Source organism: Talpa europaea (assembly GCF_964194135.1).
Source record: "Talpa europaea genome assembly, chromosome: 9".
In the NCBI taxonomy this organism is placed as follows: Eukaryota; Metazoa; Chordata; class Mammalia; order Eulipotyphla; family Talpidae; genus Talpa; species Talpa europaea.
The window spans coordinates 14664992-14735615 of NC_140076.1; the positions used below are offsets into that span (position 1 = coordinate 14664992).

General features: G+C 51.8%; 3 protein-coding genes across 4 annotated transcripts; 1 reads left to right on the forward strand and 2 right to left on the reverse strand.

Moving 5' to 3' along the window:
* Nucleotides 1–8271: 8271 nt before the first annotated feature.
* EXTL1 (exostosin like glycosyltransferase 1) lies at nt 8272–19969 on the forward strand (the record flags this gene model as incomplete). Of its 2 annotated transcripts, none has more annotated exons than XM_084241866.1 (11): nt 8272–9044; nt 13944–14034; nt 14337–14444; nt 15214–15333; nt 15901–16033; nt 16232–16338; nt 17081–17170; nt 17902–17988; nt 18319–18479; nt 19429–19600; nt 19748–19969. In XM_084241866.1, 11 exons carry the CDS (start codon nt 8272–8274, stop codon nt 19928–19930), a joined length of 2025 nt encoding a protein of 674 aa, XP_084097992.1. In that variant the 3' UTR covers nt 19931–19969. The 2 variants fall into 2 exon arrangements, with proteins under 2 accessions (XP_084097992.1, XP_084097993.1); XM_084241867.1 differs by having other exon boundaries at nt 19429–19597.
* Nucleotides 19970–23193: 3224 nt separating this feature from the next.
* On the reverse strand, nt 23194–29198 carry SLC30A2 (solute carrier family 30 member 2; the record flags this gene model as incomplete). Its single annotated transcript, XM_084242010.1, has 8 exons — nt 23194–23339; nt 23802–23936; nt 24758–24863; nt 25605–25758; nt 26519–26672; nt 27363–27509; nt 28371–28591; nt 29149–29198. 8 exons carry the CDS (start codon nt 29196–29198, stop codon nt 23194–23196), a joined length of 1113 nt encoding a protein of 370 aa, XP_084098136.1.
* A 7284-nt stretch (nt 29199–36482) lies between these two features.
* Nucleotides 36483–48640, reverse strand: TRIM63 (tripartite motif containing 63; the record flags this gene model as incomplete). The annotated part of the gene is made up of 9 exons (XM_084244109.1): nt 36483–36493; nt 37518–37589; nt 40352–40476; nt 41333–41355; nt 42039–42272; nt 43416–43511; nt 44323–44491; nt 47447–47619; nt 48482–48640. 9 exons carry the CDS (start codon nt 48638–48640, stop codon nt 36483–36485), a joined length of 1062 nt encoding a protein of 353 aa, XP_084100235.1.
* Between the last annotated feature and the right edge of the window lie 21984 nt (nt 48641–70624).

A 70624-nucleotide genomic window follows, 5' to 3' on the forward strand; every position in this document is an offset into this window, starting at 1 on the left:
ACTGCTTTCAGCCTCCACTACAAAGGTTGCAGTCCTCACAGGAGTCCAGAAGATCTTCAAGATCTGGATCAACTCCCCTCAGCCAATCAGATTCACTTCTCGCACGAAGTGCCTGCTGGCCTGCACTCAGCCACCTCTTTATGTTCAGCCCGCTGATCTCCCCACAAATGCTTCTGCTTGCTTCTGCTGCGCCATTCTCACCTGCTTCCTGTCCAGCCTTTTAAACCTGCCAGAAATGCCGCTTTCTCTGGGAATCCTGGCTGAACCCCACTGTGCAGTCTGGTTCTCCCTAACACTCATTGTCATGACCGCACCCTTAGCCCCTCCAGGGCAAAACTGCCATCATATTCATCTCTGTGGACCTAGCACAGCACCTGGGTGTTGGCTAAAGAAAGAAGCACCCCTGGACAGAGGTGGCAAACCTCTGGGCAAGTCAGGTCTATTGGTATAGATGACAGGGACAGAGGCAAGCTGGGCGGCGAGTGACATGCGTAAAGGAATTTAAATTCGATGAAAGGAAGTGGGTGGGTGAAATTCAACCTCTGAATTTCATAATAGTTAATTGTTGCTGTGAACTTACTCTGCACCAGGATTTAAGGTGCAGGGGTTCAGAGGGTGCCTCCCCTCCCTAATCTGAAATCCAAGTGAGAATTCTGCTGCTGGGAGAATTAAATGCAGGGGCTCCATCAATGAGAGCAATAACTATGTCTAAGGAATATCAGTCTGGGCCAGGCTCCCAAGGGCAGGGGCCAAGACTCCCAGAGATATGTGACTGAGACCCCTTCGTGCATCCTAGGAGCCCACCTCTGGGTCTGAACCCTGCTCCAGCTCCCAGCCCTCTGCTGGGCATCTCCTCAAAGAGCCAACAGAAAGCTGTGTTTGCTCTGCCAAGCAGCATCCCTGGGGAGGAGAGAGAAGAGAAATAAATCTTCCAGCTCTAGCTTTGGAAAGCAGGCTGTTAATTACCTAGAGTTAGAAGCGTCAGGCCTGCTGGATAAACATTTGCCAAACATTTGCCCACTGATTAACTCCTTGGTGCCCAGGGCTAAGGTGGCAGTTTCCAGATTTGGGCTGCTCTGGGAGGGTTCAGGAACTTGGGGGACCTGGGAGTGGTTTCTGGCACCATCAGAGAGGGTCTGATTCAGGTGTCGAGGATGTGAAATAGTAACTAAAAGCACTTGAAACAGTACTTAAAAAGTGCACAGAGAGAGCCAAGGGGGTGAGGGGGAGGTCACGGTCCCTGCACTCTCACCCAGGGGCTCACTTGCAAGACACCATTCAGGCTCAGGACCAGCAATAGTGGGGCTTATTTAACAGACGGGAGCCTGGGGAAAAAGAGTTTCTGAGGCCAGAAGTGGCTGTCTCACCCCAGATAGTGTCCGCAGTGTCCAGCAGCTCCAAAAGCCACTTGTGCCAGATGGCACTGTCCCATCGGATGGCATGCTGGTCAGCAGTGCAACAGGGTCCAGCTCACAGTGGCAGCTGGAGGTGCTCACAGGTGGGGTCACTAGGGTTACACTGCAGCAGTCCATTGCAATAGTCTGAAGGCCAGGCTGGATAGGATTGTTTGCTGGACTATACAGGAATGGACTCAACAGCACCAGGAGGCGGTATGAGAGAACCAGAGGCAATGGACAGCTCTCAAAGGTGGTTGATAAGAATGCCTGGTCAGTGATGAGTAGTGCCAGTCAATACAGGTCACCAGGGGGCAATGTCAGAGGTACCAGTGCTGCAGCTCTTTGCGAGATATTGGTATAAACCAACAGCCAACAGCCCTTTGAGGCACTGTACTAAGGCTGATGTTGCTCCTTATAGGGGATGTCAGAGGCAGGGCTGAAGGCAGGTGCAGTGGCCAGGTCTCTTCAAAGCTTTATGGAGGTCTAGAAGTTTCCTGAATGCTTCTTTCTTTGGAGGTCAGCTGCTGACTGACTCAAGCTGGTTCTTGGTCTGCCTTATACCCTCTACAAGGGTCCCCACCCTACAAGCCGATTGGACCCTTTTCAATTCTAAGCATCTGATTGGTCTGGTTAGCACCAATTAGCTCACTTCCATTTTCAATCCACATAATAAGTTCAAGGCCTTGACTGACAGCTGGAGAGCTTGAACCTGATTGGTCCATTTATCATCCTGGCTCCAGATATAAAAGGGATAAGCCTGCTCCCTCACCAGATTGGCCTGCACTGAAGTCAGGCCAGGCTCATGGGCCAGAGGCTCCAGTTTCATAAGGACCAGGGTTTGAAATGTACTTTACTTGACCTGTCCAGGCCTACTGTCCTCCAGTCTCCACCCCCAGACTTCTGCCCCAGCATTACAGGTCCCCCAAAGTGGCCAGGGCTGAAAGTTCAACCTGCAGATTCGAGCAGGGATGGTATCCTACTAGTAAGAGGCTGAACCAGGATGCCTGGCCCCCTCAATCCCCTGTGGCTGTCTCTGTGTAACAGAAGCCCACCCTGCAGGAAGCAGATGCCCACCTCCCAGGGGAGGGGAGCCCAGTATGGGTCTAAGTGTGGCTGGCTGGTAGGTAGTCTTGGGCTGACTATGATTATTCACATGTGTGCATACCTGTGTAGGGAGGAAAATTTTTCTTTCTACCCCTCTAGGTTCTTTGGCTGATCTAATAATTAAACTGATGTGGACAGATTAACAGGAGAAAAACAATTTTAATTTTGTTCCTACAAGAGCCTGAGGCTCAAGGGCAAGTCAGACAAATGAAGCTAATACGTCATCCCGAACTAAGGAGTGGGATAAGGGCTGGGGCTTCAAAGAGGAGGAGGTAATTCAAAGGGGAGGAGGGTAAGAAGAGCAGATGTTTGCCCTGCCATATAGATGCGTCATACAGATAAAAAATTACCTCTGGCAATCACTCCCTTTCTGGGCCAGGCCACCCATCAAAATTCTTTTAGGTAATAAGGGAGAGATAAAGTTTTTCTTGAATCTGCTGGCTCTTGATTGCCTTCAGGTCAAACCAACCCACATGCCAGAATGGCACTTTTAGGGGTGGCCTATTCTGCTCCCTTTCTCCTATTCAGTTTGCCAAGCACTTTCCCCATGTTATCTTATTCAACACAAACCTGTGAAGCAGGCCTTCGCCCCCTGTGATTCAGGCTGTTGCTCACTGGTTGTGTAGCCTTAGAGCAATCACTTCACCTCTCTGAACCTCACTAACCTTACCTGTAAAGTGGGGAGAATGTCTGCCTCCAGCAGTTTTGCTGTGAGGCTTAAATGAACTCATGTATCTAAAAAGCTCAACAGCACCTGCCGCAGGTCAGCAAATGTGACATCCCCACCTTTGAATGCCCCATTTTACAGAAGAGGAAAACGAGGCTCAGTGGACTAACAAATTATGATCTTCCAAATGTTAAAAAAAAAAGATCATCCAGAGTCAGCACATGTCAGTGTTCAGTGTTGTGTTTCACTCCTTCCTGAGGAAACTATCAGGGTGACAAGGGTGCTTCAGAGGACTCGATGATAGTCAATGAAGCAGAGAGAATGCTGGAACAAGATCGCCAATCACATTGCAAACTGGCAAATGCCCTGCAGTTTATAAACGTTGGGGTCATCTCTACTGGCAAAAATCATATCACTGTAGGACAAAAAAATCATTTGTATCTTATCTTTTTTCTACAAATTAGCACCTTAGTTCTCAGACTTATGAAATGTCACATGACCGGGGGCTGGTTACATGATCCCCAGTGGAAGGATGAAGGTCAGTTTCCTCGTTGCCTCGGTTCCACTGTGTGCATGCTTTTCCTTAACAAAGTCAAGTGTTGATAGGATGGGAAAGGGAAGAACTCAGCTTCCAAACTGCATCCAGATTACTTCTGAGTAAGAATTCCAGACTTTTTGTTCTGGAAAGCCAGTCTTGCTACCACTTTAACCTGATGGTGTGAAATTGAAGGCCCAGATAACAGGGTGTCACTTGTTCAAGGTCACAGGGCTATGCCTGGGGAGGGGGGAGCAGAAGCCAGAACCTGACTCCTGCCCCTGCGTCCCCCAGGTTGATCCCCTGCCTCTACCCAGGGGGATGCAGGTGTGGGTTATCTACTATGGGCAGACTCACCTTAGTTGGAGCTAGATTAATAACCTGGGTCCTCTGGGGATTGACCATGGCCTGGGGCTGTTTGTGCTCCAGCAAGTGAGAACTGAGACCCCACAGCCTCCAACCACCCATACCCCCACACTTGTTAGTTCTGCAGTAAGACACCAGACAGCTCAGAGCTGGAGGAACAAATAGCAGCAGCTGAGAAGCAGCAGATGGGTTTCCACGGTGATCGCCTCCTAGAGCTCTAAATGTCTTTCTGAACAGAGATAGCCGTGCAGGAAGAAGAAAGTGTGGGTGCAGGAAGGAAAACCCAAGTCCTATCCTGGTCTACCCCAGATGGACAGCTTGATGTGCCTGGGGCAAGTCGCCCCCTCTCCCTGTCTGAGAAGGAATGGAGGATACCAGTTGCTAGGTGCCTGTTCTGTGCTCGGCTTGGTGTGCTGAATGCTGTGCTTTCATTTTGTCATGCAATCCTCTTCCACCAAGCCTTTGAAGAAGGAGCTATTGTCAGTATTTTACAGATGAGGAAACAAGCACAGAGAACTGAAGTGATTTACACAGGCACACACAGCTTGTGAAGAGCACCCAGCCGAGCTCTTAGCCAAAGCACTGAGGGGTGCCAGGTCCCTTCCTCTTAGAAAACTAGGTCCATTCCTTCTGGAGATTTTAGGTCCAACCCAGAAAGGAGGGGAGGTATAGAGAGGAAGGCAGAATCAGGGTGTAAAGTGGGAACACTTCAGATCACACACAGAGCTGTTAGGCCCCATTTTCTGCCTGGCCTTGGCCAACATGGCGCCAGCCCCGCAAGCAGGAGCACCATGCCACCACTGTGACTGTGAATCAAACACTGCCGTACTCAGGGCTCGGGGATGAAAGAATGGGGGCTCCAGAACCCCCATTGTCCCCAAATCCACATAAAGGCGGCCACACCCCATGCTGCCTCCTCCCAGAAGCCAGGCCTTCTCCTCTCGCCATCACCCAGCTCCACCCCCCCCCCCCAGAGGGTTGCCTCCAGTCCCACTGATCACACAGCTGTAGGATGGGAACTCCTGGTAGCTTTGATGAGCCCAGAAAAGCCCAGTCGAGGCTCAGGGGCCTTGACAGAGTCCAGAGTGTATTTTTAGAATGTGCTCAGCCCTGCCTGCCAAGATGCCCTGCCTTCTCTTCCTTCATCCAAACCCCAGGGCGACTGTGTGGATTGCAGTCCAGACAAGCCCAGGCCCCAGCTGGCCTGAGAGCCTCCCCTGCAGGCATGAAGATAGGAGAGAGCATGTGTGTGTGCACAAGTGTGGGCATGGGCATGAGCCAATCAGGGTGCCGGGGCTGGGGGTGGGGGTGCTGGAACGGAATCAGGTGTCCCTGAAAGCCCCTCAGCAGCTAGCCTTGTCCTCCCAGCCCTCTTAACTTTGTCCGTCCATCCATTCACTCTCTCAGCAAGCAGTTGTTGGAGATTTATTACACTAGTACTGGGGATAAGAAGGAGGAGTGACACACGATTCCAAACCTCAGAGCTGGGCTCCTCATCCTTGGGGTCTTGGGGAAGGTGTCACTCTGTGGGAAGCTTTCCCTGGCCCCCTGGATCAGGCAGCCCACAGGTGCACCCCCACGACCCCATTCCCTCCTTCTGTAATCACCTGGTTCCTAACTCTGCCCACCGCAGAGCGAGCCCGCTGAGGGTGGGGTGTGCATCTCACTCAGGAGATTGAACAGGCGTTGGGTACAGGATGGACTGCTGGGAACCTGGCTAAGGTGCAGGAACTTAGGCCAGTGACTTAGGTTCCCTGGGGCTGTTTCCTCATCTGCACAATGGCATGGAGGTAATAAGGTACAGCAGGTCCTCAAACAACATTGTTTCCTTTCAATGTGGATGAGAAAATAAAAAATAAAATCCTTGCCAAGTCACATGCAAGAATGTCTTGGAAGACCTGGTTTCCTTATAGTTCGTGCAGCTTAAAATCAATTTCCAAGAATCTCTCCACTGCATTAAGTGACTTTCTGCACCTCCTTCGCAGCCTCCACGGGAGAGGATTAAATGAGCGAATCCACTAGCACTTACAGCCCTGCCTGGCATGCAGCGTAACCTGAATATTAGCTATCACCGTTCCTCAGTGTACCCCAGTGCTGCACAGAACCTTGCCCATATTTACTCTCAATAAATATTTGTTGACTGGATGAAGGAATGTATCTGTGGAAAGCAGGATGAAAAAATGGCATTTTAAGCCAGAGCTGGGCCCTAACTCAGCCTGAGGAGAGTCAGGGAGGCTTCCTGAGGAAGGGAGCCTTCTGTTGATTTCTGCACGATGTGCAAGGTGGAGGGAAGACATGCGGCGGGAACACCCAGAGCAAGGACTGGCCTCTCTCATCGGGATGCACACAGGGATGTCAGCACAGCACCTGTGACTGAAATTGTGGTGAAAAGCCCAGGTTTCCCTTTGCTTGCCCTTCTGGAACATTCTTGCATGACTGAGCTGCGCCCTGCTCTCAGATGATCTGCCCACTGAGGGTAAAACACTCTGATAGCGACTCCCTGGAAATATCAGAGGCCCTCTGGTCAGGGGCAGCAAGGAAGGAGGTGGCCCCCTGATGAGCAACCCCCAAGGGAAAGTCCTGGACGAACCATCTCATGGCAGATGCCACTAGCCCTGTCTAGAGAGGAGCAGAGAACTGGCGTCAACCCGCAGGAAGCAGAGTCCACTCAGGGTCCACCTCCTCCTCAGACCAGGGCTCCCCCATCAGTTCAGCGATTCCTCACTGGGTGACGTCACCCGCTCCTGATTCCCTTCATAGAACACACACCGAGAAACTGACCAGGGGAACCCCTGAATGGCGTGCAGACACATGGAAGTCAGGTTCAACTTTGGGAAGAATTTCCCATGGGGCCTGGGCAGACATTAAGCATCTTCCCTGCAGAGCTCCAGGCAAGAGCAGAGGTGCCAGGTGTGGACTGGAAATGCTGAACGAGATGAGGGAGGGCGCCCCAGACCCCTGGCTAGGGTGACCAGTGAGAAGTTCTACAGATTAGGGTCAGGAGCTCAGGGTTCGACCCCCTACCCTGTGCTTCTTCGCTGAGTGACCTTAGGATAATACCATCCCTTCTCTGAGCTTCACTTTTTCATCTGTAAGAAATGGCGGTGCAGTGGTAAACCTCTGCCTTAAGGGTTGTGTGAGAATTCAGAAACAGGGTCTCCCCTATCTTGGCAAAATGTGAGGTGTGGTTCCTACTGGCCATTCTTTTTTTTTAAGATTTATTTATTTATGAACACAAGAACTGGGGTACAGGCTATTCTTATTAGTAGAGAAAACTGGCTTTGAAGGAGTTAAGTGGAGACCCCGCCTGCCAGGCAGAAGCGAATCAGAGCTGGCAGGGGAGGAGCCCAGCTGCTGCTCGGATAGAGATGCAGCCCTTCCAGATACTGCCCCAAGAGGGGACAGAGAAGACACCGCTGGGGCTTGCCGGCTGTGGGACAGAGACTTGGCACGGGGTCCCTGGCTTCTGCATCCTGATAGCTCCGAGCCAGAGGGTGCAGCTGCTGGGTGGGGGAAGAAGGAGCTGAGTTACCTGAGCCGGGGACAGCAGCGGGTAGGAGAGGACCACAACCCAGATCCCTCCTGGGGCTACCCACACAGGGGGAGCATCCAGGCCTTGACCTCAGCTGACCCTGATAGCCTAGATGGGGTGCAAGGTCTAATTTTAGCTAGAGTTCCAGGGCCCAAGTCCAGGAGTAGCCAGGGGACACCAGGGCTGCTCAGGGGTAGCTCAGGCAGGGGACAGACTGGGGAGACCAGACCTGCTTCCTTCCAGCCTTGCACCCTGGCCAAGCCCTGATGAGTCCCCCATGGCCTGGCACACGACCCTCCCTTCTGTTGAGGGGAAATTCAGGAGGTGCAGCCAGGAGGGCAGAAGGACACGGCCTTGCAGTCCTGACAGGGGTTGCATCAGCCTGAGAGGGCCCCAGAAGCAGAGCCCCTGCTGAGAGCAAAGGTTGACTTGTCCAAAGGCCGAGGAAGCAGAGTTCGGACCACAGGAGGACAAGGCCAGAAAGCTGGGTCTCCCGACCTCCTCATGCCTGACCAGCTTGACCTTACACCGGCAGCCCGCTCTCCACGGCCTCAGCCTTCCTATCTGTACAATGAGGACGCTGAACTAGAAGGTCCATTGCAGCTCTAGCAACCCACCCTCAGGCCCCCCACTCTTCTGGCTTTCCCCAGGCCTGGCTGCAAGTGGCCACATGCAGTTGTGCAGAAGAAAGTCCCTCTGGCTGGCACTGTTGGCCTCCTGGCTCCTTGTCCTCCTGAGAGTCCTGCCACTCCTTCTTCACCTGGCAGTGCCTGCCAGACCTCGGCCAGAGGCCCCGAAAGGCTGGCCCCACTGGTTGGATGCTGAGTTCCTACAGAGCTTCTCCCAGCCTGGGGAGCTCCTGGAAGATGCCCCTCGACCGCCTCTGGCCCCCCACAGTGGCAGCTGTGACTGGGGAGTTTGCTTTGACTCCTCCAAGTGCAGGGGCGGTGGCCTCAAGGTATTCGCTTACCCGGCGACTGGACAGAGCTCGGAGACTCACCGCAGGATCCTGGCTTCCATCGAGGGCTCCCGATACCACACATTCAGCCCTGCCGAGGCCTGCCTCTTCCTCCTCCTCAGTCTGGACACCCCGGCTGGAGATTGCAGCCTGGTGCCCCCCCAGTGGAATGGGGGCAGGAACCATCTGGTCCTCAGTCTCCAGTCAGCCCCCTGTTCCCAGACCTTCCGGCTGGGACAGGCAATGGTGGCTGAGGCCAGCCCGGCAATGGACACCTTCCGGCCGGGCTTCGACGTGGCCCTCCCGCTTCTCCCTGCAGCCCACCCGTGGCGAGGCAGGGCTCCTGGCCAGCTGCGACAGCACAGCCCCCAGCCCGGGGTGGCCCTGCTAGCCCTGGCAGAAGAGAGGGGCGGGTGGCGTGTAGCAGGCAGCGACTCTGCCTGCCCCTGGGATGGGCGCTGTGAACGGAACCCTGGATCTGAGCAGTAAGTGGACCTTTCCCCTTGGGGGCTGGTGGGCAGGGTCTGTGATGGGAGAGAGCCCAGGGTCCGGGGAAGAGGTCAGGACCAAGATGGGAGGGCTTGCTGGCCCTGGCAAACTTAGGCCTCTGCTGCAGCAGGGGGAGTCAGGTAGCAAAGAATGCTACCCCCCAAGGGGGTGATTTGCCTCAAGGGGTGTCCAAGGCAGGTTGGGGTGTCCCCCAAGAGGACTCCCTCCTACTCACTCTGGCTAACTTCAACCCCTCCTTCCCTGATATTTTATCTGACATGGACTTCGCTAGTGTTTGCTCTGTGCTGAATAGTGGGTCTAATAAAATAATACTAATTGCTGCCATTTAAGTGTCTGCGTACCAGACACTGACGCTTAGCGAGGTTAGGAACTTGTCTGAGGACACCCATCCAGTCTTTCAAGCCGGAATTGCCTGTCTCTGAGGTCAGCATTAGAGTGTTGAGATTTAAGCAAGGGGGTTAGACATCACATGCCTCAGAGCGGCCATGGAGATTAATAACTGGTCACAGATGAAAGGTGCTTCTCTGTCTACTTTTGGGGATAAACCTCTCCAAGAAACAGGCTTTGGTTACAGCAAATACAAATTAGGTCAAAAGAACGTCCCAGCAGTGAGAGTCCTGGATAGACCCATAGACAAGGGCTTGGAGAGCTTATTCATGCGCCGGGGCTAGTTGGGGTCACATGCTTCAGGTGGTAAAGTAGGTACCCCTTAAGTACCCTTGCCCCTCTCACCCCCAGGAGGCCAGCATTATCCAAGACTGGCTGGACAGGCAGGGAGGAAAGTCCTTTTGAGGTTGTCCAGGGCCTCTGAGGCGGAAGGATCCCCATCATTCCCCAGGCTGACCTGACTTGGAACCTGTCACTTTGGAATCCTTGCCTGGCTCCCTCCCCTGGGCATCTCCCCATATTCTGCTAGAACAACATGGGCTATTCTGAGCTCCCCTTCCCCCGAGGAATTCTTCACCTGGCCAAGTTCCATTTTTGCCTCTGCTTGGGGCTTCTGGGGCTTCTCTCAATCAAAGGGCTCTTGTGGGAATGGGATCCTGTACCTCCTGAAGGCACATGGCCTCCAGGGACCCCCGCCAGGGGGTGAGAATGGAATTGCCCTGTCACCCCCTTGCAGTACCCTCCATGCTCACAGTCACCAGGGGATCCCCCCAGGCACCTCAAGTTCAGAACTCAGGCAGAGCTCACCTTAGGAGACACTTCTCTGTTCACCAGGCCTCGTCTCCTTTTCTAACCAGGCACTTAGCTATTCTTGCCTCTTAAGTTATTGCTAATGGCGGTTGGTGATGGGTGAATCTGAAAGCTTTTTCAGCCTGAACTCCTTTGAGAAACTGAGAGTTAGGGAGCTGCCCGCTTAGGAAGGTGCTTACTAAGTGTTTACTGATGGATCCAAAATTGGCAGAACAGCCCAGGTTTTCTAATCCACATGGCCACCCTCTGAGTAGCATTTTTGATAAGTTAATTTCCCAGGTATGATGCTTAGCAGCTTCTAATTGTCCTCTGAACTTCAAGACCTTCAGACTTTGGCCTCTGCTGGTGGGGAAGTTTGAGCCTCAGTTTCCCTAAAGTGCCTGGCAGCTGCCTGAGCCAGCCAAGCAGATCAGGGATGGAGTGAGAGAAGCCTTATGCCACAGGGCCAGCCCCCAACCCCCAAGGTGGCCTGAATAAACAAGTGCTGGCCAGAGAAAGAGGCAATTCACAGGCCCTGCTGTGCCACATTCACTCAGCGGGTCTGAGGGGGGAGGGGCGAGGCTGACACTGCGGGAGGCGCCCAGGCCCAGGTGTAGGACCAGCTTTACAGCAGCAAGCTCCCTTCAGGGGAGAGGTCATTCCTATTTCAGGGAACAGGAAACTGAGGCTCGAGGGCCTCGGTTTGGGCCTTTGGTGACAAGCTCCATCTTCACCACGGCCCCCTCACGGTTCTAACCGGGCACTGGGATGGAGCAAAGTTGGCTCCAAAGCCCATGTTTTTCTACCTTCATTGAATGGTCTCCTGTGGCTTTGGAATCAGCCTCCACCCATTTAAATTGCTATTTATTTATTTTTATGAATAGCGAATTCATTCACTGGGTACAACATTCCAAAGGTATAAAGGGTCTACAGTAAAGTCTCGCTCCCACCCCCTCTGGCCACCCAGTTTTCCTTCCTGGAGCTCAATACTCTTTCCAGTTTCTCGGGTGTCTTTTCTGAGAGACTGTGTGTGTGCAAGCTGCGTGGGGATAATTCTGCTCTCCTGTTTGTTTGTTTTTTTACATAAATTCAAGGCATGCTTCAACCCCCCCCCCCCCCCCCCCCCCCGCCCATCTCCTCTGGGCACAGGAGGCACAAGGACCCGTGGTACTTGAAATGGAAAACATGTTTCTGTCTTAGGATAGAAAATGTGAGAATATTTTCTTTGAAAATCAGAAGAAATGAACTTTTAGGTAAAAGAGAATGTCTTACCGGGCCTCCCCGGTGGCGCAGCGGTTGGGCGCTGGGTTGCGAAACTGCGCGCGGCCTCTGCGGCGCCGGTTCGATCCCCGGCTGCTCCCCGGCCACCGGAGGAGGGTCCCACATGGCGTGCAGACCTCTCCTGCCGCCCGCTGCTCCCCTCAGCAGTGTACTTCGGTCCTTCTGCCTGCTCTGCTTCCCGCTCTGGCTCTGGTGAATTCTCTCACCCTCCCGCGCTTCTGACTGTACCCAGTGCATGTATAAACAAAACAAACAAACAAACCAGCAAACAAATAAATAAAGCATGCCTCTATAAAAAAAAAAAAGAGAATGTCTTACCATAAATGTGAATATGTTCACTTTCATGGCAACAGTTATCAGGTATATTTTTTAACATTTTAGTGGGGAGGGGCATGAAGCCCCAAGTGCCGAAGGCACAGGGAGTCACGGTGGGGCCCTGGGTAGAGCCACACTGATTCCTTTCTCAGAAACCAAGACCCGGAGGTGCTGGCCTGTGGCCCACCCCTTACAGGGTCACAGAGCCCCAGAAATTCATCAGCAGTTACCATAATGTCCCCTCGATAATGCAATCTCACGCACACTCAGGTGCTCTTCTAGCCTCTGCTTGTTTGCCTGTACTCATGGGGAACTCACCACCTCCCAAGACCACCCACTGGTTACTCCCAGCCAGCTTCATTACTAGAATTTGTGCCGAAATAGACCTTTCAGCTCAGTGGTCTTCAGTCCTCTAGTGCGCACTGACCAATCACTCATTTAGCACCCACTAAGTGCCCATTCTCTGCCAGGCCCTGGGCACACTGAGATGGGTACCCCTGCCCTCAAATAGCTGTCTTAGAGAAGAAAGTCACTGGTTATGACACACTGTTAGAGAGAGGCCCCGTAAACTACCGGCCTGGCCCCTCCACATCAGAACTATGTGACCTCTTTAGGCCTCAAGTTCTTCTTCGTAAAATGGAACATTCACAGTCTGTATGGTTCTAAAACACAGTGCCTAGAACAAAGTGTGTGCTCAGTAAAGGTGAGCCTGGCTCATTACTATCACAGTGCATACCGGGACTGTGGGAACAGAGAGCAGGGGCCATTTCTGAAAAGATCAAGAGGGCTTCCCGAAGGAGGTAATGTTTGAGCTCAGACACTAACACTGAGTAGGCGGAATTCCTGCAAGGCAGGAAGGGGTAGTCTAGGTAGAGGGAGAAGGACATACAAAGCCACAGAGGGGGGAATAATGCAGATTAATGAGGACTGAGGGGTGCAGGTATTGAGCAGTCTTGTGTCTGAAGCCTTAGACTTTGGGGTTTTCAGTCTCTTTGGAGACTGAGGACCATCGATATGGCTTTTAATGAGGTAGAGCTTGTCTTATTTATCTTGTGGCTTCCTCCAGGGGCAGCCTAGTAGACTCCTGAGCACTGAAGAAGGCAGGAGTCCTCTGGGAGAGCCCCTGAGTGGCAGTCTGGAGAGGTTCGAATAACCCAGGGAGAGGAGTTAATCACATATTGGTTATAGTTCCAGCTCTAATCCAACCCTGCCTGTGACCTGAGCCAGTCCTTGGGTTTCTCTGAGACTCAGTCTTCCCATCTGTTTAGTAGGGTTGGTCCAAAGGCTATAAATCCTCACAGGTTTGTTTCATGAAGGTTCAGACTCAGGACCACAAGGCTGTAGCTGAAGAGGGTCCGGGGATCCTCTGGGCCCTGTTCACCACCATTCTCAGGCCTGTGAGCCCTGGAGTCTTGGGTTCCTATATCCCAGCTGGGTCATGGGCCCTGGTTCCCTGAATGGGCAGTGTCTCAGGGAGGGAGCGCTGAGGAGGCTGTGACTCCTGCTCCGCCCCACACACAGGCACAGCAGCCTGAGTGTGGCCCTGGGGCTGAGGGAGGAGATGGGAAGAACAGAGGAGGCCTGTCCTGTGGAGGGAGCCTCTGGGCAGCAGTTCCTGTGTGGTTCCAGGCCGGGGGGCCAGCCCACCTCATGACAAAGGAGGCTTTCATGGCCTGGGCTCTCAGAAGGGAGGTAGGGAGGCGGGCAGGGCATGGAGACCACTCAGGTGAGGGGTGTCCAAGGGTCTGTGTGTGGCAGAGGGATGGGCCTTGGAAACATCCAGTCCCACCACCTCCATTTTGCACATGAGGAAACCCAAGTCCAGAGAAGAGAAGGGAGGGGTCTAGACCATCCCCCAGGGCAGAGGCAGAGCTCAAACCCAGACTGTGGGCGAGGACTGGTGTGATGCCTCCATTTGTGTTAGCATGCCAGTGTGCGGCTGCACAGTGTTAGCACGCCAACACGCTGGTGGGTGTGCACATGGGGAAGGTGAGTGTGCTGGGGGCTGGGAGGGCAGCTATCAAGAGCCCCCTATCAAGAGTGGGGGCAGGGGAGATTGCCTTAGGCCTCATGTGTTGGGACCCCCACCTGTGCCTCCCTAGGACCCAGCCTGGGGCAACGCTGCCCAATGCCACCTTTTGCCTCATCCCTGGCCACCGTCCTGATGCCTCGCGCTTCTTCCAAGCCCTGAAGGTACAACCCCAACTTGGGCACGACCCCACACACACACTCCCGAGCTGGCAGGGGGTGCTCTGGGCCCAGGGGAAGGGGCAGGGAGCTCTCACTCCTATGTTCTGGGACTCAGGTGTGCCTATGGCCACATTCACCACACCCTCTGCAGAATAACTGCCCCCCACAAAAAAAGCCCCACTTTTCTCTCCTCTCTAACGCTTGTCCCCAACAGCAGCAGTTGCTGACTTGGAATTGGGAGGTGGGTGAGTATGTGCAGGTGGAACTGGGTTCCCCAGTGGCCCCCCTAATGCCCCCTCCCCCAGGCTGGCTGCATCCCTGTGCTGCTCAGCCCTCGCTGGGTGCTGCCCTTCTCCGAGGTCATTGATTGGACTAAGGCGGCCATCGTAGCTGACGAGAGGCTCCCACTTCAGGTAGCTCAGGGCCCTGCCCATGGGGTGGGACTGGACCCGGGACATGGGAGGGACCCTAGGATCCTGGTCCCCACGCTGGCCTCAGTCCACCATGGATCATATTGATGGATTTGCCCTCAGCCAAGCCTGCTCTCTGGGACTCCTGTGGGATGAGATGGGGCAGACACTCCCAAGGCCTCTGAGGAAATCCCAAGCCTCTTTCAGCCTCAGTTGACCCATCTGTAAAATGGGATGTTAGACTAGATTATTTCCACAGGTCCAGCTCCATTGGCCCATGACTGCGTAAAGACCCGATTTAAAGGAAATCTACAAGAAATGGAAAATCTGAGCGTCTCCATGGGACTTGGGGTGGGAAAGCAAAATGCACAGTGACTTTTCCATCAGATGAAACTAATTTTGCCCAGCTCTGAAAAGCATATGTGAGCCCTGAGTCCTCAGAGAAGTGAGAACGGTAGCAATAGCACCATTTCCCAAGCCTCCAGTGTGAATCATCTAACAATCCTCACAACCATCCTCAGAAACAGGTGGTTATTAACCCCACTGGACAGGTGAGGAAACACTCAGAGAGGTTAAGTGGCTTGTCCACGGGCACACAATTACTAAGTGTACTTAAACCCAGCTTTGTGTGACCCTTGCACTCTTGATTTTTAGATTACCTGGGTCTTGACTGTGGTGGCTACTGCTAACTCATTCGGAGAACCATGGGAAGAGAGTCTGTCAGGGCCTGACAAGGCCCCATGCCCTCGCCTTCTCTCCCTCTCTGCCCCAGGTCCTGGCTGCCCTCCAGGAGATGCCCCCCGCACGAGTCCTTGCCTTGCGTCAGCAGACCCAGTTTCTATGGGATGCCTACTTCTCCTCAGTGGAGAAGGTCATCTATACCACTCTGGAGGTGAGGGGGACTCACCTGGGGGATTCCTGCCTCATCCCCATTCCCTCTCCACACCACTGTCTCGGGATACCTCCCCTGCCCAGGTGTTTGAGCCCCCCGCACCCAGACGCTTCTGGGATGAATCTGAGTCTTGGCTCTGATCTCTTGGGCAAGTCCCTTCTCCAATCTTGGCCTCAGTTTCCCTATCTGTAGAGGTTCAGCTATGGTTAATTGATTTTAAAGCATGTGCCAACTCTAGTAGACAAGCAATGACTGCGGGTGGGAGTGGGGGGTGACCAGGAGGAGGGTGCTATGTTAAGAGAGATTCTGAGTCCAGAAAAATGTCATGACCTGGTAGTGATGTCTGCCCTGAGTAAAGGAGAGGCAGCAAGCTCATCACCACCTGCACCTGGACGCCTCCCTGAGCGCCGTCTGCTCTGGACTTCAGCATCTGAACCTGCTGTCCCCTGCAGCTGCCACACTGTGTGCCAGAGGGGGGGGTGTGGGGCTGCACCAGGACCTCACTTCCCCAGACCCCACCAACCGCCCCGCTGCCGCTCCTCTGCACAGCCCGCTCTCACTTCACAGGTTATTCAGAACCGGGTCTTTGGAACTACTGCTCACGCATCGCTGCTGTGGAACACCCCCCCTGGGGCACTCCTGGCCCTGCCCACTTTTTCTACAAGCCCCTCAGACTTCCCCTTCTACTACCGACAACACGGTATGCCCTGGGGTTTGGACGACTTAAAGTTCCCTCCTCAACTCTCCCAAGTCTGCCCTTGCTTCAATCCCGAGAGCTCCACCAAGACCCTCCCCAAGTCTCCATTATCTTTCCTGACTCCTGGGGTCCCTGACTCATGTCATTCTCCAGTGTGTTCTGTCCCCTCCCACCCTAATAGCCTGTGTCTCATTCCCTCAGGCTCTCACCCTGGAGGCAGGTTCAGCGCCCTGATCTGGGTGGGGGCCCTAAGCCAGCCCCCGCTGAAGCTCATCCAGGCGGTGGCAGGCTCCCAACACTGTGCCCAGGTCTGCCCCCTTACCAGCTGGGATCCAGGGTGGGGCAAGGGACAGGGCAGGGCTCCTGAAGACATCTACACCCCAAGGATAACCAGGCAGTTTGGGGGGAGGCCCCGGGAGGGTATTCAAATGCCCTTGCTGCCTTCCTCTGTTATGTCCCAACCTCCACATTCCTTTACCCCATCCCCATTCCTCCTTCCCTCATGGAACTAAAGCCACCTCACAAAACAGGTGCCTCAAAGGAAGGCTAGAAAAGTAAACATTCATTCATTCATTCATTCACCCAGCAGTCATTTCTGAGCACCAGGCCCTGAGTATGCAGAGAAAAAGCAGGAAAGGATTTTGCCCTGGGCTTCAGCTGAAGTTCACAGCTCTTGACATACAGACTGAAATCTCACTTCCAGAGAAGCCAGGGAGACTCAGGGCACAGACAGAGTGACTCCAAAGATTGAGCTGGGGTTGGGGGTTATAAAGGAACAGATAAATCTTCAAGAAATGGGGACAGGGTATGGGGTCAGGGCCCGAGCTAGGAGTGAGTGTAACGGACTCTTGAGTTCCAAAGCCGTAGGCACTACCTCCATACCACTGCAATTCCTGCCGTCCAGAAGCCCAGAGGCAAGAAGAGGGCAGCAATGAAAGGACCTTGGATCCAACTAAGCTTTCCTCCATACTCACCTATCAGCTGCTCTCCCATATTTCCACCCGCCCCCCTTCTGCCCCAGACCTCAGGAACACCCCCTTTTCCTCCTAGATCTTGGTTCTCTGGGGCAGCGAGAGCCCACCCCCACCCAGGTGGCCCAAGACATCAGTGCCCTTGACAGTCATTGATGCTCACAGGAAGGTAAGGGGTGGGGAGGGGCATGGGAGGGCTGGACTTGGTCCCTGAATGCTGGGAACTGGGGAGGGCACACAGTGGGTGCTTTACTTGGGTCTGAGTCAAAGCTGGACTTAAAGTAGGGTCTGAAGAAATCAGAGTGAGTTTTGGCTACGGTCTAATAGAAATGGTTCTCTTCCACCCCTAGCCCTTGTGCACTGTGCTGCCAGAGAGCTGCAGTGTTATGGCATGAGGGAAGGTGGGCGGGTGTACGTTGGGTGTCTCAGATGAAGAACAGAAGAGAAACTTGAGATCTTGAGGAAACAGGCACAGATGGCAACACATTGAGCCAGAAAGGGGCGACCTGGAAGAATCCGCATTGGTGTGCGCACACGCTGGCCGTGTGTGTCTCTGCACAACCCCTTTCTCTCTGCACCAGTTTCTTTAAAACAAAGGATGTTTGACGACCGGCAGCCCCTCTCAACATTGAGAAGAGCATCTAGTGTGACAGTAGAGGAGTCCTGAGCCATCGGCACTGGAATCACCCCTAGGGACCCACTGCCCCCTTTTACCAAATGGGGACCTGAAGTCCAGAGAGACACATGTCCCCCACTGTGAGCTCTGGGCAGGCTTGCTCTGTAACTGCCCCTCCTGCACACCATCCCGCAGGGGGTCCAACTTAGCTGATACTTAGATACCCACTGGGGAGCCGAGGGATGGCCCCACAACTGAGGTGTCCGCTCCCCCTTACCCTGCAGGCCAGCAACCGCTTCTTCCCCTACAGTGCCATCAGCACCAACGCCATCCTCAGCCTCGACGCCCACAGCAGTTTTTCCACAAGTGAGGTGAGGACTGGGCCCAAGAAGAGCCCACGTGAGTAGGGACAGGTTCCTAGAACTGGGGGGGACCAGAGGTCAAGCCCCCTCTTTTTGAAATCACCCCAGCAAGCCAATCAGCCTCCTCCTTCGAAATCTAATAGCAGTTCTCACAGACTCTCTTGAAAGCCTTGCTTTTATGGCTACCAGCTGGAAAAGTTCCCCTAAGCATCCCCTGGGAAGGTTCATGATCAACCTCTCCCTTGAGTCCCCTCAGCTGATGGGCCTTGCCCCCGTATCTCTGGAAGTTCCTGGCTGGCCGGAAGTCCTTCCTCAGACCTCACTTAAATATCTCCCCAGGTGGACTTCGCTTTTGTGGTGTGGCAGAGCTTCCCGGAGCGGATGGTGGGCTTTCTGACCTGGAGCCACTTCTGGGACGAGGCTCGGGATGGCTGGGCCTACACTGCAGAGAAGACCAACGAGTTCTCCATGGTGCTCACCTCAGCTGCCTTCTACCATCGGTACAGATGGTAGCCCGGGCCTGGGGTCAGAAGCCAGAGAACCCCTCGTTGAATCAGGACCAGGATAACCTGGGAGTGAAAAATGCCTAAAGCTGAGATCCGGGTTCAAGGCCCAGATCTGCCGCTTCCTAGTGTGTGATTGTCTCCTTGCCTCTCTTGAGGCTTAGCGTCCTCGTCTGTAAAATGTGGCAGGTAGTCAAATGAGAAAACCATCCTTAGCCCCTGGTGCACAGATGGGTGTGCCCTCCTGCTCAGAACCGGATTATTTTAAGTAGAGCCGTGCAGAGGGCACGGGCAGTGTTGGGCGGGGGAGGTGAGAAGACAATGGCCTTGAAGCTTTATAAATGTGTGTGATGGGCCAGAGTTTGTCCCAGAGCTTCCAGAAGCTCTGAGGCAACCTAGTCCTGGGGCAGGGAGTGAATTCTGGAGGGATGCTTCAGAGGGGTTCCTAGACATGTATAGACCAAGATGTGTAAACTGGCACCTCTTAGAGATTTATCCAGGGGCTCTGCAAGGGATTCTTGGTAAAGTGAAAAACACCTCTGTTGACAGGGTGGGGCCAGGTTGCTCTGAAGCTGGGGGCAGGGCTCAGGTGGGGGTGAAACTCTCCTTGAGCTGCATCAGCCTGGTTAATCCACAGCCTTCTTGAAGATGGTCTCTGGGCTGCCATATTTTGATGACCTTGGTACCAGCTAATCCTCCTATCTGGCCCAGTTAGACCCCAGATCCCAGGGGTGGGGACTCAGGATGGTCAGAGAGTACACCCCTGGCTGCAGACCAGCCACAGGGCACAGAACAGTGCGGGCTAATTGTACTTGGGGCTGGAACTCTGAGGTGGGCAGGGCTTTGGAAAGGATTGGGATCAAAGGTAGTGAGGTCAGGAAGGAGAAGAATGGGCCTGAGGGGTGAATTCGGCTGCAGCCTCTCCCTATCCTGCTCTCTTGCCCAGGTATTACCACACCCTCTTCACCCACTCCCTGCCCAAGGCTCTGAGGACCCTGGCGGATGAGGTGCCCTTCTGCGTGGACGTCGTGATGAACTGCCTCGTAGCAGCAGTCACCAAGCTGCCACCTATCAAGGTGCCCTATGGGAAGCAGCACCAGGAGGCCAGACCCCTAGCGGTGAGGATGGAGGCCCAGGGCGGCGCTGGCTGGGAGCTGGAGGGAGGGCTCCTCTCCTAGTCTAATCCAAGTCCTTTTTGCGGCGGGGGTAGGGATGAGGGGCTGGGGGGTCGCAGACCACCAACCGCCTTTCCCTCCCGCTCCCAGGCGCCCGGCGACGCAGAGCCCTGGCGGGAGCCGCAGCCCGCCGCCCACGACTGCATCAACCGCACGGCGGCAGGGTTCGGCTACATGCCCCTGGTGTCCTCGCGCCTGCGCCTGGACCCGGTGCTCTTCAAGGACCCGGTGTCGGTGCTGCGCAAGCGGTACCGCGGCCTGGAGAGGCCCTAGGAGGGGCCCGCGGAGACCCGGGCCTGGTCGCGCCCCGGCCGCCGGGGGGTGGGGGCGGGGCCACGCGGAGACCCAATCAAGGCGGCCAGTTACTGACACGTCAGACTGAGATAGGCCAATCACGGAGCGAGCGCCCGGAGGGGGCGGGGCTCCTCCCGCTTCCCACGCGGCGGCGGGTGACAGCTGCGGGCGTGCGGCCCCGCCCCGCCCCGCGCCTCTGCCCCGCTTCGGGGTCCCCGCTCTGCGCGCCGCGCCGACGCCACCTTGGCTTTCAGCTTCTCGCCGCCCCGGGGGCTTGCCCGAGCCCCGTCTCCGCGCTCGGTGGGTTCGGTCCTGGCACCGCTCCTACTGCCTTGCAGGACGGGCGCGAGAGCCCCGGGGGTCTCTGACCCGGCCAGTGGCCGCCGGTGTTCGACGAGCAGAGACGGGGACGCGAGCGTGGCGGGCCAGACACCGACGGTAGCAGGCAGGACCCCGCCTCCCTCCCTCCCCGGGGTCCCTAGCTGCGCGGGAAAGCAGCTGCCCGCAGACACCGGGTTGCCAGGCGCAGTCCTAGGGCCCCGACGATGGAGCAAAGAGGCCCCAGGAAGCCCCAGTTTTAGGGTTTGGTTCCCGACAGCGCGGGGAGAGGAGAAAAGAAAAGGGAGCCAGGCGGTCGGCCCCCGCCGGGCCCGGGCCCGGGCGCGGCCGCGCCTCTGCATTGCCGGCCTGGACCGCTAGAGGCCGGCGCCGCGCCGCGCCCGGAGAGGGGTTGGCGTTGTCAACGCAGACTGCGGCCAAGGAGACTTGGAAGGGTGGCGGTGTGCAGCCAGCGGCCTGAAAGCTGGGGAGGAGGTATAGAAAATAAGCCCCTCCCCTTGGCCCACACGCTTAGGACTGAAGGGGGCACTTCTAAGTAGGTTGGTGGGAGCAGGGGCTGCCCGGAGCTCCCCGGAGCCCGGCGTGTTGTGGAGGAGGGGACCTGGGTTCTCCTGGGTTCATCCACCTGGAACTGGAATTATCACTTCCGAAATAAAGCGCAGTGCCCTTGCCCCCTCAGGCTCAGGCTATAAATACCCCTACAGCAGCTGCATGGGGGGGGGAGAAGGATTGGGGTTCGTCTGGGAGCAAGGACAATTCTGGAGAGGTGGGGGTGGTGGGTCCAGGGTATTGGCTGTTTTCCGGCTTCCACGTCCTGGAAGCTTTGGAAACTCCCAGGACTCTCTCACTGGCAGGAACATGCGGTCTGCCAAGGCCCCTCCAGTGCTTCCCACCCCCATCCCACAGCCTGCCCTCTGGTCCCAGGATGACTCGGGTCCTCCCAGGGGACAGTCACACCCAGGGGTACAGAGATGGAGACATGAGGCAGCTCAGTTCTTGAGGTGAAGGGGGAAAGGGAGTTAAGGAGGAAAGACTGTACGGCCCAGAATCAAAAACAGCTGAGGGTGGGTGAGGAAGCACACAGCTGCAGTCCAGGCAACCTTCCCAGGGGGGGAGGGCGCCCTGCACCAGGCCCTGCCAAGGGAAAGAGACACCTTTCCCCTCCCCAGTCCCAGCTGTGGCACTGAACTGCTTTGGCAAGGCCTTGCCCGTGTGGAGGAGCAAGGGCTCTCACTGTACCAGCATGCAGCCAGAGCAGGGGGAGACCTAGGAGAGTGAGGCAGAAACCCCAGACCTGCTTCGCATTGGCTGTGTGACTTCAGGAAAGTGACCCAACCTTTCTGGGCCTTGGCGTTCTCATCTGTAAATATGAGGAGCACAATGACTGTTCCTTGACCGGAGTATAATATTGGGCATACAGCAGAACTGAGGATCCAGCTTCTGGGGCCTGCCAAGAGCAGCGGGTTGATACCCCAGAGAATGGGGTGGAGTCAAGCATGCCATTCACAGTCTCTCTCTCTCTCTCTCTCTCTCTCTCACACACACACACACACACACACACATTTTCAACACAAATGACTTCCTAGAGATTTTAAGGGGCTGAAGAACCCACTGACCTAGATCACAGGCACCCCAGGTGACAATGCTGAAAAGGCACAAAAAGGTCATTTCACAGATGGACAGAGAGACTCAGAAGGGACAGAGAATGACTGACCCTCCAGGCAGTCAGCACACACTTGCTGCTGCCCCTGGAAGGCGAGGAACCCACCTAGCAAGGCAGCCTCATGCTGCATCTTTTCAGGACGGTGATGATAAAAATAAGCCCTCTTCAGTGAGCACTGGCTGCTGCGCAGCTCTGCTCCAGTCCTCAGACAGCCCTGTAGGTGGGTGTCAGCATGTCCATCTCAGATGAGAATCAGCACAGGAGCAACTGGCCTTGGTCACTCCCTTGTCATGGCAGAGACAGATCACTAGACCAGGCCACCGGATGACTGGGCAAGTTGCCCCTCTAAGCGGCTGGAGAAGGGCTCCCCCTCATCTTATAAACAGCCACTCTTATTTCAGAAAGCCAGTGTCTCCTGCCCCAATTGTATGACCCCTCTTTGTCCTCTGCCCTCAAGTCCTGCGCAGGTGCGGCCGTCCCAGCAATGCAGCTGGCCCTGTGACCTGCAGGACACCACCAGGGCCCAAGAAGTAGCCTGGGGGGCTTGGAGGCTGCTAGGGCACCAGCCAGGCTGAAGGACATCTGTGTGGAGACAGCTCCCTGGGGAGAGTAATGGGAATAGAGGAAACCAGCTCCTTCCTCAAGTACTTGGAAGCCTCCTCCCTCCAGGAACATTTGGTTTATAGCTGAAGTGACTATGGTACAGGTGGAGCTTTGGGTGCCCCCTGGCTTCCCATAGAAGAATGCAGGGTTCTCACAACCCCTCCCCAAGCTCATGGTCTCCTTAAATCATACTGTTAGTGGCTGAGGGAGGAGGCTCTGTTCCCTGACTTCTTTACAGATTCATGAGGCAGAGCCAGACATGCTGAAAATCAAAGGACGCAGCAGGAGAGCGGGTGTCCTCACCCCGCACTGTGCCCCCTACCCAAGGCTGGTGGGAGGACAGCATGAGCTGTGGAGGTCCAAACCCAGCCTCTGGAGAGCCGCCGGTAGCTGGAGGAGCAGGGCCACACTAGTTTTATGCCTGCTGAGTCCTTGTCCTCGGGCTGGCTGTAGTCAGATGGGGGAGGCTGGGAGGGAACCCTGTTCTTTGAGTGGGGCAAGGCTCCTCCACACTGGACATGGGGCAGAGGTCAGGAGAGGACCTGGCTTATAGCACAGTGTCCTGACAGCCTGGGGGACACTCAGTGCTGCTCTCTGCAGGTCCTGCCCATGCCCCAGTTGGCACCTGGCTGGGCAGTCAGTCGGAGGGACCTTGGCACGCCTGACAGTCCTTCATGTCCTCCGAGTAGTCCTCGATCTGGATGGTCATGGTGTGGAAGTGGAATGTCCCCTGCAGGCGGGCGCTGGCTGCCTTCAGCACTGCTTGGGCATCTGCATTCTGAGCTGGGGGCCAGGAGGACACACCAGGAGGCACCAGAAAACCGATTGTTCACTCTTGGGTCTTTCAAACAATGCAGAGCCCAAGTCTCTTAACCACCCCCAGTAGAACAGGATGGGGCACCATGAACGTCAGGAAGCCCCAGATCCCACTCCTGCACCAGGCCATCCTCCACTCCCATCCCTGGCTCAATCCTAAAAGAGTGGAAGCCCAGGCTTTACGCTGAAATCTGCTTTCCTCTGCCACTTAGCAGAAAAAGTCTGGGCAAGTGACCATCACCTCACCCCACCCCCCACCTCACTTTCTGCATCTGGAGATGGGATTGTGGTGATCAAGTGCAATGATGTGCACAGGACATGGGGCCAGGTTCAATGCATGGACCCTGCAAGCATGCCCCTGGACGTGGGGGATGGCCAGCCCTCCTGCTGCCCTCCCCCTCACCCGCCCTAAGTGTCCCAACCACTCACCGATGGCAATGTGGACAGACAGCACAGGCTGGGCCACAGTCAGGGCCCAGATATGCAGGCTGTGTAAGGCTTCCACCCCCTCCACCGATAGCAGCAGATCCCGCACAGCCGTAAAGTCCACACCCTTGGGAGTCCCTGAGGACAGCAGGGACAGAGGCTGAAGGAAACTGCCCCTCCCCCCAGGCTGGCTGCTGCTGCCCATCTGCTCAGAGAAGACCTCCTTGGCCAGCAGATGGGATGCGCCCCTCCCCCCAAAGCGCGCCGTCATACTACCCTCTTCACATGTAACAGGTCTGAAATGATCCTATTTGTTAGTTTCCCATCTGCAACTGGACACTTCTACTGACCTTAAACCAGCCCCTAACTCCAGACTGACCCTGAGCACCCCAGCTCCATTACCCAAGACCCTGGAGTGCAAGAGCCAGTGAACAAGTGTGATTAGTGAGACCATTTGACTACTGAGGGCGCTGGCTGCTCTGGAGCCCCCCGTGACCTCCAAGGGAGGGGCCTCAGAGTGGACTTGGCACTTTGTCCCACCCCACGGTCTCTTGAACTTTCATCTGCAAATGTGCAATGGAAAGCACCATCCTTACCCCTCCCTGCCTGAGGGAAGAGGGTAACTGGAGACTGAGGAGGTATATGGGGAAGAGCTACAGGCCAGGCACTACAGAACCCAACCAGAGCCGCCAGACTAGCCAGAGAGGACATATTCCGGCCCAGAGGGGCCTGGGCAAGGGAAGGAGTATGGGGCGTTTCCAGGAATGGCCACATCTGAAGCCCAGCTTGATGCCAAGGTTGGCCTGGGGCCCCAGGAGGGTCTTCAGCCTCTGCCAGCCTCCAGACCATGGCTCCCTGCCAATGTGCTAGAATCCTCACCCCCCCCATACATACACCCCAACTTAGATTAGAGCTGGAGCGCCCCAAGAGCAAAAAAGGGAAACCAAAGCCCAGGTTACCTTCCATCAGCACCCGGAGCACATCTCTCAGGATGGTCAAGGTTGTCCCCAGGACCAGGATGGAGAAGAGGAAGGTGCAGATGGGGTCTACATACTTATACTCTGGCTGCAGGGAAAGGTGAAGGCAGAGCTGGGGTTCACCACCCAACACTCCAGCTTCCCCTCCCCATTCCAACCCAGCACCAGTCGGGGAGAAGGCACTCTTTTCAGGGTGGGGCATGAGCCTCACCCTGGCACTGCCTCCCAGCTCCCTACCTTTCATTCTGTGTCCAGAAAGCTAGGCAGGACAGACCATGGTTCAGGACAAGGAACAATCTTTTTCTAGCTGCCCTCGCCCAAGGCGCTGTGACATGGACAGAACTGAAAGGAATCTTAGCACCATCTGGTCCAGTGTCCCATTTCATGGATGGGGAAACTAAGGCTCAGTGAGAGCCAGTGATTCACTGCACATGGCATGGCTAGCAGGGTGGAGCCAGCCTTGGGCACCCGGCTCCTTCCACCACACCACTTTGCTGCCATGTGACAGGCAGGCCAGGCTCTGGCAGCGCACAGTGCTGAGTGTGAATCTGGCACCACGACTTACCAGCTAGGGGACACTGAGAATCACAGAATCTTTCTGAACTGCAGGAAACTCATACCCCCCCCCCTTCATAGATGCTGTGAAGATCAGATGTGATGACACTGGTAGGTGTTAGAGAAATAAATGTTCCTTCCTTCTCCCCACTCTTTTGCCCAGAGCTGGAAGGGACCTAGAATCTAGAAAAAGTCCTGAGTAGAGAGGAACCCCAGATACTTTACACTCTCCTGCTCCCCGCATCACCGCCTTCTCTCTGTCCCAGGTTCTGACCTTGAAGTATAAAATATAGGCTGCCACCAGGACGCCTAAGCTCTGCAGAAAGTCTCCGATCACGTGGATAAAGGCAGCTCGGACACTGGGGTTCTGCTGCTGGGTGGCATCGTGGCTGTGCCCGTGGCCAGACTGATGAAGAGCCAACCCCATTCTAAGAAGTGGAGACAAAGCCAGGGATCGTTGAGGTAGCAGGAAGAGGCTTCCCATCAATCAGGTAAAAGCCACCTATAGGGCGCTCCCCTGTGGGGTAAAAATTCCAAACCCCAGACTCCATGCGATCTCTTTGGCCATGTAAGAAACCTGACCCGTGGGGCTTGGTTCAAAGTGCCAGAGGAGAAAATACTCAGTTCTAATGCCAGACTGAATCTGGGCACAAAGATGCCCCAGCACCAGAGCCAGAACAGGAAGGCATTATGGAGGTCATGTCACCAATGGGGAAACTGAGGTCTTAAGAGGGAAGTAGGCAAGGCCATTGAACCAAGAGAGAGAGACCCCAAGCAACACACCCATGCTCTACACAGGTTTTGGCCAGGTACCCCAGTACCCGGGTCATGACCTGGGTGGATAGAACAGACAGCAGGGCTCCCAGGATCTCTAAGAAAGAACCAACCCCCAACAGGACTTGGATTCCGCTGCTAAGGACATCGGCCCCTCCCCATCGGACCTGGAGCCTCCAGGTCATTCCCTGACATGTATTGGGGGGGGAGCGGTGCCATCCCAGAGTTACACATCCCGCTGGCCTTGGCTTGGGCCTAAGACAAGAACCAGGTGTTCCAGGTGCCTGAGCTCAGACCTTAAGGGAAAGGAGTTCCGGTGTCTGCACCCGAGTGCTGTTGGCCTCCTACAGGCACCAGGCACACCAGTGACAAGTGGGAGGAGCAAGGACCCTGGGGAGCCCAGGCCACACTCACATGATGTTCACAGCCACAGCGCAGCCTGATGTGATCAGCATGGTGCCCCCCTCAATCTCATAGTCTCCAGAAATCAGCCGCTCCACTGCCAGGTACACCAGGACGCCGGTCACGACCCAGATGGACAGAACAGACAGCAGTGCTCCCAGGATCTCTAAGAAAGAACCAACCCCCAACACCAGCCTTAGCATGGGGGCCCTGAGGCTGAGGAGATACCCTTCCCTCCAGTCTCCCCTCCACCTGCCACCAAGGTCAGGGCCTGGGTCCCACTGGCCTCTGCTAAAGGTATGACTGCATTGCTGCACCTTATCCACCCACTGCATATCTCAGAGAGTGCCAAGGCTAGAAGGCATTTAAGAAGCCATCTGGCTCAACACTTTTGTGTTACATGTAAAGAAAATAACCTATTAAAATTTAAGCCTAGTGTTCAGGTGGCCAACCGAGGCTTCTAGGAAAGAAGGACCATCTTCCACCAAGAAGAAAATGACAGCACAGCCCAGAGATGAACTGAAGAGGATTATAGTGTATAAACCCTCAAAGGCTTAGCTGACCTATAGTTATGTGCCGTTTATGTCACGGTCACTTGTTCGTGAAGTCTGGCCACTTCGTTTCTTAAGCAGCTGAACCCTCCTTCCCTGCAGACAGGGAGCTCCTGGAGGACAGGGGACCATTGCTTCCCCCACCAGACTGGGAACTCCCAAGGAACAGAGGCCCAAGTTGGCATCTTCCTCCCCCACCTAAGATCCCTCTGGGCCTCACTCACAGATCCACCCATTGCAGCTACCGGAGAACCGTGCTTTTAAATAATCTCTCAGCCCCACTCCAGCCTAACCAGGGCTCTCACCAGCTCGCTGCCAGCCGAAGTTCATGGTCTTGGTGGCTGGCCGAGAGGACATCCAGAGGGAGAAGAGGCTGATGAGCATGCTGGCAAAGTCAGTGAGCAGGTGGGCTGCATCGGTCATGACAGCCAAGCTATGTGCTAGGTACCCACCTGCGGGGGCAGGACAGGGAGGATGGAGCCTGATCAGCTCCCCAAGGGGCCAACTTGCAGACTCTGTGTGTAGCATGGAAACCTGAGCTCTGGAGAAAGACACTCCTCTTCACCTTTAGCAGCATAACCGTGAGCTAAGAGCCTCAACTTCTACTAGAGGTAAAATGTGACACACAACATCTACTTGGAGGATGAATGTGAGGATCAAGTTCAAATGAGGCCTGAAAAGCATAGTAGGCAAATGCTTTTTTTCTAGGCATTCAGGCCTTCCCTAACCTACTAGTTAGGCATGATCATGAGCAAATTACTTAACTTCAACCTGCCTCAGTTTCATCAGCTGAAAAAATAAGGAAAATAACAGCACAGCATATGACAGCATAAGGCTATTGTGAGGATCACATGAGGAAATATGCACAGCAGCCCCCCCTTACACACTGGGGATTTATTCCAACCACCCACCCCAGGAGATGCCTGAAACCACAATAGTGAGAAATCCTATATAGTGGGGTTTTTTCCTATAGATGCATACCCATGCTATTTGAGAGCAAAACATGTAGGTTTTTTCTGTTTATAAATTAGGCAAAGTAAGAAATTAATGATAATTAATAAAATAGAACAATTACAATAATACATGGTAATAAAGGTTCTATGAATGTGGTCTCTATCCCTCCCTCTCCCAAAATATCTTATTTTCCATAATATTTTCTGACCTGGGGTAACCGAAACCAAGGAGAGCAAAGCTTAGGGAAAGGGAGGACTTAGAGTGAGTGTTCAATCAATGGGGCAGCTGGTATTCCTATTACTGGGATCATAGAGGTTCTGCAGGAGCCAATTTCATTTAAATAGCACAAAGGTCCTTACCAACCACTTCCCCAATCATGAACACCAGGCAGATGGCAGAGGCCACACAGAGCTGGCGCCGGGCCCACTTCTTCCTGGGGTCACAGGCACTGCCAGGACCCTTCTGAGCATGGCAGTAATGGTTGCTCTGGGCGGCCAGCTCAATGGCCTGCAAGTTCAGGCCAGGCGCAGGGAGAGGGATCCGGCCAGCCCCTTCCTGCCAGAGGGATTCCGTGTAAGACCTGGCCAGAGAGGAGGGGAGACTCTGAGGTGGGGTAGAGCTTGCTGACGCCAGCCCTATCTCTGCGGCACCTCGGCGTCCCCATGTGTCCACCCCGCACGCCAGCGAAGGAGTGACCAGAAGCCAGGGTTCAGAGGGTGGGGAAATGACCAATCCAGGAGTCTTGGGGCCTGGAGGAGGCAAAGACCTTGAGGAACAGCCAAGGGGCGGGGCCGGTTCAGCGGAGCGCGGAGAAGCAACCGAGCCGACCCGGCTCGCACACTTGGGGACGCAGGGCCTCCCAGGGCGTCCCTGCCTGGGGCAAGGTGCGGGGCGGGGCACGTGGCTCCAGGCACCCGGCTCCCCACCAGCGGGCAGGAGTCAGATTCCGCGCTTAGCCGCGAGGCAGGGACGGTCCCCGTGCCCACACGCCCATCTCCCGGTTCCCTCGCCTCGCGCCACCCCTCCTGCGTGGTCCCGGTTCAAAGCGCCGCCAAGACGAGCCTCTGCCAGAGGACGCGAGAGGAGGCGCGTCTGCCGCCGCTCACATTCCCGCCCTACCCCGGACTCCCGCCTTACCCGGCGCCTGCCCGGGCGTCCAGCAGATGCTGCTTCTCCGTGGTGTCCATGCGCTGGGTCCCGCGAGCCGCGCGCCCCCGCGCTGCCCCGTGCGCCCTGGAGGCTGCGGGCGCCCGCTCACCTGCCGCCCGCTCACCTGCCGCCCGCTCACCTGCCGCCCGCGCTGCCCGCTCCGCCCGCGCCGCCGCGCACCTGCTCCCGCCCGGACGGCGCTCGGCAGCGGCGGGGCCGGCTCGCTGCCCCTCCAGCCCCGGCTCCGCGCGCCGGGCGCACCTGCCAGTCGGCGCTCGCCGCTGCGCCCCGCGGCCTCCCGCTTTATCCACCCCCACCCCCCCACCCCGTGTGAAGCGGCCCGCCGCGCGTCGTGTGCAAAAGCCCGCTGCAAGGGGGGGGGGGCGGGGAGCCGGCTGCAAAGGGCGCCCGGGCGCGGTCCCCCAAGCGCGGACCCCTGCGCCCCCGGGGCGGGAGTTCCCGACCCAGCCTGCGGTGGGAAAACCCAGCCGCCTGCGCCCGGGGCTGTCCGTGCTTGCTGCCACTGAGTCAGGACGGGGCACGCCTGGTGCCCGCAGCGCAGGATTAAGCTCCCGGGGCTCGGGCGGAGACGTCCCCTCTGGCTGGAGGCTGCCGAGGGCCGGTCGGCTTCCACCTTGGGGCTGCAGATTCCTGAGGTCGACGCCGCGGGCTCCGGCGGTGGGGGGCGCCTCCCTTGCGGCAGAAGCCCTCCCTGAGACCGGTTCCGACGGACCGATGCATCCCCCCGAGGCAGCCACTTCCTCCCTGCCTGCGCCCTCTAATTAGAATCTGGAGGGACCGGCCTTGTCTCCACCCCTGCTTGGGGCCGAGTCGTGCTCCGCCAGCGGGCGACATCTGGACAGTGCTTCTTCCCTGCCCGGCAGCGACTCCCTGGAGCCCCACAGGAAGGTGCCGCGCGGGGCTTTTCGCTGGGAGAAGCGGCTATTTGAAGCTGCTTATTTCCCTGGCGGTTCCTGAGGATCAAGGGCCCGTGACCCCCCAATGCTGGCCTCTGATAGGTGCTCACTATATAGAAAGAACTTTGGGCTGGCGACCTTCCCGGCCAGTCACCCTGTCATCCCCAGCGCCCTTCGTTGTGGGGACCATGACTTTTGGGGTTGCATTTTTATTTTTCCATATGTGTCCATGTCCTACTCACCCTCCACCAAATCACCTGTGCCCACACCCCATCTGCCTCCCCCTCTATTACATTTTAGTTCAGCACTGAGCACCTGCTGGACCCTTGATACCTGTGAATTGGATTGAAACAAAGAAGTAGCCAAATCTAAGACTGGCCACTTAGATGAGAATAAGTGAAGTAGTGCAGTTCACAGGAGTTTCTTGCTGGGCCACCTCAGTTGTGATGTTTCCAATGCCCTGTGCTCACATGAATAAATCTTATCATTTATTTGAGAGCAAAACATGTAGGTTTTTTTTTTAAGTATCTTTTATATCCCTCCTGTTCCCTTAAATGCAAGGCACATTGTAAATTCTTATAAATGCATATTTAGAAATTAGACCCAGATATATTAATTTGGAAAAACTTGTATAAAGTTTCATAAAGATTGCCTTTAAATTTATACTTCTCCGGCCCTCCCTGGTGGTACAAGAGGTTAAGACGCAATCTATGAAGCAGTCCGCAGCCTCTGCAGCAGGAGTTCGATCCCTGGCCAGGGAGCAACCCACATGGCGTAGCAGACCTCTCCTGACTCGCCTGCTGCTCCCCTCAGCAGTGTACCTTAGTCAATCTGCCTGCTCTGCTCCCCACTCTGTCTCTGGTGAATCCTCTCACCCCCCCCCACCCCTCTGGCCTATACCCCAGCTCTTGTATGCATAAATAAATAAATCTTTAAAAAAAATAAATTTATACTTTCCCATAATGTATTCTAATTGATTTTCAAGAGTTCTACTAACTCAGTATATCAAGGTTTTGATACCCTGGAAACTGGCAGGCCCGCTTGTATGATTATACTTGACTCCTTCCGAGATACTTAAGAGGTCCTCTGTGAATGAGCTAACAGTTCTCAGACCTCAATGTGACTTGAGGAATCTTTTTTTTTTAAGATTTATTTATTTATGCATACAAGAGCTGGGGTACAGGCCAGAGGTGCAGGGGGTGAGAGGATTCACCAGAAACAGCGGGAAACAGAACAGGCAGATCGACTGAAATACACTGCTGAGGGGAGCAGTGGGCAAGACATGAGAGGTCTGCTGTGCTTTGTGGGTCACCTCCCTGGCTGGGGATCGAACACATGCTGCAGTGGCTGCGGATATCTTCATAGTTCTGACACTTAACCACTTTCTCTACCAGGAGGCCCAGGAATCTTACTTTAAATATATAGATTCCTACATTCCACAACCAAAATCTGATTCTGTAGGTCAGGAGAAGATTCTGGGAATCTATATTTTTGAAAACCTGTGTCTGATATCATTATGGAATTACTGTTCATATTTGATGGTATAGTGATGGTGATGTTTTTAAAGTAATTTTGCCTAAAGTATTGAAGGATAAAATGATGACATATCAGTAACTGTCCTTAAAAACATCCCAAAGATGGGCATCCCCAGTGGCGCAGTGGTGGAGCACTGGGTTGTGAAGCTGCCCGCAGCCTCTGCAGCACCAGTTCAATCTCCGGCTGCCAGCGAGGGTCCCACATGGCACTCAGACCTTTCCTGCCTCTCCCGCTGCTCCCCTCAGCAGTGTACTTCGGTCCTTCTGCCTGCTCTGCTCCCCGCTCTGGCTCTGGTGAATTCTCTCACCCTCCCGCGCTTCTGACTGTACCCAGTGCTTGTATAAATAAATAAATCTTTAAAAAAAAAAAAATCCCAAAGATGGGAGTGGATCATGGTAGAAAAGAAGCAAGTGTGACAATGACTGTTGAAACTGAGTGATGGGTACAGAAGGTATGTTGTACTAGTTGCTCCAAACAAAAATTGAACTTTTTCAAAATCAAAGGTCTAAGGGGAAATAAACTGTATTCAAGATTGATTGAGGGACCTCCCTGTTGGCACAAGTGGTTAGGACACAGCCTATGAAGCTATCCGCAGCCACTGCAGCAGAGTTCGACCCTGGGCCGGCCAGGGAGCAACCCTCATGGCATAGCAGACCTTTCCTGCCTCTCCCACTGCTTCCCTGAGCAGTGTATTTCAGTAGATCCTTCTGTTCTGTTCCTCACTCAGTCTCTGGTGAATCCTCTTTCCCCACCCCCCACGTCTCTGGCCTGTACCCCAGCACTTGTATGCATATATAAATAAATCTTTTTTAAAAATAGATTCATTGGAATAACCCCTTTGAAACCAGTTTCCTCTTTAGCACAATCTTAAAGGAAGCTTGGTCAAGAACCCTTATCTGGGGCCTCCCCTGGTGGCGCACGTGGTTGAGCACAGCGCTATGAAGCTATCGCATGCAGCCTCTGCAGCACCGATTTGGTCCTTGCCTGCCAGCGAGGGTCCCACATGGCACGGCAGACCTTTCCTGTCTCACCCGCTGCTCCCCTCAGCATTGTATTTTCGTCAGTCTGCCTGTTCTGTTCTCCGCTCTGTCTCTGGTGAATCCTCTTGCCCTCCTGTGTGTCTAGCCTATACCCAGGTTCTTGTATAAATAAAAATAGATGAATCTTTAAAAAAAAAAAAAAAAGAACCATTATCCCACCCAGAAGTATTCTGCAAGTTTGCAGAACTGCCAGAACCCTTTGTGTGGCAAAGTAGAATCCTCTTACTTGCAATCAACAGATAATCGCCTTGGAATTTAAACTTTGACTACAGAGCCAGCCTTGATTGCTCTCCCTCCTCCCTCTGATAACTGACAAGATAGCCGAGTGATGTGCCTATTTCCTGTGTAATCAGTAACCTAAAGCAATCTGGAGACAGCACAGGGACAAATTGTCACACTGACTGCAGGTGATGGAAGTCTCTCTCTTCCTGGCCTCAAATGCCTTCAGTCTTCTGAGGAGGGTACTTTAGGAAATAAAATAAAAGAGAAAAGCAAGTGTGGGATTGTCAAGAAGACAGGAGAAGAGAGAGCTGTTGCCCCTTCTGCCTGGCTTGGAGCCTGGTACTGCTGGGTAGGAGACCCGTGGAAGAGAGACATGTAGAGATGCTTGGAAGAGACATGTGGGTGAGAGACCTTTGTGAGGAGGCTGACCATGGCAGCTGTTACCTGGATTTGTCCTTTATTTGCTCCTTTGGTACCAAGCTTCTGAGAGCTGCTTCAGAACACTTTCCTATGGTGATTCCCTGTGAGAAGGTACCTGAGAATTGTGGCAAGCTTTCAGGCCTCAATCCCACTGTGGGGCAACCCTGTTTGGCTGGGCATGTGCCCATGAGGACATGTGTGATTTTAGGAATTTTATTGAAACACTCTTATTAAAAAAAAAAACTTTTTTCTCTTCTCTCTCTATGCGCACATACACAAAAGACAAAATAGTGGTGACCTCTAAGCCAAAGGAGCTGGGGGGAGTAGGGAGGACTTCTGGGATCTGGCAAGATTCCTTTTCTTACCTGTATGGCAACGACACAGAATTTTGCTTTACAATAATTTATCAGGGCCTCCCTGGTGGCGCAAGCGGTTAAGCGTCAGCACTATGAAGCAATCCACAGCCACTGCAGCATGAGTTCGATCTCCGGCCAGGGAGGTGACCCACATGGCGCAGCAGACCTCTTCTGTCTCCCCTGCTGTTCCCCTCAGCAGTGAATTTCAGTAGATCTGCCTGTTCTGCTCGCCACTCTGTCTCTGGTGAATCCTCTCACCCTCCCCCACCCCACACCTCTGGCCTATCCCCAGCTCGTGTATGCATGAATAAATAAATCTTTTTTAAAAAAACCAATAATTTATCAAACTCTACAACTACTTTTGTGCACATATGTGTGTGCTATGTTACACACTTTTTTAAAAGTTTCAAAACTTGAAAAGACTAGCAACGAGAGTGAAGTGGAAAATGTGAGGCTGACCTGTTAATTAGCTAATGTTGAGACAAAGCCTCAATGTGGACAGAAAGTTCCAGGGAGTAACTGAAAATAAACTTTCTCAAGGCCACACACCTGACTTATATGCACCCCAGGTAACCACTCAGGAGTCTCCTGTTTCTTTATTCCCTGCTTGCTTTAAAGTGCAAATGTACCCCTGCTGAGGCAACACATACTCTGTTACTGAATTGCTCTGGGCTCAGACTTTGGAGAAAGATCTCCCCTGAGCCCACCGGTGTAAATAAAGACTTTCCCCCCTCCTCTCTGAGTGCTGCCTGATTCTGTAACGGAATTCTGCCATAAACAAAGCAAGATCTGCTTCCCTGAAATTCAGTGTGAGGAGCTGAGTTAGCCTAGGAAAAGCTCCACAAGTGAGAATGGGCAGAGGTGTGACAGTTTAAAAGCACTTTCATAAGGGATCATGCTCAGCGAAATAAGCCAAAAAGAAAAAGAAAAATACCGGATGGTCTCACTCATAGCAGGAATCTAGAAAACTTAAATAAGGGACCAGGAAAATGAATATAATTAAGTGAAAATCAAAATCAACAAAAAACTATGAACCAGAGACACTTTTAGGGGGGCGGGGGCGGGAGGGGAGGGATTGGGGTCAGAATGGGGGGGCTGCAATTGTATGGGGAATATAACAATAAAATTTATTAAAAAAATAAATAAATAAAAGCACCTTCATAAAGGGAGTTCCCAAAACACTAGCTCTGGAGATGTCAAGTGAATGAATAAGCTGGGGGATGCTGGATTAAATGTTTAACACACTCACACCCCCCAGAAGGCAGTATTCCAAACACCATGAACTTGATGCACTTGTCATTGTCTAAAGTTAAATAGCTCTCTTTATGGAAGCCTGCTTTGCCCCTTTAACTTGTTCCTGTGTTCTGAAAGTGGAAGAGGAGGGACAGATTATCTTCATATTGATAAATCTGTGGTGTCTCAGGTCCAATTAACGCACTGCTTCAGATTTGCTGAGCTTCATCCCTGCCCCAGCCCCAGGCCCCTGCTCATGGATTCTCTGGATACTACTGGGCTGTGCTCATTGCTTTCTCCCCTCACCGCCACCCCGGCACTGGTGGCTGCCTTCACTTTCCCCAGCACAAGTCCAGACTCCAGCAGAGCCCCACCATGCCCACTGCAGTGGGGGCAGCAGCAGGTCCAGCATCCACGCCCATCCCAACTGCACCCTGGAGCCTCTGCTCCCCACCACCCCAGCAGTCACCAGAAGCACCACACAGGATGGTGTGGCATTTTGCTCCCCAAGGAGCCAAGAGAAACTGACAGTGCCAGGGAACGATTGCTCTGGGACACAAACATCAGTCTGAGAAACAGGAGATGGAGCCAGGAGACAGGAACGGGGCCAGCAGACTCCCTTCCTCCCTCAGATAAACCACCCTGAGCAGCACTGTATTCCTTAAGATCTGCTCGAGACATTTTGCAGGCGGAGGGCGCCTGTGATCAGCCGAGTCATGTGACTCTTTGTATCTGTTTTCCTCCAGTGCTTTGCTTCCATCTTCCTTCTCTGGGCCTTCCTTCCCTCTGATAAAGCATTCAAGCACTGCCTCAGGCTCTGTTTTCTGGAGAACCAGAGGGTCAAGCAATGAACTGTCTTCTTGGGAGCATCCGAGGGCCAGGATGCCAGGAGCACTCAATGGGATGTGCTGTTGGGCAGGACAGATTGCAAGGTTTGCCCTGACCTTCTGCCTCCTACTGAAAACTTCCTATCACACTGAATTCTCTTTAGGGGGAAAAAAAGGTTGAATGACACCCCAGTTCCTAGGGAATAATAGGAATAGAGCACTGCGCATTTATTAAAACATCATACAACACAAACTCAGCTACCACCCCCTGTGGCAGGGATAGCTGTTGAAATACAGATTGTCCCTTCCTAGGCCCGTGGGCAATACCGGACCCTCTCCCCGTGGAGAGGGAGGGCAGCTGTCTCGTCCTGGTTTCCTTCCCTTCTTTCTAACAGTCGCCACTCACGCAATGACCAGGCTTTATCATACAAAAAATTTCCTTTACAAAAAGCACCAAATTGGCATACATATACAAGTATATACAAAAATCACATTTTAAGAATGTACAAAATATTTCATTTTGCACCAACGTAGAAAAGTGTCCTGTGTGGTTATTTCAAGCACGTGTCCAATTCTGGTTCGGTGGCTGCTGAACACAGCGGTGGGGGCCTACTCCTAGTCTCTATTCTCTGAGCAGAGAAAAGACACACCTCCCCATGCCCCTCCAGGGGCCCCGACCCCTCCCACCCTGGGCCTGCATGGAGGCAGCTGGGCCCATCCCTCCCACCCTGTCTCTCTGCATCTAGAGGGTTCTCTCCCTCAGCCAGCTTCTTACTGGTGCCCTGAAAGTAAAAGACAAAGAAACACAAGGTGAGGCAGAGGCCCAGCGGGATCCAAGGTTTACTAAGCTGCAAAATTATCAGCTTCCTGCCCAGTCTCTTCCTTCTTAAACCAAAATGGGACGTAATTGCCCGGATACTACAGATTATGCATCCAATCCCAAACTCCAAGGACTTCTCTGTATTTTTCAACTAAACCAGAAGTAGTTCCAACAATTACGGCTTAAAAAACACCAGGATTAGCAAACATGCTAATTCAAATAGATGCTCATAGCACCTGCTGGATATGTGTGTTAAATAATGAATGGCCTCTCCATGATCAGCTTTTGAGGTCAGTACTATTATGCCCCCATCCAGATGAGCACCCCAAGAGTCAGAGAAGTCGTGAACAACCCACAACCACCCCCTTAGACCATGGTAAAGCTGCCTTCAGAACCCAAGCTCATAACCATGCCCGGCCTGGCTGGCAGACTCAGAGGCCCACACAGGGGCCAGCGGATGACACCCATGAGTTGCAGTGGGCAGGCTGACGGTGGCGGGCTGGGTAAACTGGCAAAGGGGCCAGCCACTGCCTGGAAACAGGGAGAAGTGCAGCAAGCCCAGCCTCGTTAGAGCTTTCCAAATTTTCTCAAGCAAGTGGGAATCAAGATTCTTAGTTGAAATCTCATTTAAAAAAAAACTTTAAAAACTTTCCATTTTTAAATTGTTAACTACTAATTTAAAAAATTTGAACACTGTCCTGGCCAAGTAAAACACCTCAGCGTGGTCAAGCCTGGCACCTGAGGGCCTCCCTTTTACCTCTGCCATACTGTTCCTAGTTAGGGGGTCTTTCAGATATAACCCAGGAGCCTCTTATGAATAGTTTGGGATTTTTTCCCTAAGAGTAAAGGGAAGAGGACTTTACCCTTAGTAGGTTTAAACCACACTTTGGGGCTGAGCACCCGCAGTGTCTAGCACCCTGTTGTGCACATAGTAGGGCTCTCACGTCACTGAAGGAATGAAGGGATGAGGTAGGAGAACATCTTACCTTCTTCCTTCCCCTCTGTGGACTCTTCCTCTTCCTGAACCTCTTCTTCAATGAACTCCTCCTCTTCCTCATCTGCATGTGACAAAGAGCAATTGTGTTATGATGGGCCCTTCCTTTAGAGGAGGTGGCTGGGAGGGAAACCAGGCCCAGACCGCACTTCCCCCCACCCCCACCCTCCAGCTGGGGTCAAAGGGCCACTGGGAGATCATCCGTGACCTAGGAGGTGACAGGTTTGCTGGCCAAGCTGCAGCCTCCTCGGCCCCCTGGGTCCCCTCCCGCTCTCCTCCAAGGAGGGAGGTTCAGGCAGCCCTTCCTTTGTTCTGGTGGCACAGGAAGCAGCTCTATCACCTGACCCGCCTGTGACCAGAGGGACTTTGAAGGAGCACACTCTGTGCTGGCGCACAAGTCCAGCCTGGACAGATAAACATCACCTGAGGAGAAAGGGGCGTGCACCCCTGGCCCTCGGGGATCAGAGTCCTGTCCGGAAGGCATTGGCTCAGCCTTTGAAACCTGCTCGCCTGCCTGGCTCTCTCTGAGCAGCTCTCCTCACTCCGTAGCTTAGGGGGCGGGGGGAATTTCCTCTGGGGCCATCTGCTCTTTAGCTCTCTGAGGCTGAGTCCCACACAGACAGGAGACCCCACTTTCCCATCCAGGGATATCCCCCTCAGGCTCTTCCCAGGCAATATCCCCCTTCCTCGCCCCCTCTCCTAAACCACTTCAATTCTTTGGGGTCACCCAGACTCAGAGCATTTGTCAAGTGTTGGGAAAAGGCTAAAAGAGTTAATGCCGCCAAAGTGATAACCAAAATTCTGTGTGGCTGCGATCTGTGCCTAAAATAGGGAGTTGTTGTTTCTAACCACTGTCATAACTACTACTCATAACTTTAATTGTTATCACAATTACTACTCATAACACATTTTCTGAGGGTTTACTTGCCAAATGCTGTACTCGCAACTGCCCCTAATCCCAAGGGCTATTTATTTAGCTCCGTGGGCTTGAGCAAATAGTTCACCCTGCCTTGGCTTTATCCCTCAACTATAACACCACGAGATAACAGAACCCACCTCGTATGTTGACAAAATGTATGTCCAGGGCTTAGTGCCTGGGCCATAGAAAAGGTCTGCCATGGTACTCGCCCCAATTTTACTTAGAAGGAAAGAGAGGCTCAGGGAGATGACAGTAAGCAGTGCAGGTTCATACAGCAGGACCCCCTCTTGGATAGCTTAGCTTCCCGAGAGTAACAGTGGAGCAGAGCTACAGACACACCCTCAAGTCCACACCCATCTCAGCTTTGGGGTGCTTTTTGTTCCCTCCCACAAATGGGCTTTATATGGGGCTCAAGAGAATAGACTTAACACCAGATTCTGAAAGCTTGCAGGAGAGCTGACACAGGGGTGCTAAGAACTCTTCTCTTTCTCAAGCCGGCCCATTTACAGTTCCTCCCCTGTCCTGCGTGCACTGGCTCCCTCTCCGCTCTCCCTCCCTCCCCACTCACATCCCTGGAACATCATCCTAAAGAGCAAGGCAGACCAAGGGGTCTGCCCTCTTTTTCTCTGTCACTAAGGACTACCTTGCAGCTCTGTGTCCTTGAGCAAATTATTAACATCTTTGCTCTTCACCTGGTTTCCTCATTTTCTCTTACTTCTCTTTTATTATTGTTATGGCTACATTGTTCCAATTATTACTGGAATTTTATGCAAGTAAAAACAGAATTGAGGGCCTCCCTGGTGATGCAAGGGGTTAAGCACCGCACTGTGAAGCAATCCATGGCCTCTGCAGCAAGAGTTCGATCCCCGGCCAGCCAAGGAGCAACCCACATGGCGAGGCAGACCTCTCCTGTCTCGCCCGCTGCTCCCTTCAGCAGTGTATTTCAGTCATTCTGCCTATTCTGTTCCCCACTCTGTGTCTGGTGGATCCTCTCACCCCCCGCATCTCTGGCCTGTACCCCAGCTCTTGTATGCATAAATAAATAAATCTTAAAAAAAAAAAAAACAGAAATGAGGATGTGATACAGATAAGTTAAGATGCCTCGGTCTCACCAATAAAGTCTAGACTAGCTTTAGTTTTTCTTTTTTTTTAAAGAGGCATGTATTATTTATTTATTTGTTTGTTTGTTTGTTTTTTGTTTATACATACATGCACTGGGTACAGTCAGAAGCGCGGGAGGGTGAGAGAATTCACCAGAGCCAGAGCGGGGAGCAGAGCAGGCAGAAGGACCGAAGTACACTGCTGAGGGGAGCAGCGGGCGGCAGGAGAGGTCTGCGCGCCATGTGGGACTCTCCTCCGGTGGCCGGGGAGCAGCCGGGGATCGAACCGGTGCCACAGAGGCTGCGGGCAGCTTCACAACCCAGCGCTCAACTGCTGCGCCACCGGGGAGGCCCTAGACTAGCTTTAGATAATAACTAGTATACATCTAGTGCCCACAAACTCGTCTGCATCAACATCGTGTGTGTGGCAACAGCACCATGCACGAGGTGGCCACTTTTAGTGGGCCCACTTTTAACTTTTAAAGATAGAAAATAAAGCTCAGAATGGTGGAAAGTCTTGCCAACAGTCACACAGAAAATAAGGGGCAGATCTGGGATTTGAACTGACTTCAGGGGCCTCACTCCTCCTATTGCCCAAAGCTGTCTCCCCTTAGGAGAGCCATACGCTGTTTATGGAGCAGTGATTGTGTCCTAGGCACTGTGCTAGGATCTTGTTCATCCAGAAGTTGGCTGTGGCATCTGGGGAGCTTTACTGCATGTTTGCCTGCACATGAGACTTAGTGGGAAGGGTGCTGATTTCCAGGGGTCAAGTTGGGAAACAGACAACGACAACACCACCTCCTTTACCTGCCCCAAAGTCAATGGCCCTCAGGGTGTCCGCTATGTGCTCTAAGTTCAAAGTAAAGTAGTCCATGTTTTCAAAGCCCTGCTCTGTCTTCCCCAGCTGGCAACCCTTGGAAGCTTCCACAATGCTGTGGGGAAGACAGGGAGAAAAATGAGAGAGAGAGAGAGAGAGAGAGAGAGAGAGAGAGAGAGAGAGAGAGAGAGAGAGAAAGACATATCACTGGAACATCTCTGGGCTCAGTGCAGGGAGGGGGTATTGTTAGGGGGAAAGGATGTCCTGAGCTAATCCCATACAGGCTTTGTGGACCCCACCCCCACTCCAGACTAAAGCCATCAAGACATTGGGAAAGACAAATCCCATCACCACCAAGGGAGGGTGGCTGGGACCTGAGGGTGGAGTTGGGTAGCCAGGTTGGATATAAAAACCAAACACGTGGGCCTTGGGCTCTCTCTGGCTCGGGATCGCTGGCCTCACCGCTCCTGGCTGGCGGCCAACTCTGAGAGTGCCATTTTGGGATTCCTGATGGGCGGATCGGGTAGGACTCATTTAAAACTTTGTCTCCCACTTTTCTCCCAGAGCTGTACATTTCCTCATTTCCCCTTCCCTTGTAAATAAACCTTTTATTAACCTTTCGCGTGTGCCTGCAGTAGAGCATTGATAAGTCCTTTTAAGCGCGCGGGTGAGGACCCACAGTCAGGCACCCCGTTTTGTATCGGGGTTGCTCTACAACAATACTAGTGTACACACTTGTGCCACACCCAGGCCTTGCACATAGAGGCTGCCCCCAGAGGGTCTAAAGAGTATTTCCCCTCCAATCCCAAGCAGAATGGGTGCTCCAAGAAAGCAGGGGACAAAGGAGATGAAGACAGCCTGGGGTGAGAACCTCCCAGCAGACCTAATGCAAAGGGGGAGACCCACTGGACAGAAGTCAGAGGCTTTGGTGGGAGCTAGGACATGCATCATGGCCCTGGGGAGACACTGACCTTTTGATGAGCTGCTTGGCACTCTGTAGGGGGAGAGAGAGAGCACGAGGTTATCATGGTAGATAGGGGTGTCCCCTTGAACAGCAAAATCAGTGACTGGGTGTTCCACATGGGCACTTGGTTTCCCTGGCCCAGATGCCACCTGCTCCTGCCCTGAGTGGAACAGAACGTGGGTCCTTGCCCTCTGTCCATGGGTGTAACTCTGCGCAGGTCTGATCATCACACTAGGGCCCTCCCATTGTCCTGGCAGGAATCTTGGATGCTAGGAATGTCAGTGCAAACATTCTTAAGCCCTGAAATCTCCAAGAGGAAAATCACATCCATATCCCCTGTTTATACTCAATGCCAAACCCAAAACCTGGGTCACACTACAAGCTTAGGGAATTTATCTCTTGAACTGAACTGCTTCACAGCTTATCTTTTTCTGTCCACTTCTTCCCACAACAAGCCTCCTAGGCAGGGCTGTGCCTCAGTCATTTCTGTCTCCACCTCCTGAATGGCCTATAATAGGTACTCAAACAATCATCCCTAGGGAGAAGTAGGGATTATTACATGCCCATTTTACAGATAAGGAAACTGAGGCTCAGAAAGGTTTACATGTTTTGCCCAAGGGCACATGAGTGGTCAGTGGAGGAGCATGACTTGAGCCGTAAGCAGAGCTGTTGCCTTGAAGTGAACCTGCCCACGCCAGCCTTGTCCTGCTCACCAGGAGGAAGATGGCCCCTCCAGGCTCGTCCAGGGACTGGATGGCTGTCTCCACCAGCTTGGTGGACTTCTCCAGCTGCTCCCGGTACTGCTGGATGAGGGCCTCTATGTAGCTGAGCTTCTCCTCCTGCTCCCGTGTGATCTGCTGCAGCAACTCACTCTTCTTCTCATCCAGGATGGCATACAGGACATCAAACTTCTGGCTCAGCTCTTCCTTCACTTGGTGACTATTTTCCTGGGGACAGAAACCTTGGAGTCACATCCTGTGGGGCCCTACTCCTTACCCCTAACACTTCCTCCTGGGACAGGCAAGCGAGGAACAGGATCTGAAGCTGGAAGAGACCTTCCTGTACTCCCATTTTACAGAAGAAGGCCGACCGAGAAGAAAGCACTTGCTAAGGCTTCATCACTTCTTTGCACACAGCAATATTTGGAAGCTGGTGTCGTGGAGAAAGCCACCCCCTTCCTCAAAATAGACTGTATGGTCAGATGGGATAATATATTCTGGGCTTTCTGTGTGTCCCGAGTCACACTCTTCTCTCCATTTTTGGACCAAGACTGGATTCATTTGGTCCTAACCTAGGTGGAGAGACAACTTCTCCCACAGCTGTGCCCCCACTTCAATACAGCTTCAACATGGATGCTACATCTTGGGCTAAGGAGGCCTGTAAAATGGGTATAATGACAGCATCTCATCAGACTGAGGGCTCCAGTATCCTCTGTCCGATTGGGAGCCTCTCATGGGTAGCAACACACAACCTTCATCCACCAGCGATGTGACGATCCTTGCCTCATCTCAGCGCCAGCCCCATCCCAAGTGGAGACGGAAAATCGTGGATGCCTTTACAGGGACAGGAAAGTTTCCTTCTGCTTCCACAGTCTTGCTACTCAAAGTGTGGTCCATGGATCAAGCAACGGGGGCAAACCCTGGAAACTTATTGGAAATGCCAAACCTCATGCTTCATTGCAGATCTACTGAATCAGCATGTGAATTTTAACACGAATCAAGGGTGATTTATTCTGCACTTTAAAATATGAGAAGCCTTGATCTGGGAAACAATGATCTAAAAACAGCCAGGGCTGAGTAAATACTGGGAATTACTGATGGGCTGCTCCCTCAGGTTAGAGGCTCCTCTGTCTTGCTCCTCACCCCAGCCCCAGGATCCTGGGCCAGGCCTGATGCATAACCGTGTTAGTGCAGCATTTGTTGTAAGAGTGGATGAGAGGATTGGTCAGTTGCTCCCCTGCCATCCCTGCTTGATCACTCCAGCAACCACCTCTGGGCCCCAACTGTTTGTTACTAACTATGGGTGTGCCTTCACCCCAGGTCGTGCTAGGAGGCTTTGAACCCCCTAGCAGAGCTCTTCTGTCCCCTCACCTGGGTCGCTCTACAGGAGTCCTCTAGCTGAGTGATGATGGTCTGCACACGGTCATTCCCCGCCACCAGCATGGAGATACAGTTACTCAGCTCCGTCTAGAAGGAGGAGGGTGTGGGGGTCAGGAAAGCAGAGACAAATAGTCTCAGGACCTATTCTCTTGGCAGTGACAGCAAAATGCCTCCCCTGCTCTATTCTCTGCTAGAAAGAGCCTCCAGTAGGAGTCTGGCCCCTATTTCTGAGGTTCAGCTCAGGTCTAGAGCAGATTATATCGGAGAGAGACACTGCATTCATCCCTTATTTCACATGTGGGGTCAGAGAGGGGAGGTGAGCAGCTTAAAACACACAGCAAGGGACTGGCAGAGGAGGGGCTTGTTTCTAGAAAAGAAGGGACAGAGAAATGAAAGAGTTGCAGAGTTCTAAAAGAGAGAGAGCAAAAGAAGAGTGGGAAGTGGGGAAGAAAGCAGAGCCACAGCTCACTGCGTGGACAGGATGGTGGGGCTCCCACAGACCCCAGGCACAGGGAAGGGGGCTGCAAGCTGCCTCCTGCTGCAGGGGAATCGAAGACTGGGAGAGGTGACAGGCACAGGAAGAGGTGTCTGGGGCCCAGGCGACACTGGGATATAGAAGTCATGGCCTGAGAGGGCCCTGGTGGCCTAGCCCTGGGGTCTGGCCTCTCCCTTGTGACCGCACCCAGGTGCTCTCAAGTGGCGCTAAGTATAACCCATGAGCTTAGCCACCTCCCGGGGAGGCAAGAGCTATGGCCCGGCCTGTGGCCTGGGAAGTCCCTCCAGAGGAACTATTCCTGAAAGGCCGGCTCAGCAGGTCTACAGGGATCAAATCCTCATCTTGAATCATCAGGCGTGCCCAGCAGGCCCCGGCAGGGATGGAAGTAATTTGGGCCAGTACCTTCTGTCCCTGGAAGACGCTCTGCAGCGGGGCCACCTCGCAGGCCTGGTGGGCCCCGAACACCTTGCACATGGAGCACGTGGGCACTTCACACGTGAGACAGTAGATGTTGATTTTCTCGTCTTCATGTTCCTTGCACATGGGGTGGCTGCCTTTCTGCAGAGGCCGACTGAAGTGAAGAAGAGTCATAGGTCACAGGGTAGGGGTCCTGAGCCCCCATCTTTTCTCCCAGCTCAGGAAAAACACATGGGCTCCAGATCGGTAACCTGAGCTCCCAGTGGTGGCTGCCCCCAATCCTTCCCTTTTCACCCTCTGGTGACCCGAGGGGAAGCCAAGGACATCGCTCTGCCCTCACATCCTAGGACTCTGCTGCAGTGCGAGAACTGCCTCAGGCTCTGCCAGCACAGAGGACAAGGGGAAGGCCACGGGTTGCCCAGAATCAGGCCTGGAGATATTTTCAAGAAGGGAAAACTGGGGCTCAGAAAGGTGAGCTGGCTCGCCCAAGGGTGTCCAGCTCGTCCAGGCCAGGGCCACCAGAGTTCATTTGCTCTAATTATAGCCCCCTCAGCTCTGGTTCCGGCAGGTCAGGCTCTGCATGAAGCAATTTACACTCGTGGCCTCACCAACTCTATATTTAATCCACCACACTGTAACCTCCATCAAAGCAGGGAAGCTTGCCTATTCTCTTCACCCCTGAATCTGCAGTGTACAGTGTGTGGAAGAGGTGGTAATTAAATACAGGTAGAAAAAATAAATCAGTAAACACAGTACGAGGGTGCCCGAGGCCCAGAAAAGGCAGCGGAGCAAGTGGCCCAAGGCCCACACACAGCGGGAGCCTGGGCCGCCCAGCACAAGTCCTGCCGCCTTCCCAGGCCAGGTCTCCTCTTGCTTCCCAGACACACAGGCTTACACCGTGTCTCCCTTGCTCCACCTGGGGCCTCTGGCATGTTATTTATGCTCCTTTCAGACTTTCGAAAGGAGGTCACTTCCTACCCGAGATTCCAGTCAGGATCTTATCGGCCCAGCTAGATCCACACTCATTGAGCGCCAACACCACGTCCACACGAACCCTGACTTCCCAGACCCCCAACACAGGGGGCATCTCGCGATTGGAGGGATCAGGGTCAAAATAAGGGGGAAGGGAATTGTATGGGGAATATAACCAAGATGAAAATTCATACATTGTGCAAAAATGAAAAGTGATGTAAGAATTATATATAAAATTTAAAAAAAAAAAGACCTTTCATCTTTTAGCCCAGGGCTCCCCATGCTGGCAGCGGCTCCTTTGGCCTGTTGTCTCTATGCCCTGGGAGGGGAACTCTGGTGTGGTAGAAGTCAGGTAAGACCCTTAGGGGTGGGCAGCTGTGCCCACTGCCCTCCCAGATGCCCATCCTCTAAAAGCCGGGTTTTAGCATCTGGGTTCCGATCCTTCTACCACTTACTCATTTTGTGACCTTGGACACGTGATTTCACCTCTCTGCGTCTTGCTTTCCTCCTAAAACTACTGGGATTATGACCGGAGTTGTCTGATGAGTACAGCCCCTGGCACTGAGCAGACCCTCAATAAAGCATGACTGGGGCCTCCCCGGTGGCGCAGCGGTTGAGCGCTGAGTTGCGAAGCTGCCCGTACCCTCTGCCGGTTTGATCCCCGGTTGCTCCCCGGCCACCGGAGGAGGGTCCCGCATGGCGCGCAGACCTCTCCTGCCGCCCGCTGCTCCCCTCAGCAGTGTACTTCGGTCCTTCTGCCTGCTCTGCTCCCCGCTCTGGCTCTGGTGAATTCTCTCTCACCCTCCCGCGCTTCTGCCTGTACCCAGTGCTTGTATAAATAAATAAATAAATAAATAAAAATCTTTAAAATAAATAAATAAATAAAGCGTGACTGTTGTCACCGACTATGCAGAAAGGACTCGAAGGGCTCAAACACAGCGTGCTCTTCACAGGCCCACATGCGGAGGGGGAGGGATGTATTCTGGCACAATCTTGAAGCTATCATTATAATAATGATGGATAATCTGCTTGTGTTTTTATTGTGTTGAACCCAAGCAAGTTGAGAGGCAATAGCGATCAGGAATATTCACTGTGGGTCAGTCTCAGCTTTATCACTTGCTAACTGAGTGGCCCCAGACAAACCCTGGCCCTCTCTGAGCCTTCATTTTCTCATCTTAAGAGAAGGCACGCATGCTTTGTGGGATGACTGCGAGAATGAAATAGGGATGATGCATGGGAATTACTTTAGTCCAAAGCCTGCACATAGTAGGTGCTCGATAAATATTTGGCATTTTTAGCATGCCCCACCAAACCGCTATTTGACAATCACCATAACAAACCTTACTGTCTCCATCCGTAGACAGAGGAAATGAAAGTGCAGAGACTTGCCCGAGGTCCTCTGACACATTAGAAACAGACTAGCAACACAGGGCTTTTCTCGCTAGGATTGGCTGGCTGGTCACCTTTCACTGGGCAGGACCATGCCCGCAGGCAGGTGCTTGGTGACACTTTTGGACCTTAAGGGCAGTGAGTTCAGCAGCCTAGAAGTCTTGTCAGGATGACCTGATTTGTAAGGTTCTCTGGATAGCTGTGTCTGTACAGTGCAAGGCCCAGCACTGCACATCCTCCACCTGAACCCCACCGGGCTGCCACTTTATAGCCAGGGAGATTCGGCCCGATGGACAGGGCCCACACCCAGCAAGGCCACCTCCCAACTGGGCAACCCCAGCTTCCTCGTCTGTGAAATGGGCCTGAGCAAAACCAGCCCGCTGCATGGGTTTGTGAGGAAACACTAGAAAGAACACAGCATCCCTGTGCCCTGCACTCCCCTCCCGGCACATGGGACCAAGGCCGTCATGACCGTTCTAGAGAAACTGACTGTGTCCTCACTGGACTCTCTCTTTGGCCCCAGCGCCTCCCTCTCCCTCTTGTACCTCACCAGTGTCTCCTGGGAGGGGAGGATAATGTCCCTCCCTAGTTACTGAGCGACAGGGAGAGCCAGGTTTGGAGGACAGAGATGAGCCTGGGCCCCAGCCGGTGTCGCTTTCTCAGCAAGAGGACACACTCCAGAGCAGATGGAGGAGGAAGAAGCGGGCAGCAGGGACGGAGCACGGACATGCAGCAGCCGGGGGCTCACCTGGAGCACTCCTGCTTGTAGATGTCAATGATGTTCTCCACCAGCAGGTTCCTCTGCAGCCCGTACACCCCGTGACGATCCATGACCACCTCGTGGCGGCAAGAGGGACAGCGGAAGCGGCCTCCAGACATGGACACGGAGCCACCCCGGTTGGTCCAGTAGGGATTGGCAGCCTGGGGGCGGCAAGGGTAGCTTGGGTTCCCTTCCCAGCCTCTTCCCTTTCTGATGTCCTGTCATCCTTCCCACTGCTGGCTCCAAACACTCTGGTCTCACCACATGACCCGGAGCTCCCATTCCGAGATGAGAACCAGCCCATGTACCAGTGGGCACCAGAGAAGCAACTAGCCATCGGCAGTCTGGGCAGCCAGCAGACCTGGGCCCAAGTGATGATTATTCTCTGAATGACTTTGGGCAAACAACCTTCCGTCTCTAAGCCTTAGTTTCTCCATTCATGAGATGGGCGTTTTGGTTAGAGGCAGCTCCCGGGGCTCTACTGTCAAGATAAAATAATGAGTATCTGGCAAAGTTCTGCCGGGAAACCTTGAGTCCTGCCTCCCACTCAGGACATCCACTCCCATCCCCTTCCTAGGGAGATGGAGCCCCTCCTGTACTGTTTATAGGAAACAGCCTCAAAAGAGGAGATGCCTCTGCTGCCCATGTCTCCCCCACCCCCACCCCAGAGCTCTGGGCCCCCTGCCACCAGGGAGCTGGCTCCAGCCCCAGGGGTCTGGTTTCTCTCTCCTCTCTGCCTCTTGCCTCCCCCACTTATCGCTTGAGGCACTTGACTCCTGATTGGAGAGTCAGCCATGGTGGTGCAGGGCAGGGTGGGGAGGGGAGACCTGCGTCATGGAGAAGGAATGGGCAGCCAGAGCTGCCTCCCTACCCCTCCTTTGCCAGGGCCAGAGGTCTCTGCAGGGGTTCACTTTTGAGGGGAAAGAACCAGCCCCAGTTTGGAAGGGCTGAGAGAGAAGGGCTTTCCTGATGGGAAAAGTGAGTAATAAGTTGGGGCCCCAGGACTCCGCCGCCCGCACTAACCTGGAAGATATCGTTGGCACACTTCCGGCAGAGGTTGTGCTGGCAGGGCAGGATGACCACAGGCTTGGTAAACATCTCCAGGCAGATAGGACAGATCAGCTGCTTCTCCAAGTTCTCCATGGGGCTCCCATCCTGGATCAGGCTTGACTTATAATCCATATTGTTGCAAGTGTGGGGCCCTCCTGGCTGCTTCCTTCACCCGCCTCTCTCTAAGCAGACCTAGGATCCTGCCTTTATCACAAAACACCCGCCCAGAGCCTCTTTGCCTTCTTCTTCTGGCGCCCGGCTTCTGTCTTGGTCTGAGGCCCCTCTGATATTTATAACTGAACCCCGGTCACATGAGCCCAAGAGGGGACCAGCTGAGCATTCCGATGCCAAATGACTGGCGGGGCTTGAATTTCCTCCAGGTCTGACAGACCAGCCCTCTCAAATCACATGTGGGGATGAGCAATCACTGTTCCTCAGGGTGGGGGTCGTAAACAAGAACAGCCTGTACGTGGGCGGCTTGAGGGAGGGCTGGGTACCCGGAGTTTTCTCCAGAAATTCGTCTCCTCCTACACCAGGCTGCTGAGCCAGGGATAGCCAGGCCCAATGAATGGGTCACTGGGATATGCAGGGTAAATCACCAAATCCCCTATCCCTCTGTGACCCAAATCAGGTTCACCCCCTCCTCTGGAGTCCTGGGCAGCTCCCAAGAGGAAGCGTCAGGTTAGCTCCTCTCTGAACCCATCCATCTGCTCAGACCTGAGCACGGCGCGATGCTGGAGACCTTGAGACATTCCCCCCCCCCCCCCCCCCCCGCCCCAACCCTCATCCCTAGACTGTCCCTCCATTCCTTGGCCTCTGCTTTCACTGTGGTTCAGAGAGGGCGCCCCTGGAATGAAGTCCAGCTCCCTCATTCTACAGATGCTGATGTGGAGGGGGAGGGGCAAGAGAAGGAAAGGTGCTCACCAAAGTCTCTTAGAAAGTAAGCAGCAGGGCCTCCCTGGTGGTGCAGGGGTTAAAAACAACACTATCAAGCTGCTGCCAGCCATTATAGCGCCAGTTCGATCCTGGCCCTCCTGGGAGCTACCCACGGGGCGTGCAGCAGACCTCTCCCGTCTCGCCCGCTGCTCCCCTCAGCAGTGTATTTCAGATCTGCCTCTTCTGCTCCCCACTTTCTCTGGTGAATCCTCTCACCCCCCCCCCCGCATCTCTGGCTTACACCCCAGTTCTTGTATGCATAACTAAATAAAAAGAAAAAAGAAAGAAAGTGGCCAAGTCAGGACTCTGAGTCATTTAGTAAACATTGTTCAAGCACTAACTACATCAGGTACCTAGACGGCAACTTCATGAATGAGCCTTTTCCCTCGCTGAGATGCTCACAGCCTAGGAAGGGGGAAGGGCAGAAATAACTGCTACATCATGCCACAGAGCCTCCAAGTTTTCCAGATGCTCCCTCTGCTCTCTGCACTGATCTTAATTTTGCTCCATGTCCTCTGGACACCTTCCATGTGGTAGGTAGGAAAACACTGAAGTCGCGCCAATGGCTGTTTTTAAGGAAGAATCTCATGCAAGGGGACACTGGGGCCCCCAGTATAAAGGGTGGGGTGAGAGCGTGGAGCAGTGACCCCCGGCCTCAAGATGAGCTTCAGAGGCTGTGGCACATGCAAGAGAGCCCAGGACCTCAGGGAAGAGGGGAGCTAGGACAGCAGATTTCACCTCCCCGGCCTGAGGGGGAGCTGAAGGTTGGAGCCATTAGCCAAGACCTAGTGAGCAGGAGGGCAAAGGGGAAGAAATGGAGTGAGAAGCGGGAGACCAGTCAGAACAAGAGACGGACGTCCCGAGGGTGAGGCGCTAGGAAATTTCAAGGCCCGGATATTAATGGCTCCTTTTTGCGGAGCACAACGGTGCACCAGGCACTGGACTAGCACCTCGTATGAGCTCCCATTTCATCCTCTCAACAGCCAACAACGTAAGAACTGCTCTAGCTCCCTACCCCCAATGAGGAAACTCAGGCGCAGAGAGGTCAAACACCTTGTGTGAGGCCACACCGCTTTTAAGAAGCGACTCAAGGACATGGGCCCAGATAGGCCTGACCAGGGAACCCAAGTTCCTTGTGTCTCTACTGGGCTATAGCTTGACACTGCCAGGCCAGCCAGGGCTTGGAGGGGGATGAGGATTGAAAAGAGGCCCTCTCTCCTTCCTGGCTCCGGGACCTCGGGCAGCACTGTTCCACATAAAGTGGGCCTCTCCCGCTCTTGTATGAATGAATAAATCTATAAATAAATATAGATAAATAAAATAAAGTGGGCCTCTCCGCTGGCACAGGACGCAAAGGCCTGAGTAATCCTGTTCTCTGCCCAAGTGACAGAGTGAAGGCCAAGGAGGTCCAAGAGTCAGTGGAGAGGGGTAAACTTAATGGATTTCCTTCCTGAGAGAGTAAAGCACAAGAAAACAGCTTCATTCTTGCCTTTGAATGGCCATGTGAGAGGCTGGAGCAACTATCTCAGCATCTAGAGGATACTAGTCTGAGGAAGAAATCAACTCCCCAAGAATGGTAAAGAGGACCCACAGAAAGCACCAGGGTTGTGGGTACCTACTTTGCTGTCAATTTACCCACCCCTGGGGCTGCTCATCTATAGGATGTGCGCCAGCAAAGGTCATCATGGGGTCATCATTCTGTTATTCTCAGCAGAGAGCTCTCTATCTACACTCGTGTTTTCAACTCCTACCGCCAATGAGTCTCCAATCTCCAATTCCAGTTCTGACCTCCCTCTTCCTTGAGCTGAAGATGTGCTGGCGATCTCTACTGGATGTTCCAGTGGTACCTCAAGCGCATCATGCCCCGCCATCTCCCCCACCCCAGCTCCTCCTCCCGTTTCTCTGTCTCGTGAACAACACCGCCATTTACCTGTTCGCTCAGACCAGAAAGCTGAGCAGCATGCTTGGAGTCCTTTCCTCCCTGGCACATCCAGTCAACCTACACCAAGCATGAAGCCATCTTGGCATCTCACTTGTCATCTTCTGTGAGCTTGGCTCTCCTGGACTTTGAAGACTTTGAGGGTAAAGACAGTCTCTTTGTCTCTGTACCCCGAGTGCCTGGGCACTCAGCAGGCTTCCTAAACAAGCGATAAGTGAATGAGTGAATCAAATAAGGGAACAGCAGGGTCACTGCCAGACTTGGGCAGGTTAGGGATTTGAGCAAGTTTTGTTTTTGTTATTTTTGGCTGAGACAGTGCAACCAGTAGAGAGATAGTACTGGAAGAGGGAGAAATCCTAAAGCCTTGGGAAGGAGAGGACATTCCAACCTTTGCATCTCGAAGATAGCAAAAAAGATAGAGGTGAGAATTGGACGTATTGGATGGTGGAGAGAAAAGAGCTCGTATCAGTGACCTTGATCAAGGGAGAGTTCGGGTCAATTCCATGGTTAAGGCAGGGGGGAGGGTGGCATGAGTGGGTGGTGGAGAAATTTCAACCTGCCAGAGTGAAACACAGGCTGCACCCAAGAGAAGGATGAGAGGACTGCCTGGAGCAGAAGAGCCTCGCCGATGTGGCCCCCCGGATTTAGCCATTCTTGGGGAGGCATTCCCATGGTTCTGTTGCCTCCCTCCAGCCACACTTGGCAGTCCAGGTGCAAAAAGCCAGCAAAGGGACAGCGGGATTGACGCCAGCCTGGGCGCTGACAAGGCCAGTGCTGCTGAAAGTCAAGAGGAGAGAAAAGGGGAATTCCTACAGAGCCATGCTGGGCATCAAAACACGCCTTGTCATGTCATCTTGACTGCAGTTCTGCAAGCAAGGTATTATGAGCTCCATTTTCCCCAGGAGGAAACCAGATTCAGAGAGGTAATTGGTTTGGCCAAAGTCACACAGCCACTAGCAGCAGAGCCAAGCTGGGGTTCACATCCAAGGCAGCCTGACTCCTAAAGCTGTGCACCTCACAAGGAAGCATTTATGAGTGCATGTCGCAGCCCAAGCATTGCGCAAAAGTCCTTTCGACCCAACCTCTTGTTCGATCCTCAAAATAACTCAGTGAAGGAGGGATCATGATTTCCTCTGTCTTGCAACTGAGCTACAGAGACTCAGAGAGGTTAAGTCACTCGGCTGAAGGCCCCCAGCCAGTGAGTGGCACAGTCAGCACTGGATCCGGGAAGTTATCAATCAGGATCATTACCAGTTACCATAGAGGTATGGTTATCAATAACCATTTCCAGTTACTGGAATTTATTATAAAGCTGTGCTCTGACAGATGAAGAGATAAACACAGAATATGAGCGGTGCATCAAACTCTGCTCTTAACTCCACGGCTACCCCATCTGCAAGTTTCCTCATTTATTCATTTTTACTGTTTATTCATGAAAATGTGAAATTTACAAAAGAGGAGAAAATAGTGTAACAAACTCATGTAACCAAACCAATGTCAACTCTTATCAATGCTTCCCCAATCTTATCTCATCTGCAACCCCCTCACATCTTTTTTCTGAAATATCTCAAAGCTATTCTTAGACATCAAGTCATTTCACCCATAAATAATTCAGTGAGAATTTCTAACCAATAAGGACTTTTTGAACATAATCAACATGCCATTATCATACCTGATCAAAATAACAAGAATTTCTTGATATTATCTAATTTCCAAACCGTTTTTCAGAGGTCACTAGTTGTCTTAAGTGACTTTTTACAGCTAGTTTGTCCAATCAGATCCAAATAAGGTCTTGCACATGGCATTTTGATTTGTCTCTTCAATCTCCTTTTTTTTTTTTTTGAAGATTTGTTTATTTATGCATATAAGAGCTGGGGTACAGGCCAGAGGTGTGGGGTGAGAGGATTCACCAGAGACAAAGAGGGGAACAGAACAAGCACATTCACTGAAATACACTGCTGAGGAGAGCAGCAGGCGAGTCAGCAGAGGTCTGCTGCACCATGTGGGTTAGCACCCTGGCTGGGGATCGAACTTGAACTCATGCTGCAGTGGCTGTGGATTGCTTCATAGTGCTGTGTCTTAACCACTTGCGCCACCAGGGAGACCCCTTCTTCAGTCTCCTTTCATGGACAGTGATGGCCTTCCCTCTTGCTCTTGGTGCCACTGATTTGCCGAAGAATGCTGATGGGTTTGGCAATTCTCATTTTGACATATCAGGACCTGAGGTTCAGAGAGGCTAAGTGACTGGTGGAAAGTCACCCAGCTCAGGACACACACTCAGCATTCGGGATTGCTTCAAAGTCTGTGTTACTAGTGGGAGGAGTGTTGGTGCCTGGGAGGATCCCAGCTGGGTAGGAGGCAGGCAAAGCAGCAGGGAGAAAGGGACTGGCAAGAAAAAGAGATGGAAGGTAATAATCATTATAATCCTTGAATTTGGTTGATTTGTTGCTTGCAAGTGGCTGGACATCTACTAGGAGCTTCACGACACCATTTCATTCACTCCTCACAGCAATTATGAATACATCTTATTTATTCCCATTTTACAGATGAGGAAACTGAGGCACAGATTGGCATTATGGAGTTGACCTGGGTCCCATAGCTAGTATAGGCTGGGCTGGAAGAGACTGATTTAACCCCAAGGTCCATGTTCTTTTTGATTGTCACTAGAGAGGGGACTTTCAGAAACCTGAGATTTTGAGGCCTCTTGGTTAGGGGAGACAACCCTGGCCTGAGGCCCGGACATCTGGGCCCCACCTCCAGCTCTGCCAGAGACAAGAAATGTGACACCCAGCAAGCAATGCCCTCCTTGGGTTTCTTCATCCGCCAAATGGAGCAACCGTTAAAGATGGCCCCGGGGGAGCTTCCCCCTCCCCAGCAGCTTGGTTCTTGAAGGTACTCTTACCCCCAAGTGATGCAGGATTGGGGCCAGTGAAGCTGGAGAGAAAGTCTTCCTCTTCTTTCATTTCCACAAAACTCCGTCTTGTTTAAATTCTTCCTTGGTACATCACAGGCAGGTCTTTCCCAATGAGTGTGCTGTTCTCCCATGCCCTCCAGGGGAGAGTGGGGCGAGCCCTACCTCTTCCTCTGGACTTCCCCTTCCAGCCTCTGTGCCTGGGGGCCTCAGGGTGGGAGGGAGGCTGGGGACTGTTTTTCTTTCAAACAGTTTGAGATCCCTATCCCGTGCTTCAGGGTCATCCAAGAATCATCCTGAATCACAGGATCAGACCAATGGGACATTTGATCCAGAGGCTAAACCAGAGCAGTTGGCAGAGGCATGTTTGTGGGGTCTAGGGCATGATGCGGTGCCCCAGATGCCAGGGCAAAGCCCACTGGGTGTGGCCCACATGCCATGGAAGAAGAGTAGAGTATCCTGGGAACTCCTCGCTCAGAGGCCAGCCTTCGGTCAGGCCCAGACGACTGCTGTGGACAGTCACAGGGCTCTGGGGAGTGGGTGGCCATTAGAAAAAAGGACTGCCCCAGGGGACACAGGGTCTGGAGGGGACTCTATTTTGATGATTCTGTGGGGAAAACATATTGAGGTGCTTTATAAACTCAGAGATGCGATAAACTCTTCCTATTAGGAACTGAGAGTACAACAAATGGGCTGCTGTCGACTAGCGGGTCTGAGTTCAAGACTAGGCTTCTCCACATACCAGCTCTGTTACGTTGGCCAGTGGCCTTTAGTCTCTGCTTCTCAGTTTCCTCATCTGTAAATGAGAGTTAGTAGAGGGATGATCCCCTAGGCCTTTCTAGCTCTGAAAGTCTAGGGGTCTGGACACCTGTCTGCCCCAACACTCTAACCCTTGTGAAAATGAATGGCAGAGAGGTGGGAGTACGTTTGTCAAGCACATGGCACGTGACAGACCCTCAACAAACACTGTCGTTAATATTTTCACCATTGAGGGGCTAACACCAGCTGGCTTTGACTGGAGAGCTCCTATGGATAACCCATATGATTTGTGTATTATCTCTTGCTGCAAAACAGATTTTCCTAAAACACTGCAGCTGCAAACAGGTATAAACATTTATTATCTTACATGATTTGTGAGAGTCAGGAATTCAAGAGCAGCTAAGTTCTGGATCAGTGTCTCTTGGGAAATTGTAGTTGAGATGTTGGCTGGGGCTGCAGTTCAGTTTATCTGAAGGCTCAATGGGAGCTGGACTTCCAAGGTACCTCACACCCACATGGTTGGCATGTTAGTTGGAAGCCCCCCAGTTTCTTGGCTTATAGACCCCTTGAGCATCCTGTAACATGGTGGCAGGGTTCCCCAGAGTAGTCATGCTAAAGGAGAAGGTAGAAAGGGCAATGTCTTTTACGATCTAGCCTTGAACATCACACACTATCATTTCCACTATATTCTATGGGTCACTCAGGCCAAACTTGATACAGTATGGGAGGGAACACACAAGGACATGAATACCAGGAGAAAAACATTATTTTTTTAGAGATTTATTTATTTATGCATACAAGAACTGGGGTACAGGCCAGAGGTACAGGGGGGTGAGAGGATTCACCAGAGACAGAGTGGGGAACAGAACAGGCAGACTGACTGAAATACACTGCTGAGGGGAGCAGCGGGTGAGACAGGAGGGTCTGCTGCGCCATGTGGGTAGCTTCCTGGCCGGGGATCGAACTCGTGCTGCAGAGGCTGTACATAGACTCAAAGTTCTGTGCTTAACCCCTTGCACCACCTAGGAGGCCCCGAGAAAAACATTATTGAGGATTTTCGTGGAGGCTGCCTATCATACTCTGTTCTGAGCATTTAAGAGTTATAGATTTCTTTACTAATTCATTAGGTCCATACTGTTACCATTTCCATTTCACAGTCGAGGAAACTGAGTTGCAGGGAGATTAAGCAATTTGCCTAAGGTTACACTACCAGGAAATGGTCTAAGACATTGTTATGGACTGAATCTGTGTCCCCAAAATCCATTATGTTGAAGCCCTAACTCCAATGTGATGGTATTTAGAGATGGGGCCCTTGGGAGGTAATTAGGGTTAGAAAAGTCGTGAGTTGGGGTCCTGGTGCAATGGCACTAGGGCCCTTAGAGACACAAGAGAACCTACTTTTTCTCTCTCTTCACACACATATGCAGAGAAAAGACCGTGTGTGCACACATGGGAGATGGTGGCTACCTACAAAGCAAAAACAAAGCTCTTAGAATGAAACTTACCAGGCCAGCATCCTGATCTTGGACTTCCCAGTCTCTAGCACTGGGGGAAATAAATTTCCATTGTTTCAATAACACCCTGTGTTGGTTTGTCTCGGCAGCCCAAGCTTACCAAGGCAGGCCTTGAACTCAGAGAGTTAAGAATTTGGACTTAGAGGGTTGGCTTACTCACCCTTCCTCTTAAATTTTCCCTCCCTCAACTGCCGCATTAACACTGGCCCTGGCTCATCCTGATCCCTGCCGGGCCCCTGGAAGTAGGGAGACACTCTGCCCTGACTTTGCACCCAGTGGAACTAGGAACACTGGAAAAAGGTACTGAAGAAAGCCTCATTGCAATTCAGTGCCCAGGGGCTCTGTGCTGACCCAGATTTCCTGGTGCTTGTACCCCAGAGAGAGTCTTTGGGGACCAGTTGCCCACCCCACCTGGCTTGCTACTCCCCACCCCCACCAGCTTCAACCTGGGGTTTGCCACACACACCCTTGGGATATCCAGATCATAAACAGTAAGCAGAAGGAAAACAAACTATATTTAAACCTGCAGTTGTTCCATAACCAAAGCCTAAAGACAAGTGACTTGGAGAAAACAGTAGAAACACACACAAAGACCAAGTGTCCATTCCCATAATACTTTAAAATTTTAAAAACAAGCAAAAGCAACAAAAGGCGATTCCCAAAAGAATAAATGCCAACGCCCCCTCCCCCAAAACAAAAGCAACCAAAACAAAACATTTATCCTCCCTGATTAAAAAAAAACTCATTATAACCAGAATAAAATCTGATTTTTCTTGTATCAGACTGACAAAAATTTTAAAAGATAAATAATACCTAAGGTTGGTAAAGGTGTAGGGCAATGGACATTGTTTCTACTCTTGACCTGGAGGGTGGGGGCACAATTTGTCAAAATCAAAATGTAAAATATTTACACATGTGACTCAACAATTATATTCCAAGGAATCTACCTTACCAAAAGCTGGACAGATGATGGGAAAAAAATAGTTAACTACTTGGATAGGGAGATATACAGTCAGATAGAGACCTTTTTACATACAAGGTTGTTTTTTGTAATATTGTTTGTAGTAGCAAACCTGAGAAACAACCCCAAAGGCCATCAACGGAAGTAACAAATAGTTTGGTCACAGAGGGAATACTATATAAAAATGAAATAAGCAAACATTGGGGCCTCCCCAGTGGCGCAGTGGTTGAGTGCTGGGTTGCGAAGCTGCCCGTAGCCTCTGCAGCGCCGGTTCGATCCCCAGCTGCTCTCTGGCCACCAGAGGAGGGCCCCACATGGCGTGCAGACCTCTCCTGCCGCCCGCTGCTCCCCTCAGCAGTGTACTTCGGTCCTTCTGCCTGCTCTGCTCCCCGCTCTGGCTCTGGTGAATTCTCTCACCCTCCCCCGCTTCTGACTGTACCCAGTGCTTGCATAAATAAATAAATAAATCTTTAAAAAAAAAAAAAAGAAATAAGCAAACATTGCCAGAGGCAACAAGAGATAAACCTCATAAAGAATGTGGAGCAAAAGAATACATATTTTATGATCCTGTCTATAGAAAGTCAAGATAGCGTTATCCCTGGCTGGGGGGCTGAAAAGGGATGTTGGAACTTGATGGTAATGGGCCGGCTCTTGACCTTGGGGTGGGCTATGCAGACTTACTCTGTGAAAATGCCTCAAACTTTACCTTATGAATTATCCACTGTTCTGAGTGTCTATTATATTTTAAAAGTTTATTGAAAAACTGGTCCAACCACTATGGAAAGCTGTGTGGGGATTCCTCAACCTACTAAAGATAGAGCTTCCATATAATCTAGCAATTCCACTCCTAGGTATTTACCCAAAGGACACAGAAACATCAATTCCAAAGAGCACCTGCACCCCTATGTGTATAGCAGCACTGTTTACAATAGCTAAGCTTTGGAAACAGCCCAAATGCCCCAAAATAGATGACTGGATCAAGAAGATGTGGTACATATACGCCATGGAATATTACTCAGCATTCAAAAAAGATAAACACATGCAATTTGCAGCAACATGGATGGAGCTGGAAGGGATCATGCTCAGCGAAATAAGCCAGAAAGAAAAAGAAAATACCGGATGGTCTCACTCATAGCAGGAATCTAGAAAACTTAAATAAGGGACCAGGAAAAAGAATAACTATAAGAAAGAAAAAATTAAAATCAACAAACAACTATGAACCAGAGACACACTATGGGGTGGGGGGACGGGGAAAGGAGGGATTGGGGTCAAAATAAGGGGGTTGCAATTGTATGGGGAATATAAAAATAAAATTAAAAAAGAAAAAGAAAAATAGTGATTAAAAAAAAAAGTTTACTGAAACAAAAGCATACCCCAATAAGCATTCCAATTAGCCACACATAAAGAAAATACATACATAAATATTCCTTCAATTTGAAAAACCTGACATTGAGCTTTCTGTATTGAGTACCAACATGAGATAAGAATAATAGATTGTTAGGAGCAAACAGAAAACTACACACTATTTATTGTGTAATCCCATTGACAAATATATGTCTGTGTCTGTAAACCTACATATCCAAACTGTTGTATAAGCACAGAAAATGGCTGGGAAGGAATCCTTACTTTAAAAAAGGTCACTTTTTAAAAAAAGTGGATTAGAACTCAAGGAACTGGGACTCTTTACGGAAGACTTTCCACTGTTACTGGAAATGGCCGAATTCTACTGCCTGTCACTGCAAATGCCAATGAGCAGAGACATGAATTTAATCTATAAAAAGCACTTTATTTTTCACATTGCCGGCAATCTGAGAGAACAGCGGACATACCCTCTTGAAGAAACTATTCTTCTATCTTATCTCAAGTTGGCCTTTTTATAATGAATTAAACAGACAGTTGATTATAAGTAAGTCTTCCACTAGAACAGTTAGTCATTGTTGATGTTTCTGGTACTTGTTACATTCCGTCCCTAGAATTTGTTATCAGCTTCCCAGTTATCTTGACCTTGGTACAAGGCCTGGTGAGCTTGGCTAATTCCTGATAGTGTCAATGTCCAATACTCATTGAAGCATTATCAGGGCAGGAATCTCAGTTCAAAGCAAGCATTTTAGTCTAAAGGAAACAGGTTATTAGTCTATGTGCAGCCTACGCTAGGTATGAATGTGCAGACTGTATTAGCTGTGGTTCCCTTCCCTTCCTCCCTAGCTCCTTTCACCAGCAGGATTTCTGATCTACAGCTGAACAGAGTTGGGCCCTGGCCAGCAAGCCAGAGGGGACTTAGGATCAGGGTTTCTGGAAACACTGTGAGAGGGAAGTAGTCTCAAAACCCCCTAGAACAGCCAGGTCAAGGTCTGGAGGTGAGAGGACAGGGGAAGTATCCCTGTCCTCGGGGGCCTCAGTAAGGGGGGGTGCACCAAAGGAGAGGGACACAGTCCTACCTAGGGTCCCCCATTTAGTTTTCACAATCCTATGAGGTAGGTATGATTATCTCCATCTCTAGATCAGGATTCCAAGATTAAGCAATTTTCCCAAGGCCACACAAGTGGCAAACAGAACAATGGGCCCTTGAACCCCAAGTTAAGAAATGTCTGAACCTCAAGTCAGAAGATGGGCCTTGGACTGGAGAGGGAGTGAAGAAGGCAGAGAAGAGGAGGCATCACTAGGCAAAGACTCAAAAACCCAGTCCAGGGTCTTTACAAAGCTCAGAACCTCAGAAGCCCCCAACCTACCAGGAATTACAAAAGTAGCTTCTGGCCAGTGCCAGCAGCTGTGCCACACAGCTGGGGGCCAGAGTTCAACCACTAAATCTGGCTCCAGGGTCCGCTCTGTTAACTCAGCACTGACACCTCAGGCTAGCTCCAGCTGTTGGCAACCTGGAGGTTGGCACCACCCAAAATAGATCTCAGGAGTGAAGTCTGGTCATTCTCCTGCTCCTTTGCATACAGTCACCCCTGACCCCCCTAATTCCTTCTCCACCTGTCACTGTCCCAGCCCCTGGGTTCTGAGTCATGCAGGACAGGAAGTCTTGCTAGTGGGAAGAAGAAAAGGGTGGGGCAGTGGGGTTATGGCGGCTGGAACAGCTTGGGTCCTGGGTTCAAGTCCCTGAAATTTGAGCCAGATGTGACCTGGCTGATTCCTAAACAGCTTAGAATAAACTAATTTACCGAGTGTTGGGGTTGGGCAGCCATCCGTGGTTGGCATCATACTGTTGAGTTTTATTCAGTCGTTACACTTGAAAGCTGTTTCCATTTTACAGAAAAAGAAACTGCGGCTCAGAGGGAAAGTAATTTGCCCAAGGTCACCAACAGCTTGGAATCCGGAACCAAGGAAGAACTTGATCTTGACCCTAACCCTGTTATATACTGTCTATGTGATCTTGGGCAAGTTATTTTTACCTCAGTTATAATGATGGCATCGAATTAATAGCCAACTTATAAAAGTATCGTGAGGATTTTAAAAGGTAATGTTAAAAGTCAGCCTATCAGGCACATAGAAGATAATTTAATTTCCTGACCAATGAGAGGGTTTACTTCCTAAGATCAGTGGTGCTAGAGAGATTTTAACCTCTCAGGTCTTCCTGACAGACGTATTTCTGTTTCATTTTAACCTGAGACGCATGTGGAGTGGGCTGTTTAGGAGAAAGTATAAAAAACTGGGCTACGGAGAGTTGCCTCAATCTGGGGGTGGGGGGGTCAGATCAGGTCTAATCCTGGGCAGGCCTCCAGACCTTGCTCTCAGAGGATGTTCCAACAGTGTGCTTGGGCACCTTAGATGATAAACAGGTTGTCACCCTCTGAGTCCCAAGTGAACCGGATAAATCCTGGCAAAGCAGAGAAGAAAGGAGGAGGCGCATCTATAAATACTCAGTGACTCAGGTTCAGTTCAGTGTCCCGTTGAAAGAACCACTTGTGTTTATGGCTCTGTTGCTGAGGGGAGGTGTTCCAACTCAGGGAGGAAGATCTGGGCCACCCTGAGATCTTAGCCCTCCTGATTTGCTCTACTGGGGCAAGTTTGGGATCTGGGGGCAGGCCCGCCATGGCTTGGTTTAACGTCCAATCCATTATGGGGCTCTGAGAAAAATGCTCACCTCCCTGGGTTTCCTGTCACCCAGGAAATGAAAAAATGGTGCCAGATGGGCTGTGAGTTAGGATGGCCTAGTGGTCCGGCACACTGAGTTTGGGTGTGAGAAAAACGTGGGCTCAATCCTTCTTTTACCCCTTAACTACTTTTGTTACTTTAAGTTTGTCATGTCACTAATTTGAATCTGTTTCCTGAATTAGAAAATTATAAACTCCTTCTTAGTATTGTCATGAGGATGGAAGAGGAGAGCATAGATATAGATAAGGCACTTAGCACAATAACCACCATGTAGTAAATCTTAATTAGCGGCTACTATGATGATTACAAATTAAGTATCTGCTTAAAATATTTTAAAAAGGGGATAACTGGGGATTTGTTTCCCCCAGAGAAATATTTAGGGAGCCATCGGTTACCCTAAGTCTTTACCATCTCTCTGCTTCCCACTTATGAAGAAACAAGATAGAAAGAAAACAAGAGTTTCTCAAGACTAGCAGGCACAGGCAAGGCACAGCCATTAATCAAACACCTACTGTGGGCCACTTGCTGTCACTTGCATCACTTCATTTCACTCCCCAAGCACCGGCAAGAGAGAATTCCCCTTCGAAATCAGGGAACCAAGGCCCAGGGAAGTTAACTGAAAGGCAGAGCTGGGCTTTGGGTCCAGGTCTATACACCTGCAAAATTCTTGCTGTGTATTGTCCACTGCAACGCAGTGCCACAGACTGCCCCTCTGGTCTAGGGAAGTTGCCGATGAAGGGCCAGAAATGTGAGCATGAGGAAGGATCAAGGAACTTAGCAACCAGCTGGCAGTAAAAGTGGAGATAGGTTGCTGGTTGAAGACAACATATGACTTTGAAGTGACTTCTCTGTGGGGTCAACCAGCAAACAGATGGAAAAGTACAGCTCAACTTGGAAGAAAGATCAGCATGGGGTGGAAGGAAAAGCCCTTTGCTCAAGACCGTCTGAAATGACTTCTGAACTTTCAACTGCTCAAGTTCCTCTTCTGGCTGGTTTTGAATGTCTTGCCTATAGCACCCACCTCAGGGCCTTTGCACATGCTTTGTGCTGAGCTCTAGGTCATGAGGGTAGGTCAGGGGTCCCTAAGACCCCCCTCTACCTTCCACATTGCTCAATGTCATGAGTTGATTTGTCTCTACTGGCAGATACTCTACTGGCAGATTTGTCTCTACTGGCAGGTCCCCAACTGGGGGACCCTGTTTGCTTGGACCTTGGGTCCCCGAAGGACAGTGCTGTGTGCCCTTACGGGCCAGAGAATTTGACAGCCTGGAGAAGGACCTCACGCAGGAATTTCGCACCTTCCCAGATCTAGACTAGACTAGACCTAGACTGCAGGTCGGGCTGCTGGCAGGAGAGGGGCCGGGCGCTGCCTGCGGGGAAGGGCTGCTCCCACAGAGAGGGAGGGTCCCCTCTCCGGCCCTCAGCCACCTGTTCTCCAGCCCCACCCTCCTACCTCTGCACCTCATCTGTGGAATGCTAAGCCAGGAGCTGGTGGGGCTGGCTGGGTATTAATAACAGCTCTGACACTCATGTTGATTGGAAGGGCATTCCTCCTGGCAGCCCCGTTTGAGTGTCTTTTCGGCCCATCCCTCCCAGCTGCTCATGCTTGTGAGGATGATAACCGTGACTGCAGCCGCACTGTTTTGAGTGTTGGAGGGTGTCAGGTCACGGTGCCAAAAGCATCCCCCATGATGTCCTGTTCAACACCTTCAGGTATGTTTAGTGTCTCCATCTTACAGACAGGGAAACTGAGGCTCATGAGAGGTCAAGTAACTTGCCCCAGGTCACACAGCGAGCAAGTGGCTGGAACGAGAACCCTCATCCCACCTGCCAGCAGCACGCCTCCCGAAGGGCACCCCGCTCCAACACTGTGGCCCAGTTTCTTTAACTTCCGGGAACAGTGTGGACTGGAACAGCATGGAGGAGGGGGTAAGCTTCCAGGAAGCCGCCTTTCCCATGGAGGGCAGGACTGGGCTGCTTGGCCAGTCCATTACAGCCCCAGGGGTCAGGGCCAGAGCCAGCCTGAGAGAGGGAGAGAGGGGCCCTCCTGGACTTTTGAAGTAGGGAATTGGGTGGCGGGAGCACTGTTCCTAACTGAGAAGCAGGGCCCTACTCTGAGCAGGCTTCAATCACAATTCTCTTCTTTTTCTGGGTCTCAGTCCCTCACTCCTCTTCACTCCTTCCAGGTGCTTGACTACTGCGGCCTTCCCAGAGACAGGGTCAGTCACAGGGAGAGGAGACCAGGGACCCATTTGTCCAGGACTCACAGTCATAAAGGCCTTGATCTAGGCTTCCAACGTCTGGAGAGGCAGTGTGGCGCAGTGGTTAAGCTTGCGGCCTCTGGAGATAGGCTGCAGCTGGGCCTCCTTCCCGGGTTTGCCACTTCAGGCTTTGTAGCTTTGCTAAAGGTCCTTAAGCAGTCTGTGCCTCAGTTTCCCCACCTGTAAAATAGGAACAAATGCCTTCTTCATAGGGTTGTTGTGAAAATTGAAGGAGTTATAAATTATGTATTTCTGTGAGTGGAAAGCCTGGTGTAAAATCACTGTCAGTTCACTTAGTGTCAGCAGCTACCCCCAAATGATGTCACATACAGAATGATAAGAGAGTCATCAAGGAAACTTTAAAAAATTATCTCCTATAGTTATAATCCCACCATCTAACATAACGAAGTCACTCCATTTTCTTGGGATATTCTCTCTGAAGGATGCACCCTTCAGCAATGGATAAACCATAACCGGGCCATGGAGTCTTAGTGAATCATAAAGCAGATTCCAACCTAGGAATTGACCGCAATGGGGATGTGAACCCCTTCACTCAAGAAGACAGGGTATCCTCTCTCTGTGAAGGCCACTGGGAAGTCACACAAGGAGAAGGCTTCTTGGTGGCTCAGTCTGGGTTCCCCAGAAAGCAGAGTTGTTGAGATGTAGAGACAGGGCCCTTGGATCTTCAGCTTAACAAACTTCCTCAACTCTGAGACCTTGAGGAAAACTGATTTCCGTCCAGCCTTCCTTGAGGATGCGTTCTCGCCAACACGAACTCCCCAAACCCTGGGGTCCTTCGCAATATCCCACCTGCCCTTCTGTTTTCTACGTACCCCCATCTCCCCACCACCACCTAGTCCAGACCATCCTCCTCCCCAATGGCCCTCTCCATGTCCCTCTTCCCCACCCCCTGGTCGAATCCCCACCTGGCAGCTAAGTGAACCTGGAACCTGGAAATCTGATCATGTTTAAGATCTCTACTTAAATTCCTTTGTGATGAAAGAACAACGCATAAACAAAATGTAGTATTTGCACACAATGGAAGTTCATTCAACCTTAACAATGAAGAAATTCTGACACATGTTACAACAGTAGCTGAACCTTCAAGACCTGAGGCTAAGTGAAAAACATCAGGCACAGGAGGATAAACACCCTTTGGTCTGCTCAGAGGAGGTCCTAGAATAGTTAGATTCCTAGAGACAGAAATAGACCTGCGGTTGCCAGGGGCAGGGGAGAAGGAACAGGGAGTTATTGTTTAACGGGTATAGAGTTTCAGTTTGAGATAAGGAAGTTCTGAAGATGGCTGCAAACACCGTGAACGGACTTCATGCCACTGTACAATGTACACTTACAAATGAAAAAAGCTGTATTTTTATTTTTTTTAAGATATTTATTTATTTATTTTATTTATTTATACAAGCACTGGGTACAGTCAGAAGCGCGGAAGGGTGAGAGAAGTCACCAGAGCCAGAGCGGGGAGCAGAGCAGGCAGGAGGACCGAAGTACACTGCTGAGGGGAGCAGCGGGCGGCAGGAGAGGTCTGTGCACCATGTGGGACCCTCGCTCGTTGGCCGGGGAGCAGCCGGGGATCGAACCGGCGCTGCAGAGGCTGCGGGCAGCTTCCCAACCCAGCGCTCAACTGCTGCGCCACCGGGGAGGCCCAAAAGCTGTATTTTTAAAAGATAAAGTTGCATGATAACCGCTGGTAAGATCCAACTGTGTGTCATTAAAACCCACCTGCATATACTCTACATTAAGTTCACCACTGGGGAGTCCAACCCCTTCCTCCATGCAACTGACTCCTTTGACTCAGTTTACACCCTCGTCTTACTCCTTTCCCTTCTAGGAACCACTAATTGGTGTTAATGGATAAAATAAACTGATATATTTTCTGTTATGTTAAATTTTGTATTTTACCACAGTTTTTTAAAAGTTTGATGACATGACTTTTACCTCAAAATCCATCACATAGTCTACACAACCCTCAAGTTCCAGCCCTACCTTGTGTTGGGATTTTAAGTCTGATCATCACACCTCAAATGGGAGTCAAGACAGATAGAGAGATAAAGATATTGGCCTTTCCGATGGAAAATGACAGACTGGAGGCCACTGGATCTAACCCCCATGGAGCTGACAGCTTCTGCCCTTGCCGATTTCACCCAAGTCCTGATTGAAACTTCCATCTCAATTCACGGAGAAGCTGAGATGCCTCCCCTTAGTGCCCCTCCCTCCACCGCTCACTTGGCTAATGGCCACTCACCAGTTTGATTCTTAGCAGAAAGGTCACCTGCTCAGAGCACCTTTCCATGTCCCCTGCTACCTCCTCTCCCGGCCCACTGACCAGTCTCGTGGCCACTAGAGCTGCTTCCTCATAGCCTTGCCACGGCTGTATTTGTGTGTCTCTTTCCAAGGTTATCGGGGACAAAGTAAGAAGGCCAACTCCGTGAGCGTCCTGTGCGTGTGGCCACATCCCCAGAGTCTGTCAGGGTGCCTCGCTCTCATGCTTTTACTCACTGGGGAAGATTCTCTTCCCCAGCACTGCTCCCAGAGAGAGTTTACATGTTGTTGGAAGGAAAACATGAGTAAGGTTTTGGGGGCAGGGGTGGGAAGGGGGTATATTATTCATGCCACACTGGATAGGCTGGTCTTTCTGCTTTGCCATGTGGGGTCTGCAGGTTTGTCCAAGGCCAAACTGCTCAGGACTGTGAAGAAGTTACCTGGTTTCCCGGGCCTCCTCTTTTGCCCTTTCCTTGACAGCACTCAGCCCCAACTCTAAATAGCCATTTATCAAATATTCAAAATATGTCAGTGTGGAGTGTCCAAGAGTCTTAATTTAAATACCACCTCCTCTGAAAAGCTTTCTCTGGTCCCCCACTCCATCTTCAATACAGGGTCCCCTTCTCTGCGATCATGTAACTCCCTTCTGGCATTGATGATACTGTACTCCCTGCCTAGGGAGTGTCTTCCTGTGCAGTTTACGAGGTCAAGGAACTGTCTTTGTCTGCTTTTCACCAGTATCTAGTATAGTTTCTTGCACACAGTAGGTACTCACTAAACAGCTGCTGAGTTCATGAATCAAGAGCCCCCCATGTGCCAGCACAAGTTGATCTTCAGGAGGGGTATGTGTAGGAGTTAACCGCCCCCCAACTTCCATATTTAAATCAGTCAGCAAACCCCATTCTCCAGGACATGGAGCCTGGCCAAGGAACGGCCTGTGAGTCCAGCTGAATCAAGCAGATCCAAAAAGATTCAGTTCAAGGACTGTCATTTGAGGAACAGAAACAACCTTTTTGTGGGAACCAGACTCATAAGGCTAAGTGCCCAGGCCAGTGCTGACCTGGGCCCCGGAGAGGGACCAGCATTAAGATGAACTCAGCAGGGTGAAGGTAGAACAGAGGAAGCCAAGTCTTTGGTGATTTGCAAGCTGCTGGATCAAACCTCTTCTGAAGACAGCCCTCTCATCTCTGTACTTCCCCGGCACAGGTGCCAACCATCCCCTCGAAGTTGAGTTTGAACTGGTTTCTGCCCTTGGAATGTGAAGTTTCCAGAAGAGGAGAGGTCAGAGGTAGCTCAAGCTTCAACAAATCGGTACCTTCTGGGAGCTGCGTGCAGCCTAACTTCCAGATGCTGTGTGGCTTGTTTGCAGCCTCAGCTCCTCACCCACCATGGTGGTCCCTGGGAACACCCCTCACCCAGCTCTTGGTGCCAGGGCAGGGGGTGTGGAGCTGGGTCTCAACTGCCAGTTGCTGTGAATGTTCTCAATCCTCATGGAGACCACTAGGACCCACCCAAGGACGAAAAAACTGAAGTTGTGCCTGGCACATGACCTTCTTGGCCCCCTAAATCACTTGTCTGGGGGCAGGGTCAGAAATGTTTCAATCTTCCAGGTCCAGCACAGCAGAGGTGTAAGGAACAGAAACAACATTTCTGTGGGAAATGAACTTGTAAGAAGAATCAGGGTCAGAGCTAGGAGGGTCAGGTTCTTAGAGAGGAATGCTGGTCCTACCCTTCCTTGTACAATGGGGAGATGGAGATCAGGGCAGGGAGACTTGTTCAAGGTCACACAGCATGTTCATGTCAGAGCTGGGTCTCTTCATGAAGGAGTCTCTCGATCAGTCTCTCCCAGCAGAGATGGGGTTGGGGATCCCCCAACTTGGGCAGAAGGGAGGGAATACTGATGGGGATTCTCCCTATAATAACAAGGTAGGAGCTGTGCCCCCAAATAGTCAGTCCTGGTCAGGCCTAGTCAGTCACCCTCAAGAATCTGGTAGCAGTCTGACACTGCTTTATGGCTGGTCCAGGGTGAAGTGACTTCAAAGTACATTAGGTCCCTGACAAAGCATCAGTGATGCGCCTGGATTTTCTACAGAGGAGGCATTTGGGGCCAGCAGTCTGGAAGGAAAGGGGACTAAAAGACTCACCTTGAAGCTATATTTGCATAGCAAGTCTCCAGTTGCTGCTTACAGGGGATTTCTCAATTGCTACACTATTGACATTTGGGACTGGCTAGTTCTTAATTGTTGGGGCCTGTCCTGTGATTTGTAGGATGTTTAGCAGGATCCAAGGTCTCTAGCCACTAGATGTCTGTAGCTTCTACTCTCTCAGTTGTGATCATCAAAAATGTGTCCAGACATAGACAAATACCCCCTGAAAGGCAAATCGCCCCATTTAACTCTATGGCTGAGAGAACCTGATGGCTATTCATCTAAAAGAAGAGAGGAGATAAAAATAGAAGGAGCCATCCCGTTCTACAAGAAAAGGAAATCATCAAAAAGATGGCCAGGTTTGGGCAGAACTTCAATCCCGACCTTACCTTCCACCTTCCATTCCTTGACCACTGCAAGGAAAATGGAGTGGCTTGGGTTTTTTCACCTTCCCACTATGAGCCTCTACGGATGCCACCTGCAGCCTTGTTTTCCTCCTAGGTTTCGGTGCCCACACACGAGAATGTGTTATTGCAAAAAGCACTTGGGATTGCGAGCACAGGGCACATGGGCCTATGGTTACGGACACCCGGGCAGACAAGTGTGGGCTAAAGGGGAGACTCACAGGGGCTAAGAGGCTCAGTTGCCGCCTGCCTGCCTTCCTGCCTATGTGTCTGGTCCCCTGATTCAGCATTAAAGGCATGCTAGAAATACTGAAGGCTCCAAAATTCTCTTTCCGTCTGCCTGAATCAACAATGAACCTGCCCGGCCTGGGATGGTTGCACAACCACCATTTTTTTCTTTCATGGCTCCCATGCCTACTTAGAAAAAAACAAATCAACTATCCAGGAAAAGAATTAACTTATATTAAAGTGCCACATGCAATATAACAATAGTAACTAAAGGTCAAACACAGCATTACACAATTGAGCAGTGAGCATTTCATTGTAGATAAACTTTCTCTCAAGAAGGTGAACTTTAAAAAAAAACAGATTTTGTCATCAGGCCTGGGTTCAAGTCTCAATGCAGACATTTCCTAACTAGGTGATTTTAGACAAGTCCACTCATATTCTAGAAGATCCATGTCCTCTGTTGCAAAAGGGGAGTAATAGTAGTATATATTTTATACTATGTATGTATGTATGTATAATGTATGTGTAATAGTATGCTACTATACATTAGCAATAGCATGCCATTAGACTAACAGTATATGTAATATTATTCTCAGGATAACTGCACATTAAATGAGATATGTAAAAACAGCACTTTGCACAATACCTGGCACAGCAGGTAAGGAGGATATTACCTATTGTTTATTTACACTGATATTACCCTGTTTATATTTACTTATCTATATAGGTGAAACTTCTTGCTGATCTGTTGCCTGGGGACTCATTCTGGCTAGAGGCAACCCCATTTGCCTTTTCCCATATAGCCCCTTTGTTCAGATAGGAAAAATAATGTCCAGAAAACACAGCAATTTAAGGGTCTTGGGACCTGTAGTCTTGGCTCCACCTGTGATTTATTAGGAACTTCAATTGCTGAGTCCCTCTTAGTCTTGGTTTCCTCAACTGTAAAATAATATACTAATGCTATCCACTTTGTAGGGTTCTTGTGAGATTTATAACGAACGAGATGATAGATAGGTCTGGGAATTCAGATATGCCTCAGGTTGGAGCAGCAGCTGCACTAACAGAACCTGCCACCAGGAGTCAGTAATGCCATACCTAAGATCCCACCCACAGCCGATCGTTTTGGAGCAGTGTTATCTAAGTTTATATTATGGAAAACTCAAACATACTTAAGAGTATGAGGCCCATATTTCCCGCACCAAGTTTCAATATTTTGCCATTCTTTCTCTCCTTTTTGTTTGTTGTGTTGCTTGTGGAATACTTTAAAGCATATTCCAGACCCCATATCATTTTATCCACATCAGTGTACAGTGTTAACTGAAAAGTTATTTCCACAGTAGTAACTATGTGGTTACTACTTTCTACATCATCATCACACCTAGCAAAAAAAGAACAGTATTTCCTTTATTTAATCTATGAGTTCATGTTCAAATTTCCCTGACTGTACCAACGATTTCTTAACAAGTGGCTTATTTGAATTAGCATCCTAATAAGCCTTTTGAATTTGATAAATATCTTGAGTTTTATGCTTTAACATTCTACATTCCCTTATTTTCATATTCCATGAATTTATTGCAGAAACCAGGTAACTCGTCTGTAGAATGTACCACATTTTTATTTTGGCTGATTGTGCTGTTTCTCTAGTCCCCATATTTCTAGTACACTGGTAATTAAACCTTGG